The sequence below is a fragment of the Bidens hawaiensis genome, unplaced genomic scaffold (assembly GCF_021521415.1).
Source record: "Bidens hawaiensis isolate Kalapana, Puna unplaced genomic scaffold, B.hawaiensis_p1.1 tig00041019_1, whole genome shotgun sequence".
Classification (NCBI taxonomy): Eukaryota; Viridiplantae; Streptophyta; class Magnoliopsida; order Asterales; family Asteraceae; genus Bidens; species Bidens hawaiensis.
Window position 1 is genome coordinate 34,149 of NW_027497239.1, and position 70,199 is coordinate 104,347.

Below are 70,199 nucleotides of genomic sequence, written 5' to 3' on the forward strand. Positions count from 1 at the left end.
AACTATTCATCCTTGAGCGTTTACGCCACGTGGCATCCAATCAGCTTTGTAGAGTTTTGCAAAAAGGTAGCGTAGTCAAAACTCACCTTAAAACTCTGCAACAATCATTGCACGATCATCATTTTTTTTAATCTTGTACTGTAAATAAAAAAACTTTGATTAGATAAACCCTTCCCCCTCCAGCGTTATCTACACAACGTTCACAATCAAAACTCTAACCAAAATGCTGAGGGGGCGGTGTTCCCTGTAGGACTGTTCAAAAAGTCCGAGGCTCGCGGCTCGCTCGAAGCTCGCCCAAAAAAAGCCCGGCTTGAAAAAAGCTCGATTCTGAATGAGCTCGGCTCAACTTGGCTCGATTTCTAAACAAGTCGAGCTCGAGCTCGGTCCGGCTTGGCTCGACTCGTTAGCTTGGCTCGTTAGCTCGTTTAGATTAAACCCTAAATTTTAATATCTATATATAATAATAGCATTCAATAAATAAATGAATAAAAATTATACATATATTATGCCACTCAATCTCTAAAATCTTTTAAAAAAATAACAAAAGTAAAACATATAAAGTTATAAATTCTCTAGTTTATAAATTATAGAATATTTATGCTAAAATTATAATTTTTGTCTTTTATATATATATATATATATCAAAATTTGTAAAATAAAAATACTAATAAACAAAAAATTAAAAAAATTAACGGAGCCCGGCTTGAGCTTAAACGAGCCGAGCTCAAGCTCGGTTTTTCAGCTCAATTAAGAAAACGAGCCGAGCTCGATTAAGTTCGAGCTCGAGCACACCCTGGCTCGACTCGGCTCGATTACAGCCCTAGTTCCCCGGCGTTTTGGCCTCAAAATGCTGCCAAAACTTTACGAGTGCGCATGGTCTCAGTGTGTTACTATTTTGGGAGGGTTTATAGTGCATTTTTTGCGTTTTAAATAGCATTGCAGTGTTTTGATTAAATCAAATCATCCACTAAATACTTGTACTAAAAGGGAGGATTTAATTACAATGGCAAAAAAAAACAAAAAATAAACAACTGGCTAGTTTCATGGCTTCATGCTCCAACGGGCTATATAGCTGCTTTCTAACGGTCAAACCCACTACCAGGCTAGGTAGGAATACCTGTGTTTAATTTACAATAACCGGTTTCTGTCAAGTCAGGGTCTAGGACGAAATACTATATCCTATTTATAACTGGTGGGTAGGGTTGGGTTTAAAACAGGTTACACAATAATGTGTTTAGGTCATAGCCGATTACGGTTTTTCGGGTCGGGTACCATATCGGATTTTATGTGCTTCAGTGACATGACTCATGATATAATTTGGTTAATGAGTTATTGGGCTTCAAATAAAAGAAATTGGGCTGCAACAGTATGAGGGCTTCAAGTTTGGTTTTGTTATTTAATTTGTATTCTTCACTTGAATTTGTATAAATTGTGGCCATATTGGGTTCATAGTTATTTTTGTTATTATTGTTTGGTTATGTTGTTTATTTTTGTGCTTACCTTTGTTCTCCCTTTATACTATTATCATAAAATGACTGTCATCAAATTTCTCGACTTAAGGGGTTTAGTGACTGTTTTATTTTAAGCAGGAAAATACCAGGATAGCTTTACTGTATGTTCATTCACCAATGTCATGTATCTTGTTATAGGAGGTATTTTACACAAATTATATGTAATCTAATATTTTTTTTCACCTTTCTATGCTTTAGAAGTTGTTAGTTGTAGTTACCATAAATATTGTCCTATGAATGCCCTTGTGATATAGTTATAGTTTTTAACGAGTGAATGCGCGCAAATTAAGTTCATATACTAAAAAGAAATACATAGATATAGAACAGCAGATCATGTAAGTTTATCTATGGAATGAAAACAAACATACTATGATATTAAGAATATTTGAAGCGAAAGTTCCTCTCCAAGGTTCAGAGGGAAATCGTGTTTCTTTTGGCTGCACGTCTCTCATTAGAGAGGTTAAGAGTAATATTCATCATTGACGGCCTAGAGTGAGGGCTCTTATGCACGCACGAGAATGCAACCTCCACAAGTAATTTCACTTGCTCAGCACTAGCTCCACAGGCGGAGGAAGGCGTTTGTCCAAAAATTCAGTATGAGGTATTCCTTGTGTGTCTTCTAACAACGTGAGGAGATCTCCTGGATGCTTAACCATTATAACTTCTAGTGTCACCACCCCGAAGCTGTAAACATCACACTTCTCATTCACTTCCATCGTGTAAGCAAGTTCCATGAAACAAAATCTCAAGTTAACATCATATGTATACAATTAGTAGTTGAAAGGTTGATTTATACCTGGAGCAATGTAACCAAACGTTCCGGCAAAAGAAGTCCAATTGGACGAGTCAGGCTTCAATAGTCTGGTGGTGCCAAAATCAGACACATGAGCAACCCATTCAGAATCAAATAGAACATTGTTGCTTGTTAAGTCTCTATGGATGATTGGCTGTGAACAATCATGGTGCATATAGGATAAGGCCTTCGCAATACTTTTAACAGCCATCACCCTCTTTTTCCAATCAAATTCAACAGCTTGTTCCATGTGATTCAGTATGTTTCTTAAGCTCCCTCCTGCCAAAAACTCATAGACCAAAAACGAGTGGCGTGAGTGTGAACAAAATCCGTAGAGTTTTACGATGTTTTGATGGCGTATCTCTGTCAACACTCGGATCTCGTTTTCAAAACTCTTGAGATTTTGCACCTCCCCATCTTCTGGTGCGTGAATTTTTTTCACTGCAAAAACTTCAGATGACATTTCTGCTTTATAAACAGTTCCATATCCACCGATCCCGATAACATACTTCGAGTCGAAGTCCTCCAAGGCCTCAATGATTCTCTCATACACCATTTTCCCATCATAGCTCCAAATGGTAAAAGGCTTTGCTCGTGTCTCTTGTGGCCTTATGGTTACATTCAGGTTTCTTTTACGAATATAGCATAAGATGACGGCAATAAAAAGCACGAGCAGCAAGAATCCCAATGTAGGAAGTATGATCAGAACCACAACCACAGTAGAAACCTTCTTGTTTTTACCTTGATTCCTTAGTTGGATGGGGCCTGTGTGATTTCCGCATAACCCCTTGTTGTGTCCTAGTGCCTCCATTGAAGCATCTTCAAATGCTCCCATCTTTGGTAGTGGACCCTCTAACTGATTGAATGATACATCGACCATGAGTAAACTTAACATTGCAGTGAAACTTGAAGGAATATAGCCTGTGAGGTTATTGTGAGAAAGGTTCAATGTTTGTACAACTGCCTAACCCCCAAGCTGTGGCGGTATACTTCCGGTCAAATCATTGTGAGAGAGGTAAGGGATTCTAACTTTTCCAACTTGGAAATATGTACAGGAATAACTGTGACATTCGTCAATTTCGGGTCTTGTTTATTATGTAAACCGACCCGATTTATAAACCGAAGCTTATGTTATAATCAAAATGATGGATTTATGTTACAATATTGTTTTACACTTGTTGGGTCTTGAAAACATCCTACCTTTATTTTTTTTAATTTTTTTTTTGTTTTGTGTTTTTGTCTTGATCCATTTTGCATGAAAACTCTTGTGTCTCACACCCATATTTGACCACCAACATTACCCTATATATACACCACATTTCCTTTTCATTTTCCCTTGCTACAACTCAAAAAAAAAAAAACTCTCTCAAACATCAAAGATTCAAGGTTATCTTCTTAAGTGTTCTTGAAGGTTTTTAGTCTTTCATCTTAATTAGTTTATGTAGCATTATTAATACTTGTTTATGGTTGTGCAACATATATATAATATACACCCCTTGTTTTTAGTGAACCAATATTTGGCTTCCATTTTATTTGATACGGGTGCCGATAGAAGTTTCATTTCTTTGAAATTTGAGTCGAAAATTGCCGTGTCTCGAACAAAGCTTTCCCGATCGTTTTCTGTTGAAGTCGCCAATGGGAACTCCATCACCATAAATTCCGTCGTCCGCGATTGTACTCTCGTTCTTGCTAACCATAAATTCTCCATCGATCTCATCCCGATGCAAATGGGAAGTTTCGATGTCATAGTAGGCATGGATTGGTTATCTTTGCACCGTGCCGAAGTTGTTTGCTTCGATAAATTCATTCGCATTCCGCTTGTCAACGGTAAAATCCTTAAGGTCTTCGAAAAAGCTACTTCGAGAAGGCTTAATCTCATGTCGTGCTCTCAATCGCAAAAATACTTACGCCAAAAGTATGCTCCGCTCCTAGCTCTCTTGGCGACAAAAGACAAAAAGGAAAGGAAAATCCAAGATATTTCTATTGTTCGTGATTTCCTCGATGTCTTTCCCGACGATGTCACCGGTCTTCCACCCGTTCGTCCGATTGAATTTCGAATCGATCTTGTGCCCGGCGTGATGCCCGTGGCCAAGCCTCCTTACCGTTTAGCCCCGTCAGAAATGCAAGAATCATCGAACCAACTCGAAGAACTTTCCAATAAAGGTTTCATTCGTCCTAGCTCTTCTCCTTGGGGCGCTCCTGTTCTCTTCGTGAAAAAGAAGGATGGTTCATTTCGTATGTGCATTGATTATAGGGAACTTAACAAACTCACCATTAAAAATCGTTATCCCTTGCCACGAATCGACGACCTATTCGACCAACTTCAAGGCGCAACTTGCTTCTCCAAAATCGATCTTCGATCAGGTTATCATCAATTGCGTGTTCGCGAATAAGACATTCCAAAAACCGCTTTCCGTACTCGATATGGACATTTCGAATTTTTGGTTATGCCCTTCGGGTTAACAAATGCACCCGCGGTGTTTATGGACCTCATGAACCGCGTTTGCAAACCATTCCTCGATAAATTCGTTATTGTCTTTATTGATGACATTCACATCTTTTCCAAATCCAAATCCGAACATGAGCATCATTTGCGTTCCATTCTCGAACTTCTTAGAAACGAACGACTTTATCCCAAGTTCTCCAAATTCCAAATGCGAATTTTGGCTCGAGCAAGTTCAATTTTTGGGACATATCGTAAACAACAAAGGTATTCATGTTGATCCCGCTAAAATTGAGGCTGTTAAGGATTGGAAAACTCCAACGGCTCCCACGGAAATTCGATCCTTTCTTCGGTTTAGCCGGATATTATCGACGTTTCATTCGAAACTTTTCCAATATCTCTTTACCTCTTACCTCCCTCACTCATAAAGGAAAACCATTTGATTGGGGTTCGAAGCAAGAAAAAGCCTTTTATACTCTCAAGGACATGCTTTGCAACACTCCCATTTTAATCCTTCTCGATGGAAACGACGATTTCGTGGTATTTTGCGATGCCTCTCATCATTGTGTCCTCATGCAACGAAGTCAAGTCATCGCTTACGCATCAAGGCAACTTAAGGTCAACAAGAAGAACTACACGACTCATGATCTCGAACTTGGTGCCGTTGTTTTCGCTCTCAAAATCTGGAGACATTACCTCTATGGTACGAAATGTGTGGTTTTTACCGATCATAAAAGCCTTCAACACATTTTTGACCAAAAAGATCTCAATATGAGACAACGACGATGGGCCGAATTACTTAGTGATTACGATTGCGAAATTCGTTACCATCCCGATAAAGCGAATGTTGTCGCCGACGCCCTAAGTCGAAAGGTTAATGTTAAATCCGTTCTGCTTCTAAGCGTTGTCGTTCAAACCGATCTTCCAAGCTCAACGTACCTCCGTTGAAGAAGGTAACATGTACGACGAAATGTCATGTGGAGCCGAACTTCAACTCGAAACCAAACCCGATAGTCTTTTGTACTTTCTCAATCGTTTGTGGGTTCCAAATCGCGATGACCTTCGTACTTGTATACTCGACGAAGCTCACAATTCACGGTATTTCGTTCATCCCGGTGCAGATAAGATATATTTTGATCTTCGTGCTACCTTTGGTGGCCGGGTATGAAAAAGGACATAGCGTTATTCGTATCTAAATGTCTTACTTGCTCAAAAGTTAAAGCTGAACATCAAAGACCTTTTGGTTTACTCGAGCAACCACCGATTCCCGTTTGGAAATGGGAAGACATTGCTATGGACTTTATCTCTAAATCACCCAACACCCAAAAGGGCAACGATAGCATTTGGGTGATCATCGATCGTTTGACCAAATCTGCTCATTTCATTCCGATCCGCGAGAAGTATTCTGTCGAGCAACTTGCTCAAATCTATGTTCGAGAAATCGTGTGCCGACACGGTTTACCATTGACTATTATCTCTAACTGTGATGCTCATTATACCTCTCATTTTTTGTGTTCACTTCAAGAAGTTTTGGGAACACGTCTCGATCTTAGCACCGCTTATCATCCTCAAACGGACGGTCAATCCGAACGTACAATACAAACTCTCGAGGATATGCTACGAGCATGTGTTCTTGATTTCGGTGGGAATTGGGATTCTCACATTCCGTTCATTGAGTTTTCTTATAACAATAGCTACCATTCGAGCATTGAGATGGCTCCTTTCGAAGCTCTTTACAGTCGTAAATGCTGTTCTCCGATTAGTTGGAACGAAGTCGGTGAAGCTCAAATCACGGGACCCGAAATGGTTCAAGAAGCCACCGACGTTATTGATCGAATCCGTAAGAACCTCCTAGCCGCTAGAAGTCGTCAAAAGAGTTACGCCGACAAACGGCGAAAACCGATCGAATTTAATGTTGGCGATCTTGTCCTTCTAAAAGTATCTCCTTGGAAGGGGGTAGCCCGTTTCGGAAAGAAGGGTAAACTAGCTTCTCGTTTCGTTGGTCCTTTTAAAATCCTTGAGCGTGTTGGAAAAATAGCTTATCGACTCGAACTACCGGAAGAACTTACCGGTGTTCATCCGACATTTCATGTTTCAAATCTTAAAAAGTGCTTAGCCGAGGGTAATCTCCATATACCTCTCGACGAAGTACATGTCGATGAGCCGATGGTCTTGGTTGAACGACCCGTTGAGATCATGGATCGCAATGAGAAGAGAACCAAGCGTAACCGTATTCGGTTAGTCAAAGTTCGATGGGAATCACGGCGCGGCGTAGAATTCACTTGGGAGCGAGAAGACAAAATGAAAGAGAAGTATCCACATTTGTTCGCAGCATCGTCTTCGTCTTAATTTCGGGACGAAATTTCCTAAAGTAGGGGATACTGTGACATTCGTCAATTTCGGGTCTTGTTTGTATTCGTTTATTATGTAAACCGACCCGATTTGTAAACCGAAGCTTATGTTATAATCAAAATGATGGATTTACGTTACAATATTGTTTCACACTTGTTGGGTCTTGAAAACATCCTACCTTTATTTTTATTTTTATTTATTTATTATTATTATTTTTTTGTTTCGTGTTTTTGTCTTGATCCATTTTGCATAAAAACTCTTGTGTCTCACACCCATATTTGACCACCAACATTACCCTATATATACACCACCTTTCATCTTCATTTTCCCTTGCTACAACTCAAAAAAAAAAAACTCTCTCAAACATCAAAAATTCAAGGTTATCTTCTTAAGTGTTCTTGAAGGTTTTTAGTATTTCATCTTAATTAGTTTATGTAGCCTTATTAATACTTGTTTATGGTTGTGCAACATATATATAATATACACCCCTTGTTTACCTTTGGTAGTTACTTCTCCGATTCCGGTCGGTGAGGTTTTTGGACCTCATAAGGCAAGGCTTCATGGAGGACTTCGTGTCCTTGATATATATACATCTATATAACTTGTTCAAACATATTAATCTTGCTTATTTTAGTTTGTTGGTCATGTTTACAAGTTCCATTGTTATGGGTTTTTAAGAGTCTATGCTTTGGTTTAACCGTAAATAGCTCTAAACCGTAAACCGAACTTTGTTACTAGTTTTGTTAAATAATTGTTTAAACATACTTATTGTTATATCTAAGTTTCTAAAATCATTTTTACAAATTCTATGGTTATGGGTTTGCAGAATCTTACCTCGGTCTTAACCCGAAACACGATCCGAACCAAAAACCGAACTTTTGTTTAAAGACTTTATTGTTAACTTTTGGTTGTAAAACTTAAAGTATTTTTTTTTATTTGTACATTATTTGTAACATCCTAAATTTATAATGTTGAATAAAGAAAGTTATGTTAGTGATTTCGCGTTTTTAATTATTAATGTCGGGTAGGAGTGGATCAGGGACTTGGATTAATTGAGATGGGTTAAATGAGAATGGGATTTAAGGGATATAAATATCTCCTAAACCCAAAAATATCTTCATTTACATCTATTCCTTCACACTTCAAAAACACACACACCCCATACACAAGCCGACCGGCGGCCGAGATCCGAGGAGAGAGAGAGAGGCCGAGAGCCGTAGAGAGAGAGACCAAGATCCGAGAGAGAAGAGAGAGCGGTTGGTTGTGATTAAGCAAGGAAACAAGATCCAACAAGCTCAAAAAGGTAAGATTCTTGAACTTTGAAGTTTAAAGATCCAAGCTTTTTAGTGTTAAGTGACCGGAAATGGTCGGGAAGCGTAGTGGGTGATATTGAACCATAGCGGGGGTGTTAAAATCGCTCGAAATGTTGGACAGAAACCAAACAGCAGGCTGTCTGGGCAACTTCGCCTTCATCTGGGCAACTTCGCCTTCATCTGGGCAACTTCGCCTTCAAGCGATGAACTTCGCCTGCAAGCTAAGTTCGCCTGATGATTTTCGCCTGCAAGCTAAGTTCGCCTGATGACAAGTTCGCCTGAGGTTTAAGTTCGCCTGATGACAAGTTCGCCTGAGGTTTAAGTTCGCCTGATGACAAGTTCGCCTGAGGTTTAACTTCGCCTAAAGCTAAGTTCGCCTGAGGTTTAACTTCACCTGATGACAAGTTCGCCTGAGGTTTAACTTCGCCTAAAGCCAAGTTCGTTTAGAAAATAAATTAAAAATCTAATGAAAAATGTGTTAAGACAGTTAATGGAAAAAAAAAATTTTTCCAAGCTGACCTGGCAGCTCGACCCCAGCCAGGGGCTCTGCCCCTTGGACCCTGCTAGGGGCTGCCGCCCCTAGACCCCGCTGCCAGGGGCGCTGCCCCCGGACCCCCGTTCGTTGTGGGTAGTAATTAAGACTAGAAAGATGTTATAAGTAGTGATAGTTAAATTGATATGTATACTTGTTATACAGTCAGCCGTGCACAACTGAAGAAAGGGATTACGCTCAACGGAGAACGTAACCATGTTCAGGTGAGTTTCTAGCCCCATTTATGTGTTATGTTTTCGGGGCTGTGTGCATACTCAATATGTTTGTTAATACACTTATCCTTAGAGATAAGTGTATGCCTTATGTGGATAATGTGAAATGTATGAATGATTGCTTGATAGTACGTGAACGATCTTGGGATATTGCACGTATTGTCAGGTTGTAACGCTATGTATAAGGTAAGTATGTTATGTATGTTTATGTGTATGAACATGATAGAGATAATAGAAGAAAGAAATGATAATGTATGGTTACGAAAAGGGTACCGAGCCCTAATAATACTCGAGGTATGATGTATGGTTGTATGGTTACAAAAAGGGTACCGAGCCCTACTAATACTCGAGGTATGATGTATGGTTGTATGGTAACGAAGAGGGAATCGAACCCTTCTAATATTCGAAAACTAGGGACCAGACCCTTATAATATCTGTGATGATAGGGACCAGACCCTTATAATATCTGTGATGTTAGGGAATCGAACCTTTCTAATATTCGAAAACTAGGGACCAGACCCTTATAATATCTGTGAGGTTATAGGGCGAAATGCTCTTTAAAAAGTATGATTTTGTATGTAGGGAAAGCATGAAGGTAAAAATGAACGTATGATTAGGAATGTAAAGAAAGTATGAAAGTAAAAATGAAAGTAAAAGCACTTAAGTGTGTATGAAAGAAAGTTAAGAGGTTAAGTATGAAGTGTAAAGAATGTATTATATGATTATGTGATTAACTAGAACTCACTCAGCGTAGCTGACTTTTAGTATGCACGCAGGTGAGTAGGATGAGACAGCTGGCTTGAGTGGGGACACATGGCAGAAGGATAAGAGCCTGGCATCTGAAGACTTACGATGTTTTAATTTTAATGTTTTAATGTGAAAGACAAAGGATGTTTTGAGACAAGTTATGAAATATTGTAATGTTTTATGAAAGTTTTATTTTCCGCGTAAATGTTGTAATCAACTCTGATAGTTAGAACTGTGTTTATGAGTAAATCCAACACGAAAGTAGGGTTACCGGTAACGGGGCCTTACATTATTATACAAGTTCTTTAGTGTTTGGACATGTGGAAACCATCTATGAACTTGTTGTGAGATGGAAACCGAACCAAACCGATTCTTACTCGCTTAAGACACACAAGTGTGTGTTTTTTTAGCCATCAAGACTTGTATATTTCTTTAAAAATAGTTACAAATTGATTTTTAAATATTTTCTTAAGTACTTGGAAATGTTGGATCCAACTTGATCTCATAACAAAGTTTGGACCGACAAAACCGAACACTCGCTTAACGTGCGTTGTTAGTTCTAAAACAATGGAACTACATACTTGGTTAAGTCTTATTAAATTTTATTGAGTTATCTCATAACATTCAATATTTTGGAAAGTTGACTTTGGGTTTGACCAATTATCAAGACCCGAACCGACAACTCGAACACTCGATAAAAAAACCGTTTTAGTATCTTCATTCCAAAGGGATTTGCATTCTTGCATTTTACCCACCTTATAGTAAACATAGGTTGAGTAAATATTAAGGTTAGATACTTTAACCCGGTTTCGGGCAAACTTACATTTTTTTAAAGGGTTATTATTATAAATTCTTAAATAGTTACATTTTAAACCTTGAACTTTAATTATTTACATTTCTCAACATTTATTTTGTTTAAAGACTTTCAAGACAACCTTTCTAAATTCAAGACTTCTTTTCTTTTTAGGCATTGTGCGTTAAACTCGTCGTTCTGACAAATCTCCAAATTATCATCTTTCAAATTACTACTTGAAGGTGAGTACTTCATACCCCATTTTCCATCCTTTATTTTGGGGGTGATATTTCCTACTTATTCAACAAAATGCTTTATATTTGAATCTTAAATCACAAACGTAGTTGTGTACTTTACCTAAATAATTGCTCGATTTGGTGTTCTATGCTTATATGCCTATGTGTTTATCGCTTTTGGTTGGTGGAACTATAAAATCCTAGACTATTTGGCATCCCCTTATAGCAAGGTGTCGTTAACGTAATGCAATTAACGATAACTATAAAATCCTAGACTATTTGGCATCCCCTTATAGCTAGGTGTCGCTAATCTGTTTAGCGATATCTATTTATCCAAATTACCACTTTTATTTATCGTTTCGTATGCAAGTTTTGTGGCTATCTTTATTATATACTAATGTGATTAAACTTATGAATTGCTCACCATCCTTTGTGTTGACAAACTTTATTTTATGAAATGTTGCAGGTTTGCATCTTGGTTGATTTATGATTGTGAAGAAAACGACATCAAAGACCTTAGGATATTAGTAAAAATGAACAATATCAAATTTGCCATATTTTGTGATATCTTGTTTATGGTTATTTTATGGATAATTGTTATGTGACATTTTCAATGTTGTGAAATGAAATGAGTTTATTAAATACTGTCACTTTAATTAGTGTCATGTGTTTATGGACAATCGTTACACCTCGGCATGTTCCGCCGCCTTTGGTCGGGGTGTGATAATAACTCCCTCGAGTTTATTACTGCTTAAGTTCAAGATCCTTAACTTTAAGCATTCCCCTAAATTTTTATTGATTGGGCCAGTAAAAGAATTTTGTGCCAAGTTAAGTTCTTCTAAATTGTACAGATTTCCTAACGTTGAAGGAATAAGACCGGATATCTTATTGTTGTCCAAGTACAACTTTGCCAATAAGCTTAATCTTTCAAAGCTCGTTGGGAGTTCACCAACTAAGTGATTTGATGAAAGATTAAGCTCGAGTAATTTTGTTGCTCTTCCTAGCTCTGTAGATATTTTCCCAGATAAATTGTTGTTGGATATCTTTAATCTAGTTAAATTAGGACAGAATCCCCAATTACTGGATACTTCACCATAGAGTATATTGTGACTCAAATCCATATAATCCAACTCCGGATATATCCCAAAATCTTGAGATATGTTTCCGGTCAGTTGGTTATTTTCAAGCCGAACTCTGACTAAGCTACTACAATTTTTCAAGCTCTTTGGTAAATGGCCAGAAAAGAGATTTTGGCTCACAACGAATATTTGAAGTAACCCAGAGACACATATATTGTTTGGTAAAGGACCAGAAAGCATGTTGTTAGACACTGCAAACGTTTCCATCTTAGTTAGATTCATATCTAGAGGAATGGAGCCTACAATGTTATTCATGAACAGGCTCAAAGCAACAAGGGGTGTTCTCCTTCCTAATTCTGGGGGTATGAAGCCACTGAATTTGTTATCACCTAAGTGCAACTCTGTAAGCTGAGTGTAATTTGCAAAATATTTTGGGATTGACCCAGATTTAAGGTTATCACTTAAGTAAATCCTTTCTATCCTAGTGAAATTTTGGTAGGTAATTGGAATGGTACCCGTGATCAGGTTCCTACCAATCTCAAGATCTTGGAGATCCCGAGCCCTAGCAAGTTCGGATGGAATGGACCCTGAAATTTGATTACTATACAGATAAAGGTATTGGAGATCCCGAGCCCTAGCAAGTTCACATACTGAACTATGATGCTTGTGACAACACTTTCAGCAGTTGCAGTACCGTTACTGCAAACGATTCCGGTCCAGTTGTTATGGCATGGGTTGCTTCCAACCCATGATGAGAGAGCTGATTGGCTTTGTTTATCAAGGCTGGCTTTCCATTTCAAAAGAGCGGACGCTACAATTGTCGGTGTAGCAGTTGCAAATGTAGGAACACACAAAAGATTATAACAAGAGAATACTAACTATAATATGACCGTCTTGTAGAGGGACATGAAAGATTGTAAAATTAGAAGGTTACCAAATGGTATCCCTCTGTAAGATATATGTGAAACACAAAAGACTTGCTTTACTAACCAGGAAGACACGTTACTTATAGAAAATTAAATTACGCATTGGCCCCCTAAGACTTATCACTTCATCATGATGACCCTCGAGATAGAATTTTTGTCAATTACCAAAAGGTTATATATCTCAAGAACTCTAGAGTATTGTCGAGACGGGCTTAAATCACAAGGTCTTGTGGGGTCCTATTATACTATATATTAAAAGTGGTGATCGGTATAAACAGGTCTAGGCATGGCAATTTATAAATATTTTACTTAATAATAATATAGGTGAGCCTGATCTGAGTTCGATTGAACTCAAAAAATTATTTACAAAACAAGCTTGGCTATAAAAATAAAACCTAAAACAAACAGTACCTAAAACTCAACTCTACAAATTTTCAAAATTAGCATTTCAAAATGGGCATACGTCCACGACTTATTCTTGTTCTCTCTCCTAAACCCGTAATTTTCAATTTAGTGATATGACTATGACAACCCCTCAGGTTTAATGAAATGACAAACACATATTTGATGAGTTAGGAAAACTATAAGCGCTGGTTGGTCCTATTAATTAAAGAGCATTTAATCTAGCTAGAGGAAATTACTTTTTCCGTCTATGTGGTTGCAGGGGGGGTCATATTGAGTTTTCGAAAAAATTTGAACCGGTGAATCCATGTGGTACCAAAAGTGACCCAAACGAGTCTTTCCGATATATTTCTGTTAACAACATTGTTAAAATGAGGGGTAATGTCATCTTTTCAACTTATAACACAAAAATAATACATATTTAAAATGCAAAAATAGATCCATATTTACATCTAACAGTGGAAGATGACATGCGCATCTAAACTGAATTTCGGCGGCCCTTGGCTTTCTGGCGACACATCTAGCAAAGGCATAAATGGTCATGAAAGTTTAGAACCGGTAATCCTCGTTCCTTCAGCCGGTGCTCACTTTCAAACCAGAACAAAACCGGCCTTGGTGGTGGTTGTTGGTTCCAGATCTGGACCGGAAATCCAATCGTCGTATGGTGGCGACAGCGAACGGAGTATGGTGACCTTCTGTGACAGCGTACGGAGTATGGTGGCAACATAAGTAACGGCGGCGGCTAGGGTTATGCCTTGCTCGCCGGTTCAGAAGACGGTTTTCAGAGAAAGAAGCAACAACGACGATGACTGAACTTGGGTTCCGCCCATAACCAGGTTCCAGCGAGTAACCTCGATTCTCAGGTGGCGTATAGTGAGGCTCCATGCTCTGATGACAGGGGAGGAGGTGATGGAACCCTAACTTCTATGCGTTTATCAAATTTTCCATCTTATCTTCAATTGATGGAGATGGGAGATGAGTTGTTAGTAGTTGTGGGTGGTGGTGGTGGTGGTGGTACCAGTAATAAAGGCTATGGCTAATTTGGTGGAGATGGAAGATGAGTTGGTAGTGTGGGACCCAAATTTATTATTTTAATTATTTTTGTAATCTATATATATATTATTATTATTGTGTTATAGACTTATAGGTTGAAAGGTCTACATTGCCCTTTATTTTAACAGTGTTAATAACAGAAAGATAACGACAGGACTTGTTTGGGTCATTTTTAGTACCATAGGGATTCAACCAGTTCAAAATTTTTTTTCAGGGACTCAATGTGACTCCACCCTGTAACCACGTAAATGAAAACAGTAATTTTCTCTTTAATCTATTTGGTCGAATAACTTTGGTCGAATAACTCCAAGTGGCTAAATCTTTTGCTCCCTACACTCCTCTTGGAAAGTTCATGGTCAAGTGGATTGCTACGGCCACAATCTCTTCCTTGAAAAAGTCTATGGTGAAGGCAATTGTGATGATTACTTGGTGGGCACTATTAAGTTTTCGAAATTCAATGGCCTTTTGGTCTCGAAACAAAGAAAGGATAAGATTTTTATGGTATTCTTAGTTTTTCTTTTCTTTGGTTTGTTAACCAAAACAGAAAGATAAACCTTAATCGGACGAGACGCGATAGCCGTTAAGCGCTCGTTATCAAAATGGTAGAGTGCTTTCAGCATCGTAACTCCAAATGTTTCCGTCATTTCAACGCCTTGCGTATATATCTAATGGTTTTTCAAAGCCGTGTTTAACTCCTGTTTTAAAAACTAGCCACAATACTATATATATCATAATTGTCATTACGAATTTAGCATTTCAAAGTGGACGACTTGTTATCTTGATTTAACAAATAAGACTTTTACAAATTCTTCTTCCAAAGCATGAGCATTTTCCTTTTAACTAGTTGCAATCAACCCTTTGTTGTGGCCACGACTCCTTTTTGCATATGGAAAGATGAACAAAAAAAAGTGAAGTCGTATTTTAAAAATATGATAAAATAAAACTACAAAATGCATAAGGGATTTTTTAACGGCCAATAATCAGATAATTGCTTAGATATTTTATACGGGGTGACCCAATGGTAAAAGTGCACCACCAATTGGCCCATCCCAGCCGTACGAAGTCCTTAAACACCTCCAACTTATCTCTAGTTCCAGGGAACACCCACCCACCTGAAGGCCCATTGGTGGTAAAACTCATACGCTCTCATGATCGAATGGAGATCACAAAGATCCGAGCCTTCCTTCATTGAACCACTCATGTTCCCTCCAAAGTGCTGCTAGTGGGGATTGAACTTGTGTCTTCATTAAAAAACTCAAACTTTCTACCACTGCACCACATTAAAAAGGACACAAAATGTATTTAGTTAATTTTAAGTTTTCTTTTTTTTTAAATAGAAGTCAGAAGTTGTCATAGTTTTCTTTTAACGATCAATGAAAAATTTATAAAAACATCTAGCAAATCGCTAGAAACACCAAGACACAATCACCCTCCCTTTCTTGTTTTTAAAGCACCACCACCATTTTGCCAATAAGGCCACATTAGTATCTCGTAAATAAAATCATGGGCACGCTTTGCAAAACTATCATTTTAATAGTTATTATAATCATAATGACAAGCAGCCCTATATTTTAAGTGTACGAACTTCTGGTCTCGTGAGTAGATATGGCAATAAAACCCAAGCCCGACGGGTATAACCGAAACCCGAAGTATCTGGTATACCCAAAGGCGTACTAAGGCTCGTGTTAATACGAACCATGTTCATCATTCGAAAATGTAACACATTAAAATCGGATGTCACTTTGGCTTTAATTGTTTTAAAAGGAAGTTAATCTATTTGGAGAAAATTCACAAGGATTTCAAAAGGCTAATCTTTTTGCCAAAGCCTTTGATAAAACACGCTTTATATATTTGCTTGGTTTAAACGGTTTTAAGAGGTTTTCAAAAATTCAATTGCTCGGTTGATCACTTTTATTTCTTTGTACAGTTTTCGTTTATCTTCTTTCATTATTTTTATTTTCAGGGGGGAAATATTAGAAAAATACTAAATGAATGTGTTTTTCGTTTGAAATATAAGAAAATTCTAAAAACATTGTAAAAATATAAAAATTTGTGAACTTTGATCAAACCTTATGGAAAAATGATGGCGCATTGACTTATCGTATCTAACACATGAACAAATTAGACTAAAAACTGTCGTTAAGTATCCGACGGGTATATCCAAAGTATCCGGTATACCCAAAGGTGTTCCAAAACCCAAGCTCAACAAGCCTAAACAAACTCCTCCTATAAGTAGGGGTGCAAACGAGCCAAGCCCGAGCTCGACTAGGCTTGAGCTCGGCTCGTTTAACTTACACAGAACTCGAACTCGGCTCTTGAGTAGATTTTCAAGCTCCAGCTCAGCTGGGGCTCGCCTTGTTTATTATTTATCAATTATTTTTATATAATTATAATTATTTTTATATACTTTTTTCTATTATAATTTTAATTTTATTTATAAAATAATATATATTATTTAATTATTTTTATTTATTTTTTCATAACATTATATATATTAATTAATATTATTAAATATATATTCTTAAAAATTATATAAATGACAGGTTTGTTTGGACTCGCGAGCTGGCTTGAGTTTGATAAGTGAACCTCGGCCTCGTTTATTAAACGAGTTTATAAGGCTCACGCTCGGACTCGATATCTGAGCCGGCCTTCGCGTTAACGTAAACTTAAATTACGACGTAAATCATCCCCAAACCAAAAGCATCCCCAGTTTCATCCGTTAGGGTTTCCAATCCTCTAATTCAATTCATTATTCAATTGGATTCAGATCTAATTACAGCGGTGAATCGATCGAATATGGTGCTATCGCAGAAGCTTCACGAGGCGTTTAAAGGCACGGTAGAGAGGATCACAAACCCTAGGACTGTATCTGCGTTCAAGGAGAAAGGCGTATTAAGCGTTCAGGAGTTTGTTATCGCCGGTGATAATCTCGTCTCCAAATGTCCTACGTGGTCATGGTATATTCGGTTTCCAGTTTCGTTAAATTGCTTATTTATAATTGATGATTAAACTGTCTGTCATAAGTAGATGTTATTATATTAGCATTGAAATTAGCATTGAAACATGATTGAAAGGTAATTTGCCTAGGAAAAAAACAGAAAAGTTTACCGAAATAAACCATAGCCGAACAAAACCGATGATTATGGTTTAGCTAATATTTGGTTAGACTGTCCGCTATGGGCGGCCTTGAGGCGCAGAAGGCGCGGCACACCGCTGAGGGGCGCGCAGAAGTGGGGGGTGGTCTTGGGGCGTGGAAGGCGCGGCACACCGTTGAGGGGCGCGGAAGGTGGGGCGTGGAGGGGGGGCTTGGGGCACGGAAGGCACGGCACACCGCCGAGGGGCACAGAAGGGGGTGGTGGCTTTACGACGATGGGCGCCGTTCTCTCCCTCTGTCTCTCTCACACACATACATATATATGTGTGTGTGTCTCTGTGTGTGTGTGTGTATTGGGGCGCCCAAGGGACTTTAAACCATAGCGGGGCGTTTATAGAGAAGGGCTTCGAAGCCCCGTTTTATACGTGGCGATGACGTGGCTATGTGGAGAACAGCGTTATGTTTATGGTTAATGCGTCTTTGTTAACTGAAACTTAACCGAAGCTGAACTGAACCTTGTATGTTTGTGTTTTTTCGAGTTTTATACCTTTATTTCAGTTTTTTATATAGTTTCATTTCAAGCTTCGAATGTTTAAAATTTATGATGCGATTGTGTATAACTAAGCTTGGAACCGGAATATTTTGGGTTTGAAATTCTTAATTGAGCTTGGAACACTGTCACCGAACCATTTTCAACCAGAACAAGGGAAAAAAATAATAAAAAGTATACATTGGACAGTTAACCGAACTTAAATGAAACCGACGGTTAACCAATCATTCGATTATGTTTGGGGTTAGGGTTATGGTTTAGCAATCTTCCATAACTAAGCCGAACCAACTTTGCACACCCTCAAGCGCAAAGTCTTATGAGAAAGTATCATATGAGATAGATGTACATGAAAGCAGGAGCCAATGAGGTTGAATGAGAGAAATGGTTAAATGGTTTGAGAGCTGGAAGATTGGGAAATTTGGACTTAGAATTCATAACATGATGTAATTGGGGCAGTTGGATCAACTGTGTTCTATAGTTGAAGCTATAGTTTTGTGTAAAAGCACGACAGAAGCATACTAGAGCAGTTGTCTTACACAAGTTTAGAATGCATTCAAGAAATTGGGTGTTAGGGTGGTTTTTCCTGTCACTGCAAGCTGTTTATGGGGTAGAGTAATTAGCTTTTACTTTTGTTATAGGACTCGCAACCTTTTCAATATCTTAAAGGCTTTAAAACTGTGTTAAGCACATGCCAGAATAATATTTCGCCATACTTTTAGCCTTTTAGGTGACATTAACAAACATGGTGTAGTCCTATACAATATACTCTCTTTATTAGCAAGTGATGAGAGAAGTGTGTAAAATATGCATATAGTTTATGCTCAGGACCTCATATAGGTCTAGGCTTATTCATACAATCGGTTTTCTTCAATCTTACAATTTCATAATGGAACATATGTACCTGCTAAAGCAGCTAAACAATGTTCTTACCTTCCTGAAAAAATTAGTTGCTCTTTCCACTATGGAGTGTAGCCTATATGGCTATAGATTATGGGCTATATAGATAACTCCAGTTTATTGCTCTTATCACCAAAAGTTTTTATTATCACCAAAAGTTTTTACACTGATTAATGCTGTGTGTGAAAGAAAATGCGTCTTATTGACTTATTGCTTTAAAAGGGCTTCTCATTTCCTCAAATAATAGGAGCGCAGAGTATTGTAATTGATCTACTATACTTGAAGCTTTTAAGCTCGCATTGTTGTTTTAATGCATCCAAGTAATCATGTTGATGGAACAAAGAAAATGTGTACTTTATTTATGCCAGTGTTATATATACGGATCATATGTACTTCATTAGATTCCTTTATCTTTGGGTAGCCTTATTATTCTTATGAAATTAATTTATTTCTGAGAAATGTGCGCATTACAACTTACACCCTAGGACTTCATTCAATTAAATTCTCTTAGGCCTAGAATTCTGAAATTGAGTTCCCTCTAGAAGTTTCTTTTAGTGAGTAGCACTCTTGAGTTTTAAAACAAGCATAAGGTATATAATAAATTTATCATGTGGTGAGTGAAAAATTAACCATTGTAATTTATACCCTATAATCATAGCCATCTAGATTCTATAAGTCTCTCTGGAAGTTTTTACCAACTGGCTTCTGTCTGAGTTGTGTAAACAAGAATGAGTTAACTCACTTTCATTTTCTTTGTAGGGAGTCAGGTGATCCAAGCAAGAGGAAGTCATATTTGCCATCTGATAAACAGTTTTTGATCACTAGAAATGGTAAAGTAGTGCTAACATTTGCATTCAGATTTGAGTTTTCTGATTTCTAGTATATTATGGTCACATAACTCCTGAATCAATTCTTCTATACAAAAAGAAGCATGAATGTGTACTTACAGTATATAAATTTTTTTAATGTAATATATGTCTTAAATTTAATATGGACTTCATTCAGTTCCTTGTTTGAGAAGAGTTGCATCAATACAAGAAGAATATGAAGCTGCTGGTGGTGAGATATTGCTTGATGATGAAGATAATGATGGCTGGCTAGCTACTCATGGACAGCCAAAAGGTATGTATCCTTCTAGAGATTATAAATATTAATTTCTTTAATATATTTTAAACTTAATTTGACTATCTTTATAGACACCAAAGATGATGAGGAGGAGAATGTGCCTTCTATGGAAACCCTAGAAATAAGCAAGAAGAGTACAATCCAGTCAATTCCTTCATATTTTGGCACTGAGGAAGATGATGACATTCCTGACATGGAAGAATTTGACGAATCCGACAATCTTGTTGAGGCAGATCCTGTAAAATACTTACATTCTCTTGTTCTTATTATTATAATCATAATTATTATTATTATTATTATTATTATTATTATTAATATCATCATCAGATTAGAAAGTTTTGCTGAAAGTTCCCATTGCAATATTCAGGCAACCCTTCAGCCTACATATCTTGTTGCTCATGAGCCTGATGATGACCATATTCTAAGGACTCGAACTTATGATGTCAGCATCACGTAAGTATAATCTCACTAGTTATGTTTTATAGTGAATGTTAATGTACGTCTAAAGTTTATTTGTATTAGTTCTCCTGGTTTTGCTGTTTATGATGAAGTATTCATTGTTTAGATTCTTTTTAGTTTGCTGTTTGTGTGACATTCCAGTGTTATGTCTCTTTCAGGTATGATAAATATTATCAAACTCCTCGTGTTTGGCTTACAGGTTATGATGAGGTTAGAAACATCAATCATATGAAACACAAATATGAGTTGAATATTCAAATACATGAGCACTCAAATTACCATTTTGCTCATTATCTGTTACAGTCAAGGATGCTTCTTGAGCCAGAATTAGTTTTAGAGGATGTCAGTCAAGATCATGCTCGCAAAACGGTAAGCATTGCATACTTATTAGTGGTGCGCTCTTCAAGTTCTCAAATATTCTGTTTATAATTTTTTACTTAGCCGTTTTGAACGGTCTTTTAAATCTGTTTATTTTGTAATCTGCTTTGATATTAAAAAGATATTGATATTTATAACTAGTGTTTTTGATATGAAAGATATATTGTTATTTGTGAACTTTATCATATTCAGGTAACTATTGAAGACCATCCACACTTGTCTGGGAAACATGCATCTGTACATCCGTGTAAACATGCTGCTGTGATGAAGAAACTAATCGAACCCTTAATAGCTGCAGGACTTGAGCCACAAGTTGACAAGTAATTTTTTTCATAACTAGAATATGTATAAATTCAACAATTACTTAGTATTCTAGTTCTAGTTTATAAAGCATTGAAATATGTTGAAACAGGTACCTCTTCTTATTCTTGAAATTTGTTGCTACTGTAATTCCAACCATTGAATATGATTACACCATGGACTTTGATCTCGGGAGCTCCAGCACCTGATTTATACACAATCTCTTTCCCTCTGAGGTTACACATGTACTGCTTGAAAGGTGTGTTCCCGATAAAATCTCACTTTTTGTCATGTTTCCTTAATCCCATGTCACTAGAGATTCCAAGATAGTCGGGATAGGTAACTTGTCATTCAAGTTCGGGTTGAAGCTGTAACGCTTTTTGTCATGTTTTGGTTTGCTTTAGGTCATAAGCGGAGATGGGCTCGAGGAGTATTGCTGCAAAGCAAAGCTAGCATGGTATAAGTTGGTGTTGGATTGTTTCTCTTGTTGGGTGCTTGGTTTGTTGTATATTAAGTTCTTGGGAGTGTAAATTGTTGGAAAAGTTATATTTTATTTACCTATATTTATTTGGAACTGTTTGAAGTTGCCTTGTCTTGTGGTGTATAATGAATGATGGTAACTTGTGAATCCATGGTCTATGCATAGTCTTGGCCCGAATGGCTTGAACCATAAGTCATGCTAACAGAGTATGATTCTATTCGCTCTTATTTATCTAAACAGCTCAAATGAGTTGGCGGGTTCTAAATGGGTTGTCAAGTTGTAAATGCGAAAAATGAGCCATAAACTAGATGGCAGGGTATAATTAACGGGCTAATTAAACGACATCATCCTACACGTGGTGATTAATAGAACCTAAGCATCGGCGATCTAGCACTCACAGAGCTTAAACACCAATATTCAGGCATCTACAGACTAAACAACTACGATCAAACACTCATAAAGCCTAAGGCAATTAGCACCCACATACCCTATACATGAAAAAGACAAAATCTTACTATATATAAATTTATTTATTTATTTGTTTGTTTGCCAATGATCCCTAGCCAAAATGGTTGAGGTGAGACGCTCAGAGACACTATATATAACTGAAAACCTAATGGTACAGTGATTTTGGTGGGCCCAATCACAACATATCACATAGCAGCTGCTTGCTAAATGCCACAATGATTTTGGTGGGTCAATCACAGCCTGTCTGTCACGTATGAACCATCATCAGGAGGAAACCAGAAAAAACCCCTTACCTCAACCTCGAATCTCTACTTTTATCACAAGTGAGACTTGAACCCTAAGACCTCCCCATTTCAATACTTAGGCAAGGGGTTTTTCTGGTTTCCTCCTGATGATGGGTTCATACGTGACAGGCTGTGATTGAACCACCAAAATCAATGTGGCATTTAGCAAGCAGCTGCTATGTGGCATGTTGTGATTGGGCCCACCAAAATCACTGTACCATTAGGTTTTCAATTATATATAGTATAATGATGATAGGAATTATATGTTTTGTTCGTCTTTCTAAAGAAAAAATAGATTTAGATTTATTTATTTTTGTTCCAAATATAAGTCAAAGTCTTTGTGGAGCCGATCATCTCTTGCAAACGAAGATTTGAAGTGGTCTATAATTTACCGAGTACTCGGTATTACCCACGCATTTGTGTACAAAAATTAGTGTAGACAAAGTAAAACGAATATCCGCAGTAGTCAGTCCATTTCCATCAGTCGGCCGCGGGAGCAAGAAGTTTAGGATACGTCTGGTATTTCCATATCTACACCACATATCAACACATTATGGTTTTGAGGTCCAATGAAACATAATTTTAAATTATTAATCCAATTTTTTAAGGTATATTGGATTTTAATAATCTAAATTTTGGCATTTTGGCCATCATTAATCTCAACTTAAGAAACTCTCTATGCTAATTCCAACTTTCATCATATTGGCCTCCATTGAGTCTTTCCTAACAGATACTAACCCAACTAGTTTTTGGGCAAAATATGTGATTTCTTCAAGTTGATGAGGTAAAAAAACATTTGTTAGGGATAAACCAAATTTATTTTTCTCTTCAACTAGGGGTGCAAACGAATCGAGACGAGCTCAAGCTCGGCTCATGAGTGGTTTTTCATGCTCGAGTTCAGCTCGTTTACTAACGAATTTTTATATATTTATACTTAAAAAATATATATAAATAATATTATGTATTGTTGATTTATTTTTCCGTTACTGTATATATTAATTAATAATAAAATAAAATTTTAAAATTCCCAGGCGGCAATGGTGACGGTGGCGGCAGTGGTAGCGGCAGTGGCGACAGAGGTGACGGTGGTGTCGGCGGCGAAGGTGACGACGGTGGTGGAGCGGAGAAATGACATTTTTTTGCCCTAAAACTAACCGGGTTAGTCTCCGTTATGAAAATGCTCGGTGGAAGCCAATAGAAAGAAAGTTCGGATTAACCAATGGAATTTTTAAGTTGGGATTAATATCGGCTAATTGGACAAAGTTTGGATTATTAAAATCCAAATCCCTTTTTTCAAATATTACTAACTAGAGGTGTACAAAACCGGCTTTAAACCCAAACCGAACCGAACCGGTTTGGTCAACGCTAGTCAAAACCGGTTTGACTCAAACCTGTTCAGTTTATAAACCGGTTTAGAAGCAAGATAGGCCAGCCTGGTCACATTGGTTCGGTCCGATTTAACCGGTTTGGTAGATCTTCAGGGAAACCGGTCTTGAAACTGGCGGTTTGAGTCGGTTTGGGTGAAACCGGTTTTAAACCCAAACTTATAAATCCAACTATTCGGCCCAATAAGTCACAGTAGGAGTCCAGGCCCAAACAAATGTATGCCTGTATGTATCTTTATAAGCCAATGCCATAAAACCCTAACGTTTAACGCTCATTAGCAGCAGCCGTAGCTGTGCCGTTGATCATCAGACCTCAACAATGGGTACACATTCTCAATTGTTTCATCATCACAAATTCTTATTATTTATCACTGTTGTTGATTCGATCTGTTTAATTAGATGTATTATTATGATTATTGTTAACAGGTGCTTACACTTACGTGTCTGAGCTATGGAGGAAGAAGCAATCGGATGTCATGAGGTTTATGCAGCGGGTCAGATGCTGGGAGTACCGTCAGCTTCCCTCTATTGTTCGGGTCACTCACCCGACCCGACCCGATAAGGCCCGTCGTTTGGGTTACAAAGCCAAACAGGTATTATTATTATTATTCAGATCTATGCAGGTTTACTTTGTGTGTGCACATACATAAACGTAATACATATGGTGTTATAAATTTTATTGAATGTTTTTTTAATTTCATTATTTTTTATAAATAAAAAGTTAATCACGTTCATGAACATATTACATATAACTCCATAAACATGTTAAAAATATATTTGTTTTTGTTTTATTTTCAGTATTTTTTTAAAAAAATAAAAAGTTAAGATTAGCTAGCTGGCCTGATTAGTTGTGTTAACAAGACGTGCTCAAGATCGAGTTTGGTTCGTGAGAAGTTGTTTTAAGTTTGAGCTTCGAGCTCGGCTGGTGAGTAGTTTTGTAAACTTGGATCAGCTTTGACTTGTTTTCTTAAATATAACTTATATTACTTGTATTTATATTTATTTTTATCTTTTTTAGTTATAATTTTTATAAATAGCAAAGTATTAATTACTTACCTACTATTTCCATAATATATTATTGGTTTTTTAAAAATCATATAAAAAATTTGCAAGCCGGTTCGTGGTTGACAAGTGAAGCTTGTTAGTTATAATTTTTATATATAGCAAAATATTAATTATTTACCTACTATTTTCATAATATATCATTAGTTTTTTAAAAATTATATAAAAAATTTGCAAGCCGGTTCGTGGTCGACAAGTGAAGCTTGGACTTGTTTATTAAATAAGTTTATTTTTAGGCTCTATTTCGAACTCAAGCTCATTTAAGTACAACTGAGTTTGATCTCATGAGTGGCTTTTGCTTGTTTGCACTTCTACGCTTGACGAGCTTGAGTTTGATTTTTCAGTTAGATAAAATAATTTAATTGAGCTCAAGCTTAATTTTTTTAACTCTTTAAAATACACAAGCCGCTTGAGTTTGATTTTTCAGTTAGATAAAATAATTTAATTGAGCTCAAGCTTAATTTTTTTACTCTTTAAAATACACAAGCCGGGCATGAGCTGGTTTATTTATATTTTAGCTTGTGCTGGCTCAGTTTGTGAGCAGCCCTTAACACAGCCATTTGAGTTGCAAATTTATTCTTTTATTGTCTTTTAGGGTTATGTGATTTACCGAGTTCGTGTGAGACGTGGTGGAAGAAAGAGGCCAGTTCCCAAAGGTATCGTGTACGGAAAGCCAACCAACCAGGGTGTGACCCAACTCAAATTCCAACGTAGCAAGAGGTCTGTTGCTGAAGAACGAGCCGGTAGGAAATTGGCCGGTCTCAAGGTTCTCAACTCATACTGGCTCAATGAGGTATGGTATAATAGTATATCAGTTTCATGACGCCATCAATGCGTTTGGGTGCTAAGTACTAGTCTGTAATGCAGGATTCAACTTATAAGTACTTTGAGGTGATCTTGGTCGACCCGGCTCATGCTGCAGTCCGCAACAGCCCAAGGAGCAACTGGATCTGCAAGCCGGTTCACAAGCACAGAGAGCTTCGTGGGCTGACATCTGCTGGTAAGAAGTACCGTGGTCTGCGTGGCAAGGGACACTTGAACCACAAGCAGCGCCCTTCACGCAGGGCGACATGGAAGAGGAACAACACTTTGTCTCTCCGCCGATACCGTTGATGAGTTTAAGGTTTGTTATCGCATGGTATTGTTCGTTTTATCTACTAGTTTTAAGATATTCTGTTTTCAAGTTCAGGATGTTTTTGGTTTATTATTGTCGGAACCGATCTATGATTTTGTTATTTGAGATATTTGATAAACTTGTTATGTTCTGTTTTGATATTACATTGTGTGAAACATTGAACATAGTGAGAAAAAAACCTAAAATATCATTAGTTCACCGGAAAAAAGGCGGTTAAATTGTCGCTCTAAACTACAACATGAGATACGGGTCGTTCGTTTGCGGTCCGAACACTCAATTGCCCTTAGTGTTTTCAGTTTGTTTGAATCAGATGACCTCTTAAACTTCGCTCTTTTGCCTGTGTAATAATAATAATTTGTTTAGAAAGTTAAACATGAAGTTATAATATGTAGTTAAATGAAAGCAGTAAACACCTTTAGGGACACAACATTAGTCATCCATGTTTGTAACTCGGTCAGTAGCTCTGTTTCTTCTTTAGCGATAATCGAAAGCTCAGTCAGCAGATAACATGACTTCTCCGCCTGCTTCAAGAAAATACAGCTCGTTTAACCTTTTTATTTCAGTTGAATGTGTTTTTCAAGACATTACCTCGTAAGTGAGTTTTGGGATTGTGCATTTGATATTCTTTAAGAGCGTTGCAGCGTTGTCTAGTGCGTCACGAACATCTGCAACATCTCCCTGTTTACAGAATATATTTAGTTTTGTTGTATGTAAAGCGTGCGGTAGAGGTGCACAAACCGGTTTAAAACTCAAAACCGGTTTGGTTTGGTCAAAAAAATCAAAATCGGTTTATGATCGGTTTCGGTTCGGGTTGAAACCGGTTTCTTGACCAAGTTACGATCATTTTCGGTTCAGGTTTTTGCCTGGTTTTGTTTTGGTTAACTGGTTTGGAACCGGTTTTGGTGGAGAAAACTAAAAATTGGTTCCAAACCGGTTTCTACATAATTCAAACCGGTTCGGTTTCGGTTCAATTTTCGGGTTGGTTGGGTTATCTGGTTTATTTGCGCATCTCTTGCGGTAACTTAATAGCAATACCTTAGATTCGCATCTCTAGCGGTAACTTAATAGCAATACCTTAGATTCGTGAAGCAACGGGACGTTAATTGATGCCACGAATAACTTTCTAACCACTCGACCAACGGCTTCAAAGTTATTAGCCTCCATTCTCGACCATTTTTCTAACAAGAACAACTGCGAGTTCATAATATGATGCAACTTGATGTCGTTTTTGAGCTTCTCAACTTCCATTTGCTTAACCATGTTCGAGTTTCTTATTGCGAGTATCTCGAGCCACACGTTGAATAGTTTCTTCTATATGAAAACATAACCGTTAGTAGCACATTGTCATTTTTGCCAAAATCGATCTTGTTAGTTAGTTACCTCTGATTTGGTTTTAATGGTAGACATGGTGGTTTCACCTCGAGCATTAACAAACCGCCATTGCAATAATCGATTATTCATCAAAGTAAAACTACGCTTATCCGCCTCTTCGGTTGACTTCGTTTTTTTCTGCCTAAAGTACTTAAAAACTCCGGTAATTCCTCCACCACCACGTTCACCACCAGTCCTGCCGCCAGGACTTGGCGACTTTACGGGTGGTGATGGCGACGGGAAAGGAGCAACCCGTCCGGGAGACAACGCCCAAGCAGACGGAGAAGTAGGCTTTCTTCGTGGCAAAATGTTCGTCCCGCGGTCTTGTGTTGACTTATTCTTGACCGCGGGACTACTAACTCTAGTGTTGATAGTCATTGGATTTGGGAGGCGTACCATGGAATCATTATCCGAATCCGAATCTTTATAACTTCTTGTTTTAGTCGTGGACGCTGACCGAGTTTTCCTGGCCATGTTTACTCTGTTGGATGCTATTGAGGCGAACGAAGGAGACGTAACGGGGTTTTCGCTTTTGCCATGTGCCAGGAGAGACGGAGGGCGTGTACCGACGGGGTGATGACTACGGGTTCGACGAAGATGGTCCATTTTGAATTTGTTGTGGTTATTAGAAAATGAATGAAATTGACACAATGAGGCTTGAGTTAATATATGCATGTTATGTTGTGTTGAGGGCACGTTTAGCATATATCTATATTGAGGTCAACCGTTGACTTGCCATGCATTGTTGAGACAATGAGACTTGAGAGCATGTCTTGCCGGATATTGTTTCCTAAGTTGAATCCAATTTGGGCTTTGGGATCCCTTTAAGGGGCTAAAACCCAAAATTGTAGGCTTACAAGTAGAGGTGCACAAATCGGTTAACCGGTTAATATGCTAACCGTTTTTTTTTTTGCGGGAATTAACTGGTTAGGCCAGTTGTTCGGGTCGGGAACTAACCAGTTTTGAACGGTTAGAGAAACGATTTTGACCGGTTAGTCTGAACAGGAAAAAAACCGGTTTTTAATAAAATAATAATAAAAAAATCGGTTAACCGGTTTTCAAATCAATAATATAAACTGGTTACTAACCGGCGGTTAGGATCGGTTGGTAACCGGTTAGGATTGGACCGGTTAGTAACCGGTTACAATTTCGGGTACGAACCGATTAGAAACCAGTTAACAAGGTTCTGTGTGCACCTCTACTTACAAATTGCCACTTGCATGTCTCCTTGGTGGGAGGTCCTGGTTTAATTATTAGTCATTAGTTAAGGGAAAAAAATGATGTAGCATAGGAGTAGTGTAATTCGTGGTTAAAAGAAACAAGGAAAGCCCGAACTCTCATCTAAAAAAGTAGGCTAGCGGGTAACCAATTAAGAAAACCGAAACTAAAATAATTGACAAACCAAGTCAAAATAACCAACCCATATTTAGATCGCACCGAAACAAACCATCGTGTGGCCTCATGTGTTCCGATATGGCATGACGGCCTATCAACCACTTAAGCGTATATTAGACTTCTGGTTTGAACCACCAAACAAGGTAGCTACGTAAGTGGAACATTGTATTATTCTTCATAAGAATCAGAACAAACTAAATGAACGAGATAGCACCAGATCAATTTTTAAAAACAAGCAACAACTGCTAAAAAAGACCAACGCCTTTCGTATAAGAGCCAACAATTCTACTCATGTGCCTAGGGTGAGCCACCTGACGATTGAGGGGCAATCATATGCTTATATGAAAAACTGATCTTCTCATTAGTGTATCGGTGTTCTATCTAACTGAACTGATAATAGCAAGACGCCATTGCATATTGATTCTCTCTCTCATTTATTAAACATGCAACTTTTAGACCTTATTTATAAACGGGGTATTTATTTCTACCATATCTTCTTTATATAACCTCTAAAAAGCCCTGTTGTTTAATTATCATTAACTTATCAAAAAAAAAGGATTACTCTACGGAATATTAATCAAGTTTTGAAAATGTGTTACAATCAGGTCACTCATAAAATATTTTATTCAAATCAGGTCTCTAAAGTTTTCTTTTTGTTTCAATCCTAGATATTTTACCTGTAAAACAAGTTATCTTGGGTTTTTTTTTTCTAAATAGTTTGGCATTGCATAATATTTGTTTAAAAATTAAAAAAACGGTAAAAATTAAAAAAATAATTTTTAAATTGCGAAAAATTTCCCAAGAAAGAAAAAGTGAAAAAATGCAAAAAAAAAAAAGGTGAAAATTGCAAAAAGTTACTATATAATTAATATGTTCCTATATTTTTATGAATCGAAGCAATTGATAATTTTATTATTAAATATTTTAATATCACTTAACTTTCTTTTTGCAATTTTTCTAAAAAATAGTGTTTTCTTATTAAAAAAACCGTAACTTAAATTTTTCTATTTCCATTTCTTTTTCTTTTTTCGTTTTTCATAATTTAAAAACTATTTATTGAGTAATCCCAATAGAAAGAGAGATAAATATAACATGTTCTTTCCATTAGTTTCTTTCCCCTAATCATTATTAATGTTATTAAATACACGAATTTAGCAACTTTCAAATTAATAAACTCAAGCGTTGGTGGGCCCCCATAAAAAGAGCCGTTAACACCCAATTCAAAAACCCCCAAATCAAGAACCAATAAAGTAACTCAAAACCCTAACTCACAAATCTTTAAACCCAAATGCAAACTCAACAAAATCAAAATCAAACCCAAACCCACTTCCAAAATCAAACCCCAAATGTCTTCCTGTTCTTTAGAGAATCAAAACCCCAACAATTCTTCACCATTGAACTGGTCAACTCTCTGGTCAAAGAACAAGAAAACCCTTGATCACGCCATTTTCTCCGCCATCCGCCGCCGCTCCTTATACCGGAAACCACCACCGGCCCCACAAAGACCATCATCACCACCTCCGCCACCGCCACCGCCACCGCCACCGCCACGGCAGCAGGAGAATTTGATAATTGTAAACCAAACCCTAAACACTGAAACCCCTGAAACCCCAGATTCTGATTTCCCCCAAATTTCACCGCTTTCGGATGAAACCCTCCTCCGAATCGTGTCGAAAGTTTACGAGGACTCGAAAATTTCGGGTCTTTCGTTGGTGTCGAAAAAGTGGTTGGGTCTGCACGGGCGGTTGGTTAAGTCGGTTAGGGTGTTCGATTGGAACTTTATTCTATCGGGTCGGATGTTTTTTCGGTTTCCGAATCTTATAGATGTTGATTTGCTTAATGGGATTGTGGTGTCGAGTACATGTATAAAAAATTCGGGTGTTTCGTTAGGGCGTGAGTTCGGCCCATTTTGTGTTGGTTCGGATGTTTTTGTGCCGAGCAACATTAATTTGCGAAATGTTACGGAAGTGGATTTCGGGCTGCAAATTTTATCTAATTCGTACCCGAATCTGCAACGGCTAGTGGTGGCAAACTGTAGTGAAATTGGATTATTAAATCTTGCAGAGAGATGTTTAACTATGCAAGAACTGGTTTTGCATAACTGTCATGATCAGGTTCTGCGCGGTATTGCAGCATTTAAGAATTTGCAGATATTGAAGTTGATCGGGACGGTTGACGGGTTATACTCCTCTTTGGTGTCGGATATCGGGTTGACTATTTTGGCGCAAGGGTGTAAGCGGTTAGTGAAGCTTGAGCTCAGAGGATGTGAAGGGAGTTACGATGGAATACGCGCGATCGGACAGTGTTGTCAGATGCTTGAAGAGCTGACTTTTTGTGATCATAGGATGGATGACGGGTGGTTATCGGGTCTTTCGTTTTGTGAGAATTTGAAAAGTTTGAGATTGGTTTCGTGTAAGCGGATTGATGAAAGCCCGGGACTTGATGAGCATTTGGGTTGTTGTCGGATGCTTGAAAGGTTGCATTTGGAGCGGTGTCAGTTGAGGGATAAACAGAGTCTGAGGGCGGTTTTTGTCGTGTGTCGGTCAGTTAGAGAGATGGTTGTTAAAGATTGTTGGGGATTGAAAGATGGCATGTTTGTTAGTGCTAGTCCTTGCAGGTACATTTGTGTTTTCTTGATTCTTCGGTTTCGTGTTTATTGTTCTTTGATTGTTGCTAAGTTAATTTACTTGCAGTCATCTGGTTTAAGTTTCTATATTAAAAATTATATCTTGATTAAATCTGTCTTGGAATTTAGTGATGTGAACAAGCAAAAGTTTAGTAACGGGTCAAAACTGGTCGTTGAGGCTTTTGATGAATAATCTTTCAATGTGGATCGGGTTGAACGGCCTATTTTTTGTGTGTGTTTTATTTTATTAATAAAATACAATACATGGATTGAACTATTTTTATACAAACTTGGTTGAATCTTCCCTCAAGTAGCAATGATTAAGGATTGCAGATTCATATCCCCTGTTCACTGTCTTTTTATTCTGGAAGATTAAAGGTTGAAAATATTTAAAAATAAAAAAATAAAAAAGTTGTGTCTTTTTTCTGAAAGATCGAAGAAAGTTGGAAATATTTTTTAAAAAAAGGTCGTGCTTGCGGGTGTATAAAAACGGGTAAATTTTTTAGGGTAAAACCTTCTTACCTAATGTGTTCCTATTTTACCTTTTTGACCAGTTAAAGGTAAAACCCTCTTTTTACCCATTTGACCCATTAAACGAAAAATCATGTGTTGTTTGACCCTTAGAGATAAAACCACGTTTTACCTGTTCTGACCCGTTAGAGGTAAAATCTTTGACCTTTAGAGATAAAGCACTATCTTACCCATTTGACTCTAGAGAGATAAAATTTTACATGTTTGACCCGTTTGAGATAAAACAGTTATACACAAAATCAACCAATTCAATTAGTAAACGGGTCGAAATTGGCAACCGTAGACAAACAAAATCTTAACTTGTTTTGTGTTAACAGGAGGCTAAAATTTTTGTCACTAGAAGGATGCTCAAGGCTAACAACAGCCGGTCTAGAATCTGTGGTCCTCTCTTTAAAAGACCTCGAAAATTTGCGGGTTATATCATGTAAAAACATCAAGGAAGATGAAGTCACTCCTGCACTCTCAACTTTGTTTTATAATCTTAAAAACTTAAAATGGACACCCGATAACCGATCTCTCCTCTCAACGAGTCTCTCGAGCTCAGGATTCGGTAAACGAGGGGGTAAGTTTTTCAAAAAGTTGCAGATTTGAAGAATTGAAGATGTGAATTTGTTTAATATTGTGTGTACTTGTAATAGTGCATTGCAGTGCACTTGTTGTATTATTATTGTACAAGGTAAACTTACTATCATTAGCATTGTTGTTGTAATCATGAAAGCAATGTTTTTACATAGAAAGACTTCAATAAAATCCATCATATCTCATTATATAACAAAGAGTTAAGTGTCATGTTTCAAAAACATATCATTTAAGTATTTTTTTGTAACTCCGTCTACTTTGTCCGTTAAATCAGGGATAAAATGGTCATTTTGTATTCTTTTTCAATTTCTCGTTGTTTTAAACATGGAGTTAAGTGTCATCACATATATGAGATTTGAGCAATTACGCAACTTTAGTACATTTTTTTATTTTATTTATTTATTTTTTTTTTGCAACTAAACACTTGACATTTCAAGTTCGTACAGTTAACCTCGTCTATTGCATAAATGAGTTGTAAAACGGGAATGTCAAGTAACAGATCACCAAATTACTCCGATTTAGGTACACCTGAAAAGCAGTTTAAAACGGGTCAACTCCTAGAGTTGGTGAGTTTCACGAGTTTCAAGAAAACAGTAATGAGTATTCACAAGTTAACACTTGTAATCATGAAATAAGTATGTATGTATGTAAATGATGTAATTATGCTAAGCTACAGTGAAGCCTTGACTGTATGTGCTGCGTGCATCCATTTTCCACGCTCAATCAACCACTGTGGCTCCCCTTCCGCCCACAACATGCCCCGGTATCTATGTCTAACACTACATAGCCTGTTTGTATAAATATGGTCATGTGCAAACGGTGCTATGTGACACGGCAACCAGGCCGATTCCGTTTGGGTTTGTCAAACCAATAGTACTATTCACAAGCCACCGGCTCGAAGTTAATCACTGTGATCGTGGGGACTTTCGTGTGTTAGCACTTAGATAATTCACATCAGTACATGTTTCAGGTATGTATATGTAATCAAACATGCTTTTCACCCCAAAAGTTCGTGAAACAGTTTAAAAGTGGGGTCATGAAACTCACGGTTTAGTAGATATTCAGTACTGTATCAGCTCGTGGTTTGTTCGGTCCGCTATCAGTAGCTTCTATAATCAATATTATAATAATATTAATATTTTAATATTATTATAATCTCAATACTAAACTGGGCTGTATAACTAATCTGGGTGAAGTTGGAACGCCCAGAAAGTGGCAATAGGCTTAGGTTGTGATGTTGTTCAATGTCTAATACTTAAAACCGAACTTGGCTCAGACTCCCGTTTTCCCAGCTGGGCCAAGTTGCTCGTTTACGCGTTCAGAAAACAGTTATGGGAAAATAAGCTTGGGTAAATGTATTGGTTAACAAAATGATTAAGTTATAAAGAAAGATCACCTATTAGGGTCCCGGATTAGCCACGGGACCCGTTTCTGTATATTCAGTTTGATTTGAGAAGATACACGCACAATCCACCCGGATTGTCCAGGTTTCTCATAGAAAAGTTCATGTTCACTTAATTAATCCAAACATATGATTTTTGATCACTCTTGGTGTTTTGATTTTTCCGCAGGTTCACTAATCGCGAACTTGCAGTTGTTATAAAAACCGAATTTGTTTAATATTCAGATTAGCATAATTAATTAACCGTTAATCATTAAATTATGAAAAATTAACCACTTATCAATTAAAATATGTAGATTTTTATAAAAATATTTCTGGAATTTATTTGCTGATTTATTAATTTATAAAAATTCATTTTATCAGCTATATTTCGCCTGAAAATCGTCCGTTTACCCCAAACAATTTCCAAAAATTCCACAAAATTTCCTGAATACTCAAATCATGTCCCAAAACAACCTGTATCAATTCCAGAATGTAAAAAGCTCGTGCAATATTCTTTTCGGCCCAAATTCGGCTGTAAAAATTCACACGAACGCAAATAAAAAAAACACCTTTAAACTTATCCAAATGATCTCAAAGTTCATATGTGATCAAAATACATCAAATCTGAGTTCCCAGAAAAATTTCATAATTTTTGAAGTATTTTAGCTATTTTTCCCAAATAAACGTCCCAATTCGGTAATAAATTCGCCAAATATTCTCGGATGGTCGAAAAATTACCAAATTTGAACAGGGGCTCATTGACATGGTCCCTGATGTCCCTGCAAAATTTCAAGTCCTAACAATATGCACATCACAACCTTAACCTAAATAGCCCGTAAGCGAGTGTTTCGGCATTACCTTAGCGGGTTTGGCTCGTTTCCGACTTTTTAATCAAGTTTTCAGGTTCCTGTGCTTCTAAGCAGGCTAGGTACAAGTCCTATATCACAAACCAAGAAATTTTTCATCAACATAACAGCCCTTAACTTAGGGTTTCGGCTGGTGTACAAAAACGAACTTTTGAACCGTAAAAACGTCGTTTCAACCCTTTAATCCGTGTTTATGGCCAAAAAAACTATCAAAACAGGTTCCTTACCGTGTTTATGATCAAAACATGTTTATGGACCATTTTTAGGATTTTTACACGGTTAAGAATGATTTTTGGCAATTAAACTATGTTTATATGATATTAACTATGATTAATAACTGGAAAAAACATGATTAAAATCAAACTTTACCTAGTGTTTTGAAAGGAATTAGTAGAACAGGGTTTTCTGCTGCTTGGAAGCTGGAGGTGTGAAAATGACATATATAAATTGCTTATTTAAGAAGTTATACCAAATTTGAGGTGGGCACACCCTTTTAGCGACCGGACCATTTTGTTGGGCCCATTTTGGCTCAATTTTCAGAATTTACAGCGCAAACATGAAAACCCAAGTCCAAATTTATTTCGGGTTCGTTTTTGGCGCGAAAAACTTATCGGGTGCGTTAAACAGCGCGAAAATGAGTGTTTTTCGGCTAGTTTTGTGTAAAATTATAAAAACATACTATATGTTTGTAAAAATCAAAAATATTTTCACGGATCGCTTAAAACATTTCAAATAAGTGTTTGGTAAGTCTTTTTCGGCTTATCGGATGATACAATGCTTGGTTTGTAACTATCTTTTGTGTTTAAATCTATAGCGGGTAGTTAAACGAGCATATTTTCGTTTAACTTGTTTGCTATCAAACTAAGGCCATATTTCTAATGTTTTAGCTTGTATTAAACGTATATCACTCATAGATGGCCCCCCGAGATATCTGGGTCATAACCCGACCCGTTCGGTTAATCGTTCGTTTATTATGCAAAAAGCGTTTATTTGCTTAATCGGTAAATACGTACTGAGGTGTACCTTGTTTTGGCTCAAATGTCACATAAAACTAGTGTTTTCCCGGCACGTTGCGCCGGGTAGGTCGGTAAAACCCGAACGGTGGTAAAACCCAAGCGTTGATACGGTTAGTCGACACGAATTCGGTCGATTTCGGTTACGTGCGTTATTGTATCGAAACTAAAAATCAAACAAAAAAAAACTATAAAATTGGGTGTACCAATGGCGCGGCGTCGGTCGGTAAAACTCGATCGTTGGTAAAACCCGATCATTATCGATCCTAGGCGTTGAGGCGGTTGAGTCTACGCGAAATCAGTCAGTTTTTGTCATTTTCGTTACGGTACCGGAACTAAAAAAACAAAATTCAGCATTCGGTCGGTTATCATTACGATACTGGAACTAAGACAAAACGCGGTGAGTCTACGCGAATCGGTCACTTTCCGTGGTGTCCGTAACAATACCATAACTAAAACAAAAACAAAAACAAAATTCACATTCGGTAGATTTTTATTACGTTTATTTCGGGCTGAAGCTTAAAAAAGCAACAAACAAAAAAATACTACCAATATGGTGGCGCAAAGTGACCTAATTGGGGCTTTGCAGCACCAAACTTATAAATTATTATCATATAATAATTCACAATGTTCTCAAATATCAACGTCCACACCACAACGCACAAGTTAGAGTGACAGTTGCATTTTTATATAAAGTTTTGAATATTATCAACTACCCCGCCGTAACGCACAAGTTTACATCTACTAGTTTACAACACAAAATGAAGGTGGCAAATACACCCCCTAAATATATGCTACATTATTATAAGCCAAAACATGAAAATGAAATCTTTTTATGCTCCACTTTAAGAATAATATAAGGATTTCAAAAGTACCATTTGGGTCTTGTTTCTTCTTCTTTTTCAGTCAAGTCTCTATATTGATACCATTCTGATCCAAACTTCCCGACCGGAAGTGGGGCCCGCACAAATATCTCAACCGCCTTTGGAACATGAACATCTAACAAAATCACCATGTCCTCTTGCACTAAATCGGCATCAGGCTCTTTTAATGTTTGGCTAACTGGTTCAACCGCTATCCACCCTAGACCCGAGATCGCCGCATCACAAGCAGGCCTGCAAGTTGTTGAACCATGCATATAAAGATCAAAACTTGTACCAATTTTTTACAATTTCGATGGCCTTTTGACTACTTTGACCCGATTACTATTATGGAATGCATACCTTTGTGTGTCGTCAAACGTTATTTGTAACTGGCGGGCAGTCTCAAGCCCTGCCCAATCTTGTACTTGTTCTCCACTTGGAGGCGTTAAAAGGCCTCCCAACTCTTTCTGCACAAGTTACAAGAATTCTTCATCGAGTCAAAACTTTGACTTTTATATTTGATCCGAGTAGTCAAACATGTTATTTTTAGTAAGATGAGTCGGTTTTATCCACGATCATTTTTTTTATTCTGTAAATAATTATTGTGTTAAATATGATTACAAACACTAAGGATGAATAATGATCATTTTCTCTTTTCGATAAAGTGATTTTTTATTGCAACTTTTTATAATATTAAATGATACCTTGTAAAATTCATCTGCTTTATTTGTGGGTACAATATGAAGCTTTACCGCCTTGGGTCCATAAAATGTTAAACACGTTTCCGGAAGGGCCTAAAATATAGAAACAAAATGTAGAAAATGAGTAAGATGATGCGAAAGAAAGGCGATAATGCAAGATTTTGCATTGTATGATTAGTGACGGTTACAAAGTTAGATACCTTCAAAATATCAACTCGAACGAGTCCTCCCCAGAATATGGAAAAACCTGTCAAGCTGTTAAACTCCATTTTCTCACTTACCCATTGGTCCAAAGCAACCTCTTTCTGTTATGTGAGACAAAAACATACAAATCAAGAGCATACAATAAAACATAAATAAAAATAAAATAAAGGTAGCAGATGTTTGGATGTTATGGAAGGGTGCGCAAGGGGCGATTTTGGGCTCAAAACAAACCAAAAACAAAACTTTGGTTTTTAAGTTAGAAAACCGTTTGGTTTCAGTTTTGACATTTGGGTTTGAAATTTTCAAGCTGCAAAAAAAATGGCCCAAAATAATGAATTTGGGCCTAAATGTTGTGGTTAGCTAGTAAATAATTGATTATTAGACATTTGGCTATAATATTTGCATTACACTATTTATTAAATTCTTATAAATTATTTATAACTCAAAATAAAATTTGAAAATCCATAAAATTCTGTTCAGTTCGAGTTTTCCGATTTTAATTAAATGAAAAATAGAAACTGAACCTAAAGTTCAGTTTTTACAAAAACATATAACCAAACTCAGTTTTGTATGAGTTCAGTTATATTGGTTTGTTTTTTTTTTGTGTTCAAATCGGTTTTTTTGGTTTCATGCGCACCCCATGGAGCGACATTGAATAATCAGACTCAAATAATCAATTGTTATAAAACAGACAGTAGAAGATGTATTTGGATGTGTTTCTGTTGTGTCATCATATAATCATGTATTTGGCAAAATATGTTTATTTAATAAATTAATTGATAAAAATGACCAAAGTGTGATTTTTGCCAAAAAGAAAAGAAAAAAGAAAAAAGAGACGCTTTATGAAATGGAAGTAAAAATCTCTAATTAGGTTAAAATGTGTATATGTAGTTAACAGAAGCAACATCTATTTATCCAAATGTATACCCAAACACCAACTAACAAAAAGAAATAAAAAAGAAAAGAAATAGGAATTGTAACATACTGTAAACGATTGACCTCTGAGCCGACTGCGTGGCGCAAGAGCAGGTAAATCTTGTGAATGAACCACTGCAGCTTGTCTATGATGAAGATGAACTCCAGGTGTATCATATACTTTCTGAATACAACAATTTAAACTTTAGATGACAAAATATAATTTGACCAAAATGAGTAACACGCATACCCCTCCTCCAAGGAACGCGTTAATTTGAATTGGGCCGACTGTGGTTCCGGGAACAGCAGATTGTATCGGTTTGTATTTTCTTGCCATGCAGCAACGGGATCTTTAACTGACAGCATTTCTGCATTTTATAACTAACTAAAGTTACATACTTGCATTACATGATGGCCAATTGAATTTTAATTAAAAAATATATAATTAAACAAATTGAAGTTTCAACAAGCTCGAATCTCAACTCCAAAAGTAACTTACTCAGTACTGCATTGATAAACGCAGATTTCCCGACATTAGCTGCTCCCTACAGAAAGAAAGTTAAAAGGTCAATGCTTCACGTTACGTTTTTAATAAAATCCAGCAACAAGATTTCCCGACACTTAATAAACATTTAAGTGTCCTACAGAAAGAAAGTTAAAAGGTCGATGCTTTACGTTACGTTTTTAAATTGCGTAAACTTTTTAGTGTTAATGTGGTTAAATTTACTAACCAGAATATACACGTCCCGACCCTTCTTCTCCTTTTGAATTTCAGACACGACTCCAGTAATTCCAACCAACGACTTTGAACTTGTTAAATGGACACTTAAAACACTGCAACAAAAAGAACAAAACTTTATGATAACAAAAAACTATTATAATTACACTGATTACTACTATTAGTAATTAAGGAAGTCGTAAACACTTAACATTATTATAAAAACTATTACTTGAGCTTCTTTTTCGTGGTGGCTTCAACAACCCAATCACCAACACAGTTAAAATCTGTCCCTTTCGGAAGAAGGTCAACCTATATTAACAGCACAAACAAAACAAAACAAAACAAAAAATTAGCAAATAATAAAGATCGGTTTTAACTTTCACCCACAAAAAAAATGAAGAAAAAAAACGGAAATTATTACCTTCGTTATTACTAATATTATTGGATTCGCGCCAGCTAGATCACGCACGTGAGCCAAGAAACTGCCATTGAAATCCACTATATCAACCTAAAACAGATTAATCAAACAACCCTAAACCATTAGTATTATAAACTAAAAGATCATTGTTTTAATGATTAGATGTTATGGAATAAAATGTTAGTTAATAATAGTTTGAAACAATAGGGACCTATGGGTTATTAAGTTATAGTTCAAGGGTATTAGTGTAATAGATGATAGTTGTTTGTGTTCGCAGTACTTAAACAGATGTGTAATGATTTGAGATGTTATGAAAAAACAGAAAATTGCTTCACTCTCGATCCCTCTATCTTCTTAGTTTTCCGTCTCAATTTACAGTTCGTATCATTAGAGGTGACAATTTTGACTCATTTACTTATAATCAGTTTTTGCAAAACACCCTAAGCTGATTATTAAAACTTTACGTCACAATATTGGTTAAACAGACTCACCAGTTTTACAATTAAAGCTTTTTCATGGCGCAAGTGACGTAACTTTTCTCTAAGCTCCTCTGCAGTAACAAACTGCTTTCCGCCTGCATACCCGCCATTGCCGCCAACAGCAGTGACCATGTGCCCGTGAGATAACAGGCGGCACCTGCCACAAAGAATCGTCCTCAGCTGGCGGTGTTTCTTCTTCTGCAAATGATATTGTCTGTTAGGATCTCGGTTATGCAAAACATACACACAAACAAACTGCATAAATTAAACAAATATGAGACAAAAGGATTTACGGGTTCGGTCTAAGCTGACCTACGTCCATGGGCTGCAACTAGGAATTTATTATTATTGCTCTCTAAGTTACAAGTACAAGACATGAATATATAGACTAGTCTACATTTCTAGCTTAGGGAACAAGAAAACATAAACAAGCCTTAACAAAGAGATATAGAGTCGGACCAAAGACCTCAAGCCTCGACAAACTCACAAACCCAACATTGCCCGCCAAAAATTAAATTAACCGAATCAAACTGGGTCGATTTGGATTATAGTTTATAGATGTTTCGAGAGTAAATCAATGTAAAATTAGTGGTTCAAATGAGCCGAGCCGCTCGTGAGCTACTAGAGATCAGATCAATAAAGCGCCCAAAACGAGCCAAGCCTTATCGAGCCTGAGCTCAGCTTTGTATGGGAAAATCATTTAGCTCGTCAAGCATTAACGAGCCTAGTATATTTTTAAGTTTTAACTCTTTTGTACTTCTATGTATTAATTTCACACTACAGAACCAAGCTCGAGCCGAGCTTTGGCCCGTTACAGTTTTTCTCAAAAAATATATAAATATAACTAAAAATTTATATAAACTAATTGAAAAAAATAATAAATGAGCCAAGCTCGAGCTTGAAAAAATGACTTGCGAGCCAAGCTAGAGCTTTAGAAAAAGAGCTCGAATCACTTGAACTTCTCACTAAAGTATATTTGCAAGCTAATATACTAGTATCGATAGCTATAAGGATCTAAACGAGCCAAGCCGCTCATGAGCTACTCGAGATCAACTCATTAAAACCATGAACCGATCCCGAGCTTTTGCTACGGCTCATTTAATAAATGAGCTCAAACCCAAGCTTCACACATCAAGCTCGAGCCGGCCCGTGAACTTAAACAAGCTTTCTATTTATATAAATTTTATCAACTATATTATATAATAAAAATAATTAAATAGCATACATTATAATATACGTAAAAATCAGTGTTGTAAAAGTCGGATTCCAAGGCCTTGGAATCGGCGATTCCAAGGTCCTCAGACATCAACCTTGCCGCCTTTTACCAACTCGGCCACCATTACTCGCCAAGGTCTAACTCGGTCAAAAGTCGGAGTACTCGGGATTACTCGGCCTCCAAGGTCAACTCGGCCACCAATTTTTTTTTATTATTTTTTTTATATTTTTTTTTGGTAAAAAACTAAAAATAACAACAAAACATGAATTTTTGAATTATGTTTTTTTTTCATATGAATTATACTTATTTTGATGTGAATTGTGCTTATCTTAACATATATATAATATCAAATAATTATTTTATTTTATATTTATCATGTCCAAGTACAAGCCGAGTACTCCCTACAAGGGGGTGGCCACCTAGGGACCGCCTAGCGAGTTTTACAACAATGATAAAAATAATAATTATGAATTGTTATGTAACTAACTATAAAAATATATAAATAAAATAATTTAGCACAAGTAACTCAATCAATAAGAAAACAATTATCCGGGTCCGAAACACATACCAATTCATAAGTATCCGGGTCAACATAACCCGGAGCATCCATTTCCACAACCTGCAACGGAGCTCCACACCCATAACAACAAAAGCCTACACCTTTCAACACACCACTAATCTTTTCCTTCTTTTTCTTCTTATTACTCTTCTTCTCAATAACATTAGCCGCCAAAATCTGTTGCCGTTCAAGAAATATGTCTCCTCGGGTCGGGGCGGCTGGTCCGGACCCATGTGGGTCGGGTGCAGAAAGTGGTGATTCGAGTTGGGTTTTTTGGTGGGGTTGTGGGTTTGTTGATTTGCATGTGATTTGGGTCCGACCCGGATTGCGAGATTTGGGGGTTTTGAAATTGTGAGGAAGGAATGGGGTGATGGAGGTCAGGGATGAGAGGGTTTTAGGAGTCATGTTATTATTATTATTGTTATTGTTATTGTTATTGTTATTATCTTCTTATTGTTTATTGTTATGTGTTCTTGAATTGGGTGTTTTAGTTAATATAGTTATAGCGAGAATATTGTTGGCTTGTGTAGACCTTGTACTTTTGTTTCTTTACATTTTGGGTTCTTTGGTTGTGAAGTGAGTCAAGCTCAAGTCGAACTAGTGTCTTAAATAAAGCTCGTTTAATTAGGCTACTCCCGTTGGGGATTGTATGTTCGTTCTACTCTCTCTAAAAGAAATTGAATATTGCTTTTAATTCCACAACCTAGTTGGTCTACCAACCTTAAGTCGATTGGTTGTTGAAAAGTGAATTAATTCTCACATTTGCATTTATCATCCAAATATTTGAAGGCTTATCTGATAAAAAAAAAAAAAAGGTTATAAAAAACAAATTCTATATTTATGTGAAGCGCCTGTTTTTATTTGATATGTTTATTGAATGTGAAACACCTGTTTTATTTAATTTATTATTTTATATTTAAAGTAAATAGTTTTTTATTAAAAAATAAGTTACTTTAATTTTTCTATTATTTTATAATACAATAAACTTCTCATAATATTTATTCAATAAAAAAAAATTAGCTTGGTTGGGTTGTGAATGGGAGAAAAAATTTGAGTTTGGTTGAAATTAGTTTTTTAATAAAAAGTTGGGTTTGGTTGGGTTACGAATGGGAGTAGTCTTATCGAGATCAAGCTGAGAAGCTCGTTTAGGTTTGTCGAGTGTTAAAGAACATAGGTATATTTAAGTTTCATTTCTTTTGGATTTCTATGTATTAATTTCCCAAGGCATTGAAGAGCTTGAGATGAGTTTACGCTTGTTTAAAGTTTTCTTGAAATGCATAAAGATATTAAATAGTGTGTGTGTGTGTATGTGTTAATTGATATATAATAAAAGAGTCGAAACTGATTTTGACAAAAAATCACAAACCGAGCTCGAGTCTAGTTGAGCTGGGCTTGGCTCTTTTACACCCCAAATGAAGGTTATGCTCTCTATGTAGCGTGAGTGTGTCACATGTCTTGAATATGTGTATTCTGTGATATATTGTATGCGCGTCTATATACACGCCGGATTTAGTAATTTTGATGATTGGAGAAAAAATAATTCAACATACACTTGGACCGTCAAGAGGGGTCAAATAGGCCAATGAGCTGGTGGTGGAGTGGTAAGGAAGAGATTTGGTGTTCCATGTGACCTAGGTTTGATTCCTGTCCTCAGCATTTAATTTCAACAGCACCATGACAACATTTAGTTTTAGTAGCACCAGGGTGATAATGGGTGACCATGCGAGTAGCTGGCGTTCACTAGTTTGATCCTTGAACTTAATGGGTTATGTCTCTCCGCACTATTATGCCTTCAGACGAGTGTTCACGACATTGGCCTTGGGTGAGGGTTTTCCCTGGATCGGAAGGCGAGTGTATTCCAATGTGATGAACAAAAAATAATTCAGCTTACCAACTTTTCAAAAGTCAATTAAAACAGTTACATTGAAGTTCATAAAACAACCATATTATATATGAGCGCGAAAAGAAAAGAAAACAGCTCAATGAAAACATTTGTACGAGCAACATCACATTAAGACATTGCAACACGGAAAGAGACGATAATACACATTAAGAAACGGTGAAATAGGCGCGATTAAGTATTGGACAAAAAAAATGACAAGTTTTAGAAACCTTGAGGATACCCAAGGAATAAAATAGGCAGAAACGACAAAACTGAGTAAACCAGCCGGACGAAAACGACAGTTTACTCATAAACGCACTTGCAATACAAGTTTACACAAGAACCAAATTATTTATAATTTTATAAAGTTGCTATTTTACAAATCCCAACTTCTTTAACTCTAATTTTGTTAAATGAAAAATAAAATCAAAATAAATTTCTTTTAACTATATATAAAACTGAATAAAATTGCATTTTGCAATAATAAGTTATGCAACACAATGAAACACCAAGACATATACTAATGCCCAACTTAGCCATTGGCAAGTATCATCATTAAAGCCCATCCAAAATAACAGTAATTATAATATGATGACGTTAACCATCATAAAACGCAAAATTAAAATCTAAACTTAAGTCCATACTCCCTCCTATCAAACGAACGATAATAAAAGAACATTAAAAATCAACTGAATTCAATATCATGTGCGCAAAAGAAACTTCATAGATATAAAAAGTAATAGCTCATAGCGGTCGCATCTCTAGGCTGGTATGATGTTCATGTCCGTTTGCAGAGGACGATGGTGCAGAAGAAGACGACCCTTGATTGTCCTCAGCTGAGTTCATTTGTTGAACGGGCGGGGCGTTGACCAGAGTCATTGGCATCACAAAGTTGTCAGAAAGACGACCCTTCATTTCCCTGTGTTCTTGGCATAAAGCACACCAGTGCAAACAGCAGTGCACCAAGCACGGGTCACATGGTGCGTTCTGCGTGTTTAAACAACCAAACGCAAATATCATAACTCAAAAGACGACAATTCACTTAACTGTAATAGTCATATTACAAATTGTATTTAATGAAATGAGTAGGCACAAAATTTAAGTGTTTTGAATTGGTACACATTTGATACTAATTTTTTGTCGGTCAAATATGATATTATAAAGTTTGTACTTGTATGGATATGAAACTGACCCTTTCAAAATACGTTTATGAAAATTGTATTATAAAAACAATGATCCAAATTTATGGGTCAAATAGATCCAAAGTGTATTTTATACATAAAACAACCTAAATCGTTATATTCAAAAATTATTGTTATAATCATATTTGACACACTAATTACTTCATTTCTTTTTTTTTTTCAAAACGATAAAAGGTGTTTGGGGCCATCAGAGTCGACCCAACTTGACCCATTTGGACCGGGAACAAAACAACTTGTTTTATAGACGTTTGATCTGTTACCTGACCCACCAAAGAAATTGAAATTATTACCTTAAGATGGTATTTCTTTTGTAACATTTGTCTAACAATGCCGGTGTAAATACCACACATCCACCAACCAAACAACACCCCTTCACAAATGAGAAACGATGTCCTCGGGTCAATAATCCCATGCAACGCAGCTGTTGTTGCAGCAACTGCCAAACCGCCCTCGATGAATATTGCATGAAGAACACATGGAGTTGTTGCAGATGCATAATCATCTCTCAAGTTTTCATAGTTTCTCCCAAACAGAACACAAGGGCAAAATAGTCCAGTCCAGCCTGAACATGTAATAACAAGTTTTTGACATATAATTACAAAGAGCCAAACACATTAAGGTTTTCACCAAAGGCATATAAAACTAGTAATACAAGCAAAAGTACTTATAAATACTAGAAAACATAAGAAATCAGCTTATGTTTGTGTGACATGTAATTAGATTGTAGCCATAACATATCAATCTTTGAAAATAATTTGAAAACTGGAGAACAAGGATGCATAACGCAGGGAAGTTTAACACATAACGTCATAACCAAGTTTAAGTACAAAACTACAAGAACCGTATAAACACTTATACTGACTGCTTTAACTGTGTCTATGATACATAAGTGATAAGATGGTTATGTAACCACACAACTGTTCACTTTATCTAACAAGTGCTTATAGCTTTGGCGTTCTCTACTTAATATTCATCTTATGTAACCGCACAAATGTCCCACTTTATTTAACAAGTGCTTATGCAGCTCTGGCAGTTCTCTACTTAATATTCGTTCTGTATTGGTTCTGTATTGTGTGGTACTTTCAGTCTATAACATTTGTATTAAACTTGTAATAACCACCTAACAACTGGAATAAAGAACATTAAAGCTCAATTCTGTTAGACTGCTGAGATAAGAGGAACTTACAGCTTTCTGTATCTTCAGCACAACCAAATATACCAGTTGTCCAAGGCTCAACAGCAGGAGGCTCAAAACTCTCGGGTAAAGGCTGTCCACATTCATTGCACTTGCGAACATTCAGCTGCAAATTTTAAATAATAAGCATTAGAAAATCACAAAAACAATCATTTTCTTGGGTGTGTTTATACACTTGTACCTATGTTACTATATAGTCATGTCAAAAACAAATCACTTATTTAGTCATAAGAGTCGTATATATTATTGCAGTGAGATTAAACATATACTTTCTCAGTTTCTCTGCATCAATGGTAAATCACCACATACATTAAACCAAAAGAAATTGACATATCTGCACACAAAACAGGTTCAAATTGGAAGGAAAAAAAATCATAGTTGTAGCAAACAAACATCCTGAGCTATTAGATGGCATACGCCTGCCATACTTTAAAATTAATATAACAACACCTGTATCATTCAAAGCAACATCACTTATAGCTATAACACCTTAATCATATTGACGATTTAATTCAGCGTTGTCTTGATTTATCGATTAATGTTATTGATCATCTTCATTGGTTGGTGGCTAAATAGGAGGATGACCATGGGGATAAACATGAATCCAATCTTCAGATTTTCACCGAATCCCCAAGGATAGAACTCAAAAATGAATTCCCGTCTACCCATTGTCATCCTCTTATTTTATCACCAACTAATGAAGATGGTCAACAACATTAATCGAGAAACCAAGATAACGCTAAATACAATCACCAATATGATGAAGATGTTGCCGAAATAAGTGATGCTGCCATTTTTATGTTAATTTTAAAGTATGAAACACGTATGTCAATTAACATCTAAATTTTTTTTTTGTTTGCTACAAGCTCGTAATCTTTTTCTTTTTTCAATTTGAACTTGTTTTGTATGCAATACGCAAATTTATTATGGACTAACATATGAGGTGATTTACTGTTGATGCAGAGAAAGTATATTATAAATCCCATTGCAATAATATAATCGCCAAAAAGGTCAAAACAGTCAAATGATTAAGCACTCTGTTCACACATTCAGTAAAAGGCAAATTAAGATCAGGCTTGGCCAATAAAGGGTAGACTTTAGTGTGCAGTGAGTCAATTTGTTAAATCTGCCTTCTATAAACGACTATATGTGTGAAATTGTTCTTACAGCATATAGGTATAAACTTTTCTCTCATTTTATTGTATCAAGCATGAAAAACCATAATAATGGCACTATGGCAGTGCAATCTGCAGATGTAGATATTTTCTAAACAATTATATTCCACAAAACCTAGGATTTTTACAGCTAAAACGTAAATACTTTGTGATCCCGTAATGTACAATTATACTGATCGTCTATGAATTCCAAAAATCCCTAACGTAACACAGTCTAAACATGAAGCAGTTAACATATTCGCAACAAATCCATTAAATACGCACGATGTGATCAAACCTGAGGATGACACTGCAACTTGCAGATCTACTGATCTGGAAACTTGCTTCAAATTTATAACAATTACTAGGGCTTACACAATTATATCCCTCAAAACCTAGGGATTACTTCGTGATCATGTAATGTACATATCTCCATACCACTTAACGGGCAAGTAATCACACTGATTGTCAACAAAATCCGAAAAACCCTAACGTAATATGATCTAAACGCGAAGCAATAAATTAGGGATGAGCAAATAGTACGGGTACTTTCCGTACCAATTCAGTACCAACTTTTTGAGAATTCAGGATCGGTTCGGTACGGTACCAGTATTTTACTGATATTTTGCCTTCGTTGCCGAACCAATACCATACCGAGTATTTTCAGTACCAGTTCCGAGCTCATCCCTAAAGCAATTAACAGATCAGTAAAACTACAACAATGACAGTGCAACTTGCAGATCTGGTTACTTACTTCAAATTTCTAACAAGTACACAATCATATTCCTCAAAACCTAGGGTTTTTACAGCTACAACATGAATACATCAGGATCACGTAATGTACGCATCTCAATTACACCAACCGTGATAAAACCTAACGTAACATAATCTAAACACAAGGCAATTAACAGATCCGCCAGAAAATCCATAAAATACACACAGTGTGATCAAACCTGAGGATGAAACTGCAACTTGCAGATCTGCCGATCTAGATACTTGCTTCAAATTTCTAACAATTACTAGAACTTACATAATTATATTCCTCAAAACCTATGTCGCGATCACGTAATGTATACATCAACTAATCACGCTAATCATCTACAAAATCCTCAAAACGCTAACGTAAGACGCTCTAAACACACAGCAAACTAACAGATCCGAAGAATTATAACAATGACAGTGCAATTTGAGTCAAAACCTAGGGTTTCCATAGCTAAAACATCAACTAATCACACTAACCATCAATAAACTCCACAAAACCCTAGCGTAACACGATCTAACACTCCAAACACAAATCAACTAACAGATCCGTACAACAAAACACGAATTAATCAAACCTGAGGCACTTCGATCGGCTGATTAAGCTCGCCGGGATTGACCTCAACCGGCGCTTGATCCTTGTTCAGTTTCACGTACCGCGACGGATTATCGCCATCCGCCATCTGATCTGTGACAACGAGTTGTTGAATTAGTAATTAAATTACGTTCATGCAAGCGTGTAATCGATGACGAAAATCAAGAAACAAATCTAAAATATAAATATTTTAAAGTAATTTCAAATAAATAATTTTTTAAACCAACCACTTTTGATATTAAACTATTTCCGACCCGACACCGTTTTAATCTGAAACATGTTTTGACCTGGCCCCTTTCGACTCAAAATCGTACCGACATGAACCGAAGTAAATTAATCCTTTTTATCGACTCGTTCCGACCCTAATTTGGTCTTACACATGACCCTAGCTCATCTGACTCGACTTGTTGCCAATCATAATCAGTAAAGAAGTATATCAATATCATACTTAAATTAAAGAGAATAAAATGCTTTTTTTTATGATGTAATTTGTTTATAAAAATATTAACGTGTGAAAAAGTTATGGACTTCTAAAGAGTCATGGGGTAGTTAGTTTTGGATAAGGGTAAAATATGTAACTATTATATAAATTTAACAAAAGTTGATGAAAGTTCAAGTACCAAAATTGTAAATTGAATTATAAAAGCTTCTAGCCTTTTCTCAAACACTAGTAGTGATAGCGTTTAAAAAAGGAGCTTTTAATCCAAACTTAAAAGCTTGAAGCTTATCCAACCAAACAAGGTTTCTAATTGAGTATGGGCTTTCTCTTAAAAGCTTGGAGCCCCTAAAAGCTCTCAAAAACTCATTGCCAAATATACCCAATATCTCCTTTTGTTATATACTGGTTGTAGCACCCGTGCGTTGCTACACAGTAGGGATGAGTAAATTTGGTACCGGTACCAAAATCGGTACCGATTTGATACGTCGGTATCAAAGTTTAAGTTTCGGGATCGGTGCGGTACCACTACCGGTACGATACTAGTATTTCCCGAATTTGTACCTTCAATACCGGTACCGTCCCGATATCGGTATCATACCGGTACCGAACCGAATATTTCGGTACCAGTACCGGTACCAAAAATTTGTAAATTTCGAGATCGGTAATTTCGGTATCGGTACCGTACCAGTACCGATCTCGAAATAACCCGAACTCCACGGGTATACCCGAAGCAAGACGGGTATTGGGCCGGGTATGGGATTAGTTTTGAAAATTTTTCGTGGGTACGGAATTTGGTGATACCCGGCCCGATTACCCGAAAAGACATACCAGTTTAGCCGAACTATATACCCGAAATAAAAGCTCGAATTTTTTTATTATTAATTCTATTTTTTGTTAACCTGTTGTATTTAAGATATGTATTAAAAAGTATTATTTAAAAGTTTTATATGTTATCGAGTTTATACATAAAGTTATATAAAAGTTATACTATTATTATTTATTTATGATAACGTTTATATAGATGTAATTTGTCAAATTTTAGTTTTTAATAGTTCATATATAAATAAAAATATATACGATAACTATAATAGTAAAAAAAACTACTTAAAAATTCTAACGAAATTTTTTTAACAATCTAATGAGTATACCCGATACCCAACGGGTGATTACCCGATACCCGACGGCTGATTACCCGACACATACCCGATGGGTAATGGGCCGGGTATGGGACTGAATTTTATAATCGGGTACGGGTATGGGATTAGCAATACCCGGCCCGTTGTCATCCCTAAAAAATAGGCATACAAATGTTGAACCACACACACGCGTTGTAGCATGTTAACTCGTTAACATAAATGTTAAAGAAAAATATTATAAAAGATGAAAAGTATATAGGAGACCATAGTTAAAAGTGGAAAAATGTTGAGGGGGTGAAGCTAAAAAATATTTTTGTGGCATATTTATAAACTATAAAAAGTACATGGGCCAAAAGTAAAAAAAAACAAAATTAGATAAAGTGACAAGATATTAAAAACATGGAAGTCAAAGAGAGCTAGAAGGTTGTACAACATGTGAAGCAAGATGTACAACTTTAAAAGCCAAAATCCTTCCAAAACTGTTTACTTATAAACTAGTTTTCAGTTTAATACCAAAAAACTTGAAATGAGTTGAGTCCAAGTCTCAAGTAAAGCTTAATTAGTTATTGAGTCTAAGCTTGAGCCTTATATCAGATAGAAGTGGGGAAATATATCGGCTAACCGAACCGACCCACAAATCAAACTAGTTTGAAGCCGATTATGTGGAAACCGATTTTGATCTGACTGGAACCGTGGGTTCGGAACCGGTTAACCGGTTTTGACTTTTGTTGATCAAACCAAATCGGTTTCAACCCAAACTGATTTTGGGTTTAAAATCGGTTTGTGCACCAAAACCCTAGACTTTGGAATGTTGTATAAAATATCTCCTTTTGTTATATACTAGTTTGCAATTTAGCCACTTAAGTATTTTTGTTATATCTTTTTAGTAAGGGTGTAACCGAGCCGAGCTACTTGAGATTAGATCGATAAAAAAGTCGAAATGAGCCGAGCTCGAGCCTTCTCAAGTAAAGCTCATTTAATTATTGAATCCGAGTCTCAAGTAAAGCTCGTTTAGACTCTACTGACTGTATAATAAAACCCTAAAGTTTGGCATGGTGTGCATAATTTAACCTTTTGTTATATACTAGTTTGCAATTTAGCCCATCAAGTATTTTTGTTGTATGTTTCTCTTTAGGGGTGCAAAGGAGACAAGCTTCCGGCGGGCTACTTAAGATTGGATAGCTAAAAAGTTTGACTTATGTCAAGCTTTTTTGAGTAATAAAGCTCGTTTAGCTGCCAAGCTTGAGCTAGCCTTGTGTGGGAGTTCATTTAGGCTCGTCGAGTTTTAATGAGCCTTGTGTATTTTTAAGTGTTGTTCTTTTGGACTTCTATATATTAATTTCTCACTGTATAGCCAAGCTTGAGGCGAGCGTTGGCTCGTTTAAGGCAGTACAGGAGCTCAAGCCCAAGCTTGAAAAAGCGACTCACTAGTCGAGCTTTAGCTCTAGAAAAAGAGCTCAAAACAAGCCGAGCTCGAGCTATCATTAGTCAAAGCGAGCCGAGCTCGAGTCTAGTCGAGTTGGGGTTCGGTTATACGTTTATAGTCTGTTGTAAAAAAATATTATTTATTGCCATGACATATCGACATATGTGAACTTTTCATCTTATATCTAATTTTACCTCCATATCATACTTTTAAACTCATAAAATGCATGTTTATGTCATGTGTGACTTACATATAATACAAGATTGTGTTGTGTTTGTTAGGGGGTACAAGTATAACGTGCCTTTACTTGTTTTAAATTTTTTAATATGTTGTATTTTTTTAAACGGCTCCCTTTGTTTGATTTAAAGTTTTCGGGTAATATGTTGTTTAAATAGACAAAAGGGTTGGTATGGAATACCGGCTACATAGTTTTTACAAACACTACCCCGGTTACCCAAGCCGGGGCAAGTGAAGTAAATCTTACGAACACTACCCCAGTTACCCAAGCTGGGGCAAGTGCAGTAAATAATCGCTCACTGGGATTCACCGATACCCAGTTAGAGAAACGAACAAGACTCCCCCGCCAAACACTCGATGAAGTTAAGGCATGGGCGGAGGCACGTCAAAAGGAATTCCAAGCTGAGTTGGACGAACGCTTGCGTTCCGTCCAACAGGCTGACGAATTCGAAGAATACTTGGACGACTCGGAGGAATCCGACTCCGACGCGAACCCTCGCCATAGGGCAAAAGGGAAGCGTAATGAAACAGACTCCCAACCGAGAAGGCATTTTGGAGAAGCCTTCAAACCAAAAAACACAGGTGGAAGTCCACGTGACTTCTCCAAAACATTCAGACCAAACGTTGCAAATGCGGGAACGTCCAAATTTGCAAGGGACATTGCAGAAACAATTGCCCCAAAAAGTGCCAAACAAATGTCCAGCATAGGCACATATGATGGTATATCCGACCCAGATGATCATTTGAACAGATTCATAGCGGGGGCAACCGTCAGTAGTTGGACGGAACCTACGTGGTGTTACATGTTCCAAATGACGCTTGTCGGGGCTGCTAGAGCGTGGTTCGATCGTCTACCGGTCAACCACATCTACGACTGGGCAGACTTCCAACAGAAGTTTAGCCAACACTTCAGCCAGCAAAGAAAGTATACCGAGGAGCAATGGACAATCCTCAAATGCATTCGAGAGGAAGATGAATCTTTGCTAGACTTCATCACTCGCTTCAACTCGAAGAAGCTAAGTCTGGGTAACATTAGCGAAGATCTTGTTCGCGCTGCTTTTATTCAGGGCGCGAACGACCCAGAGCTCATCCGCACCTTAACGGGTAAAGATGGCATGCCATCCACATGGGATGCCATCATGACAGCAGCTAAACGCTTTGCGGAAACGGAGAAGCAACTGGGTAGAGATCTCCCACAGAGCACAAACCTCTACACCCAGAAAACAAGAGAAGACAACGTCCTTACCGCCCGATTAAACAAAAAGCGGAAGCTAGGCATTTGGCAGTCAAGGGTAAACTTTGACACCTCATCCGGCTTGCAGCATCGGTTAGGCGGAAGGGATAACGTACAGTCAAACAAGAACTCCAGATGGACGCCGCTCACCAAAAGCGTCACCGAGATATTCGCTACTGAGGAGCTCCCATGGCCAAAGCCTCAAATAATCCGACATCGTCACAATGCTGATCGGAGCAAATACTGTGACTTTCACAGGACAAAAGGCCACAACACCGAAGAATGCATAGACGTAAAGGACATGGTCGAAGCATTTGTCAGAGATGAGACGCTCGCGCACCTCGTGGCGCAATGAACGCTGAGCAGGCTGATGCGTGTAGAACCCCAGCTGGGGAAAACACGAATAAAATTGCAGCTTCAATACGGAGACTACATGCTGCGTAAAGAACGAGATCCCGAACCAGGTATCGGCTCGATGGCACTCCCATCCCAAAATGGAAGGGAGCTCAATTACACAGTTTGCATGTAAATCAATTCCAAATTTGTAAAGAAAAGGCCCAGAGCCACTTCTAATGGAAATGATTCTCCTTAGAACATCGACGCTGATGATTTTACATTTATACTTTATGAACTATCAACACTAATATGCCGGTTTTCACCGCATAATTACGTGGAAAGTCGTTGGTTGGGGAAGGCGGCAAAACCCGCATAAACCCAAAAAACGGCAAACCTTCACGCAGGTCAGTTGAAGGGGAAAAGTTCAGTCATCTCATTAAATGAAAGTGCCGGTCTATTCGCATGAATCATAGAGGAAACTGAACACTAACCTATTAACAACCGCGCGTCGAACGGTTAATTTATTCAACACTAATATGCCGGTTTTCACCGCATAAATACGTGGAAAGTCGTTGCATGGGGAAGGCGGCAAAACCCGCATAAACCCAAAAAACGACAAACCTTCACGCAGGTCAGTTGAAGGGGAAAAGTTCAGTTATCCCACTAAATGAAAGTGCCGGTCTATCCACATGAATCATGATAGAGGAAACTGAACACTAACCTATTAACAACCGCGCGTCGAACGGTTAATTTATTCAACACGGATATGCCGGTTTTCACCGCATAAATACGTGGAAAGTCGTTGCGTGGGGAAGGCGGCAAAACCCACATAAACCCAAAAAACGACAAACCTTCACGCAGGTCAGTTGAAGGGGAAAAGTTCAGTTATCCCACTAAATGAAAGTGCCGGTCTATCCGCATGAATCATGAGAGGAAACTGAACACTAACCTATTAACAACCGCGCGTCGAACGGTTATTCAAAACAGAGAATCTCTAACAAAAGGATGAGGAAAACCTACATGCAGGTCAGATATAGGTAAAGTTTAGCCATCCTACTAAGTGCAAGTGACGGTCCTACCCGCACAATCACGAAAAAGGAAGCAAAACTTCAACCTATTATCTACCACGTTCAAAGGTTAACTTATCCTAAATACTTAGAAAATTCAAAAAGATTCAAAAGTAAGCGGGAAAATACCCCTTACCTTGGCAACCAAGTAACCGTAAGACGGATGCGGGTACAGTGTTAAGGCAAAACCCTTCACATACCTAGCACCCGCAGGGAATTGAAGCCAAGAATAACTTGGCAACCAAGTAACCGTAAGACGGATGCGGGTACAGTGTTAAGGCAAAACCCTTCACATACCTAGCACCCGCAGGGAATTGAAGCCAAGAATACCTTGGCAACCAAGTAACCATAAGACGGGTGCGGGTACAGTGTAAAGGCAAAACCCTTCACATACCTAGCACCCGCAGGGAATTGAAGCCAAGAATACCTTGGCAACCAAGTAACCGTAAGACGGATGCGGGTACAGTGTTAAGGCAAAACCCTTCACATACCTAGCACCCGCAGGGAATTGAAGCCAAGAATACCTTGGCAACCAAGTAACCGTAAGACGGATGCGGGTACAGTGTTAAGGCAAGACCCTTCACATACCTAGCACCCGCAGGGAATTGAAGCCAAGAATACCTCGGCAACCAAGTAACCATAAGACGGGTGCGGGTACAGTGTTAAGGCAAAACCCTTCACATACCTAGCACCCGCAGGAAATTGACGCCAGGAATACCTTGGAAGTAAAGTAACCGTAAGACGAGCGCGGGTACAGTGTTAAGGCAAAACCCTTCACATACCTAGCGCTACGCAGGGAATTGAAACCAAGAAGGATCTTCTGGGCAATGCTTGCGGAAACGGAAATAACATCCCCGCATAGCGGGAACGTCGAGAACTACATTGTTTGAAGCTCCAGGATGGAATTGGTGGTTTTAACATAATTGATCACTATGTTCAAAACTACCAAAACCTCATGGAGAATCCACACAAGTGGGACTCAACGCTCCTGACTTGCGAGGAGGTTACAGACCTACCCGCATCATACCCAAAGATCAAGCAGGAAAGTCGGGAATTTCTGCAAGTGACAAGGACTTCCGCGGGAAGAATCCCCATGGAAAACCTTAAAAAACCCTTTTCAAAACCCTTTGCTTAAGTCCAAAAGTTCACCTCACTTTATTAAACACTCATGAGAAGAACATTGGACTGTGGGGACTTGAAGAGGTAGGTCCCAGCAGAGCCCAGTTGGACCCGCAAGACTCACCTTGAAAAGGGACGTCTGCGCAGAAACCAACTGGATCCGCAGGACCAACCATGCTCAGAGACGTGACGTCCTTACGCGCAGTACGCAAGCTGTTCCCGCAGGAAATGCCTCCCAATGGTGAAGGACTCTGCCTGTTCCCGCAGTTGCGGATACAAGCCATCAGGGAAGGCCACCCGCGCAGCAAGGCTACACGCACATGGCACTTAGCTCTCAATCACTCAGTGTCACCTGAAGGAATGAGCAAAGCCGGGAACAATCCCGCACAAGGGCGGGAGGGGGAATACTCCCGCCCAAATAAGCCAGTCCGTACGATACGGGAAGATCTTCTGTACTGTACCTGACGAGGTATGGGCAAAAGATCTGACTAAAGATACGACAGCTTATTGACAACAGTATGGCGAGCAGCATGCTCCTGTACTGTATGTCACTATTAGCCGCTGCCTACTCACCAACTCCTGTCATACCACGTGCATAGCCGGCAGTTGGTGGAAAAGGAATAGTACACAGCAGGCCTGGTCACTATCAGCCGCTGCCTACCCACCAACTACCAGCAGGGCACGTGCGTAGGCCACTGTTGGTGGAACAGGAACACTATTGCAGCCGGCCACACCTCATTGGAAACCTACCTTCGGCTATAAATACTACAAATGGTATGACCATCTTATCATATCATATCTTATCATATTATACCTGATATCTGCTCTAGCAATCTCTTAATATACATTTATATTTAAAGAGCAATCTAGTCTGATTCTCACGCCGGATGGTGGTCACAAGGAGGAACCCCCCCCCCTTCTTAGTGACAAGCTCACGGTGTCTGTTTTGCAGGTTATCAGAAGAACCATCTTTACCGGGTCTAACCCCTCGTGGGAAACATCTATCTAACCCCCGGGTTATCCGTAATCTGCCCGGGGTCTGGTTAGTGTTTCTTCAATAGACAAAAGGGTTGGTATGGAAAAACCAAAATAAATTTTGTTTTATAACCCAAAATGCGGTTTATACACCTGAAACCTACGTTATGTAGGATATAAATTGTTTAATGTTTGATACAATATAAATCTACCTATTCTAATAAAGTAAAATAAATGTACACACTTGTCAAGTTTTGTTTAATTTTCACAATTTTTTCCGTCCAAAACTAATATATCCTAATATATGTACTAAATCAATAATTATTCATTTTCCTTTTACACTATATTCATATAATATCTATATATTTTTATAAATTAAAATATTTACATATTATTTTACTACATATTTCAAAATACTTGGTGAATTCCAAAAATCAACAACAAATCATGTTTCTCAAATGAAAATTGTTTCAGGTTTTTTGTAGAAGTTAAATTTGATTTTATGGGTCTAAAGTTGGTAAATAGATTTTATGGTATAAGATTTAGGTCAAAATTTGTTACGGGTCAAAAATGAAAAATTTTGAGTATTTTTAAAAGTTTGAAAATGCAAAATAAATTTATCGTCAAATTTATTATGGGTTCAAAGTGTTGACTTTAAAATGTCAAAAGTATGAAAGTTAAAATTTTAAACATGATTCGGGTTTCAAGTTTATTTTTAAGGGCATTTTTTGAAATAATCAAAAGGTTCGGGATTTGGCAAATTGACTATTTTTCCCTCAACTATTAAAATTTAAGAAAAGATTGTGAACACTTTCGACATGTCAACCCCATGCCTATCAATGTTTATAACTTTTATCAAATTTGAAATATTATGTCAACATTAATTTTTCCTTCAATGGTGATCAGAACGTTGTATGGGAAGCATGTCATGCAAAACTATGCTCAAATGAAACAAAATATTCACAAAATTGAATGGGTTAACATGTTATTTTTTAAGTCAAGAAGCCCTCTGAAACTTATCAAAATATTTTTTCATGGTGTAGCTCAAAAAAACATAGTTTTTGAAGAACATTCATTGCTACAATTTAATATCCTACTTTCTTTTGATGGATGGTAAATTAATAAATATATCAATAAAGATAACGCCTCTTTTGTATTTAGGCTGAGTGGTTAGAACTACTATCGTATGAGAAGTCTTATTTTCGAAATTGTTTCATAACCAAAGTTCTTTCAATTATACATATATGACACCGAGAATGAATTTTTCAATAGATAGAAGCATTCTCGAATACAATTTTGTGATATAAATAAAATCAATTTATGTACACATTGTATAGATACAAACATAAATGTCATAATTTTTTTTCATATACGCTATATAATTATTTGTTTTACTTATAATTTTATATTTGAAGTATCCCGTGTGTTACACGGGCTCTAAAACTAGTAGATAAATAATGAAGATACATCGAATAGTATATATGTAAAGCAATCATATATTCAAAATTCAAAATAAAGATTATAACAGCTTAAATGTTACATTATACATTGTTGTATGCATAAGTTGTAAAGCAATCATATAATTATAGATGGTAACTATGTAATTTTATGCACTAACATTTGCTAGTCTCCCCTTATTATTTTCAATATTTTTGTTTTACATAAAGTTGTCACCTCGAAATCATCGGTTGCTATCCACAAGAGAAAAAGGACACTTGTGAATAGAAAACTTAAAATGAATGGTTAATCTAATGTTTCACAACTAGATGAGCTAAATTGTTTTTAAAAAAAATGGTCAAAGGATAAAATTATGAGACGAGATAAATGAAAATGAAAAGATACGGGTGTAGATATAAATTGTTTGCTAAATTGTTTTGGTTTTCTAGTTTTAGTCTAGCTAGGAGTAGAGTAGGTTAGAGTTTTTGTATGATTCTGGGTTATTGATTTAATGTGGTTTTCATTCCTAATAATATTGAAAAAGTATTGGTGAGTTGCCACAACATTATCGGTTTGCTCGTGTTGTTTGATCCAATTAGTTCTAGCAATTGGTATGAGAGCAGGTAGAAAATTTGAAGTGAGCAATGAGGACGAAAGAAAAGAATAGTGAGCCGACTTGGTTTAACTCATAACAAAAGGGTGGATCAAATTCTAATGGAGTAGCATACTATCGGTAAATAAATTAAACTTATCATCCTTTATAATTAATTGAAGCAAGTAGAAGTTCTGACTGTGAAATTGTGGGAGGAAGAAAAATGGAAGTCAGGTAGTTTTCTTTTTGTATTCCGATTAGAGCTCAATCAATAGCCAAAAAATATTTGCACTATTCAAAGAAGTAGCAATCGACGATCAAGGAGGAAGAAGACAGCTAATCGAGCAAGCAAAAGAGTTAGGCAATGGAACCGAACATGAGAGCGGCAAGGAAGAATATTGAGCCCACCCAAGAAGATGGACTAGTACAATGTAGCAATCAAATAGTGAAGAAGGAAGAAGACGATTGTATATGGATGAATGCTCGAGGGGAAGAATCAACGTCGATATGTGTAATTCGTTGTGATCGTATTTGTTAGTTGTTACATATCGTATTCACAAGTTGATATATATGGGAAGACCTAAGTTGACATATTAGTTAAGTTGGTTTAGTTTCTTAGTTGTAATATGATTGTATGAGACCGGGTGTTACTTTGAAATGTAAGTTTTGGAGTTCATAACTTTCCACATGATTGTACAAGGCGAGCGTTACTTGGAATCCAAGACTTAGGAAGAACACACTAGGATTAAGGTGGTGAATGAATGGTTAATCCTAATGGTTCACAAGTGAATGAGCTAAATGGTTAAACAGAGAAACAAGATGGTCAATGATTACATTATGAGAAGAGATAAAATTAAAAATTAGAAAGAAAATAATATAGAGTTAAAGTTTATTCTAATTAATCTATATTTGGTTTCCTAGTTTTAGTCTAATTATGAGTCACGATGAGAAAGTTAGAGTTTTAGATAAATGAATGGCTTAGGGTTAATGATTTAATGTGGTTTTTGTTCTTAATAATATTGAAAGAGTCATGGTGAGTTACCACATGAAAAGACATATATGAACATAGACAATATTGCACTGTCACCTCTAGTACTCATATCCATCAGTAGTTTATACCATCACAACCTAATGCAGCCACTCAAGATCCTGGTCATTCTATCAAGATAAAATAGCAACACGCAAGATCATAATGAAAGAGAACAAGAACATCAATTCAGTTTAAAGACTATCATATCTGATAACATTACACAATGTGACAATACCATGTTGGTCGTTGATATAATGGATCACCAACGTAAAAGGACCTGTATTATGTTATCCTCGCATTTATAGATCAATGTAGACTTTACTACTATTTTAGAACCATTCATGTTTATCACATAGTTATTGAGTCATTTAAGAGGGTTAGTTAACCACTCACATGGTTAATCTAAGAAACAAACCACCCGTATAAAATTGTAAAGCCATTAAAGGTCATGACCAACCATTTGTTTGCTTTTCTATATGTTAGGGTTGCACAATACCACTGAGACGAGCAGCCAATATATGCATTAAATATCAACCGACTACTATCGTGATTCTACCAGTTATTGATTTAAAAAAAATAGACAATCGATGCATAACGATCTATATATGTAGCTGTTTAGATTCACTTATCATTTTAACTTTAAGCCTTTAATAACAGCCTTAGTATCACCTTATAACTAGCTATCCATATTTGGTATGTATTCGTTCAAAATAGAGCTACGCGTGAATATTTAAAATTTAACAACTATACGTATCAAGCAAATCAACAAACACTACTATTTTTGTCATATATGATCATCTCCATCTCTTTATTTAGATCTTCATACTCTAATTAAGCAAACTACACACATGGATATAAAGAAAATAAAGAACAAACACTTTGAATAGGGTTTTGGCAAATGGAGACATCATAATAGAGTTTTTAATGGTCATAGGTAACATGACACATATATGAAAGAACAAAATATGAGCAAACCTTATACAACATTTAATACTTTCATCATTCAAGCTTTAAAAAAAAAGAAAAGAAAAACTTGTAACCAAACAGGGGACTATTTTATTATATTTTATAAATATTATAAATAAATTTTCAATCAAGCGTCAAATCATAGCTTGACTAGTTTCAAGCACGGTTTATTTTGACTTACGGGAGCTCGAACTCAGCTTAACCCGTGAGTGTTTTTCTAAGCCCGGGCTCAACCCGTTTATTATTTATTAATTAATTTAAACAACTTTTTAATTACTTTATACATTTACAAAAAAACTTTTATTTATTTGAACAACATTTATAGAAACAAGCCCGAGCGCAGCTCGTTTCGACTTACGAGAGTTTAAACTCAGCTCATTCCAAGCTCTTTACTAAAGTTTAAACTCAGCCAGTAAGTCTTTTTTCAAACCCAGACTCAACCCATATATTATTTACTAATAATTAATATAAACAAATTTTTAATCATCTTTATACATTTATAGAAAACCTTTTATTATTTTTCAAACAATATTTATAGAAAAACATTAACAAGTCTTCGTGTCACCTTAAAACCGATATCATCATCAACATAAACCCTTGGATCAAGAAAACCAATTTAGGGTTTCAAACACCATCCATCTGATTGCATTCAATTTCATTCATCCATGGACGCCCAACGAGCATTGCTAGATGAACTCATGGGTTCAGGTTCGTTCTTTTATGCAATTCGATTCGTTCTTGAATCTGGGTTTGGTTTAATTTCAAGTGAATTGCAATTTGAAACCCTAATTTTGTAATTTGATGTATTAATTTAGGTTTTTGAATCTGGTTTTGGTTTAATTTCAAGTGAATTGCAATTAGAAACCCTAATTTTGAAATTTGATGTATTAATTTAGGTTTTTGAATCTGGGTTTGGTTTAATTTCAAGTGAATTGCAATTAGAAACCCTAATTTTGTAATTTGATGGGTTAATTTTGTTTCAATTTTAGTTTTTGAATCTGGGTTTTGTTTAATTTTTTAGGATTTTGAATCTGGGTTTGGTTTAATTTCAAGTGAATTGCAACCCGAAACTCGTAATTTTGTAATTTGATGTGCTTGTGTTTAATTGGTTTTGTGTGAATTTTAGGTTTTCGAATCTGTTTTGGTTTAATTTCTTGTAATTTGATGTGTTTATTTATGTTTAATTGATTTTGTTTGAAGTTTAGGCTTTTGAACCTGGGTTTGGTTTAATATATTGTAATTTGATGGGTTAATTTATGTTTAGTTGATTTTGTTTAAAGTTGAGAATTTTTGGGTTTGGTTTAATTACAGGTGAATTGCAATTCGAAACCGTAATTTTGCATTTTGATGCGTTTATTTATGTTTAATTGATTTTTTTGGCCTTTAGTTTTTCGATGATAGATTCGAGTTAATTTTAAGCTAGTTTCGATTCGAAAACCTAATTTTGTAATTAAATGTGTTTAATTTTTTTTTTAAATTGATTTTTTTGGCTTTTAGTTTTTCGATGCTAGATTCGAGTTAATTTCAAGTGAATTGCAATTAGAAACCCTATTTTGTGATTTGACGTGTTTATTTATGTTTAACTGATTTGTTTGGCTTTTAGCTTTTCGATGCTAGATTCAGTTTAATTTTAAGTAAATTGCAGTTAAGTTTTGTAATTTGATGCGTTTGTTTATGTTTAACTCATTGGTGACGGTGTGTTTTCACCTTTCAGCTCGTAATTTGACGGAAGAAGAGAGGAGGGGACACAGAGAGATTACGTGGGATGATAGGGAAGTATGTAGCTTTTACATGGTGAAGTTTTGCCCTCATGATCTGTTTGTGAACACTCGAAGTGATCTTGGTGAGTATTGTATTGTTTTTGTTCAACTTGAAGATTTAACTAATATATGAGTGTGCATTGTTTTTATATCAGGTCCATGCCCTAAAATCCATGATCCGAAGTTGAAAGAAAGGTAGCAAAAGGAACTCTTGAATTTATTTATGCTATAATCAGTAGATAGACTATTTGTCCGTCACATTTATTTTCTCTGTTATAATAAATGCAACACTGACAAATGTTTAACTGATACCTGTCTAAGGTGTTATACTTTGTGAATTGCTTAGTTATATCTGTGACGTTAATATTGTATAGTCGTTAACTTTTTTTGTAGATTCAAATCTAGGGGTAGCAAATGTGACCCACTGGGTTGAATGGGTTGTATTAAAATGTATATAATGGGCCAGAATGGGTCTGACTAAAAAAAGAAAAGGATTGAAACGGGTCAAAACGGGTTGACATTTCGTGAGTTTTTATTTTTTTATGGAACGAGAAAAACGGAGGAAAATTTTTTAGGTTTTTACTTTTTTAGTTTTTTATTTATATTTCGATTTATGATTTTTTAATTATTTTTTTTGAATTTTTTAATGAGGGGTTTTTAAAATGGGTCAAAATGAGTTGAGATTTAAGAAAACCCCTCAGTAAAAAATTCAAAAAAAATAATTAAAAAATCATAACTCGAAATATAAATCAAAAACTAAAAAAGTAAAAAAACTAAAAAGTTTCCTCCATTTTTCTCGTTCCACAAAAAAAATCAAAAAAAAATCAAGAAGTGTCAACCCGTTTTGACCCGTTTCATTCCTTTTATTTTTTTAGTCCGATCCGTTATATACATTTTAATACAACCCATTCAACCCAATGGGTCACATTTGCCACCCCTATTCAAATCTAATCACGCATTTTACATACGCTTGCATGCAAGCTCATTCTTTTTGTTAACCTGCTCTGCAAGTATGGTATATCATGGAATATATGTAGAATCGAGGCATATATTTGGTATATCAAAATCGTTCTTTTTTTTTAATTATTTTTCTATATCAAAATCGTTTCTTTTATTTATTTATTTTCCTTATTTTACATGATGTTTATATAAAGCTGCTCAAAACGTGTGCTTCTGTGTTCAGTTACATTAAAAGGTTTATCTGTTTATCTCCTAAATTTGGAAGCTTTTTTTTATCATTACAGTGATCTCTTTTTACATTTTTGTTTGTCACCTTATGAGAGTCTGACGTGTTATTTTCTTTCTCTTTTCTATAGCTTCGAGAGCTCTCCAAGGCATGATTCCTATGTGCCAAGATTTGAAGCGGATTTGGCTAATTTCTGTGAAAGATTGGTATGTCATTTTACTTCATGGGTGGCAGTTTCAACCCGTTTACTTAATAATATGATCCATTTTGGTTATCTTTCTCTTCTAAATCATTTCACATATTACATCGGCAGTATTCTGTAACAATATTAACTATATTTAAAAGTTATAAACTGGACAAAAAATTGTTTTTGGGTCTTTTCGAACCCGATGTGTCAAATGATCCGTTTTGAAGGAAGCTTGTTGCATTGCCTATCATAATATAATATGTAATAAAGTTCTTCCATTTATTTACACCTTTTTACAACAATTACTTTGTTTTAGGTGAATGATTTGGATAGGAGAGTTAGGAGGGGACGTGAGCGTCTGGCCCAAGAAGTCGAAGTTCCTCCACCGCCACCTGTACCAGTTGAAAAATCCGAACAGTTGTCTGTTCATGAAGAGAAAATCAAGAACCTTTTAGAATCGGTGGAGGCTCTTGGAGAAGCTGGAAAAGTGGATGAGGCCGGGGCACTCATGAGGAAGGTATTACTTAACAAATGATATCTTCCATTTTGTATAACCTATATATTTAAGGGTCAAGTTATTCTACAAAGGGGGACAAAAACGAGAAGGATGAGTAAATTTGTGGCCACAAAAAAAAAGCCTAACGAAAAATAAAAAAATAATAATAAAAAAAAATCATAACTCAAAATATAAATCAAAAACAGAAAAGGTAAAAAAACTAAGATGTTTCTCCAGCCGTCCTCGTTAAAGGAAAAAAAACAAAAAAAAAACACAATGTTGAAGAAAAAAGATCATTGTGTCTTTTTATACATTGTGTTTTTTGTTTATTTCCGTCATTGATTGTGTCTTTTTTCCTTAATATTGTGTTATATTACTCGACATTGTGTTATATTTTGCGATCTATTGTCTTTTTTTATTTATCATTCTGTTTTTTGTTATTTTCATCGTTGTGTATTTTTTCTCGACATTGTGTCTTTTTCGTCTTTTTTTTAATGAACGAGAAAGACAGGGGAGACATTTTAGTTTTTAATCTTTTCTGTTTTTTTATTTATATTTTGAGGCATGATTTTTTTACTATTTTTCTTGAATTTTTTTTGAGGGTTTTTTTTTAAACCACAAATCCTTCTCACACTTCTCATTTTTGTCTCCCTTTGTATTTTAACCTTTTTCCTATATTTAATTATTTATCTGTTTATTAATTGGCATTTGTTTGTACAGGTGGATTTGCTCAACATTGAGAAGACTGCATTGACTTTGCAGCCACAAAACGGGAGTGCTACAATGCTTGCACAAGAAAAGAAGATGGCTCTTTGTGAGACTTGTGGATCGTTTCTGATAGCAAATGATGCTCTTGAAAGAACTCAGTCTCATGTCTCTGGAAAGCAGCATATCGGTTATGGCTTGGTCAGAGATTTTCTTTTTGAGTACAAGGTACCATTTTGCTCTGTATAACTATGAACTAGTCGATGACGACCGTGGTTGATCTTGAATGGGTCAAATGGATTGTGCTTTATTTTAAACGGGTCACAAATCGGTTGTGTTTTATTTTGAACGGGTCAAATGGGTTGTCTTCAATCTTGAAAACAGGTCAAATGCGTTGTGTTTTATCTTGAACGAGCAAAACGGGCCATGTTGTATCCCGACGGGTCAAATGGGTCATGCTTTATTTTGAACTGGTCAAATGGGATGATATGGGTCGTGTTTTATCTTGAACGTGTCGAACGGGCTGGTATGGGTCGTGTTTTATCATGATTTGGGTTGTGCTTTATCTCAAACGGGTCAAATGATTCATGTTTTATGTTGATGGGTCAAATGGGTTGACATGCACATGGGTCGTCTTTTGTCTTGAACGAGTCAACTGGGTCAAAGTGGGTGTGTTAGTTTCATTCAAAAATCTTGATTTTTTTTGTAGTAATACAAATATAAATACAAATATATATATATATATATATATATATATATATATATTCATATTTGATGTGCATTAATTTGGTATCTTTTTGAAAAAGGGGGAAAACTGATTTCAGGCCCATTTCAGCCTGGGCCAGCTTATTTTTGCTTGACCAGATACTTTTTAGAAGCTTTATTTGATGAAAACATAATTTGTAATTAATTACCAGGAGGCGAGAGAGAAGGCGAGAGAAGAGGAAAGGTTAGCACGGGAGAAAGAAGCCGAAGAACGAAGGAAGAAAAGAGAAACAGAAAACGAAGATAGACACCGAAGCCGAAGCGGGTCTGCTGACCTGGACAAGAACCGTGACCGTGACCGTGATCGTGACAGGCGGGACCGCGACAGGTCCAGAGACCGAAACAACAGAGGCAGCCGTGATACCGGAAGAGCATCGGATCGTAGGTACAATAACAATAATCATACTAATTATAGAAATGGAGGTGTGATGAACAGGGACCGATACAACCGTGGAAGTTACCGCAGCCGATCGCGTTCGCCTGTCAGGCATCATGGGAGAAAGAGGTCGTCCAGAAGTCCGTATTAGTCGGTTTCTGTAGATAAGTTTCAATGGATTTGGAAGTCAGAAAGAGGTAGACTTCTTTTTGTTATAGTTTGTTAACATTCTATATGAATGTGTGTTTGGAGTCCGAAAGTTATATAATGTTTTTTTCATGAGTGAACCACGTTTTTTGTTCTCACAGCTTTGTTGAGACTACTAATCTTCTATCAATCAATTCAATATAACTAAGGAGAAAAGAATCTGAGGTAGGTATTATTATTATTATTAGGTGTATTGGTTTTTATTAATCCCAGCTATTATCTTTTGGTCGCTGCCGGTACAATTGGCTGCTGACGGTCCCATCTTTTAACGTATTTGTTTCCAACGGTCTGCGACTAACAGAATCCTAACGCAGTTAGTTGCCAGTTGTCGGAAAACGCACATTTTTTTCCGAAAAACTCAACATTTTCGTCCCAAACATCTTTGTGGCATTGGATCGGACCTTTAAGACCTTTTTATAGTAAAAGCCCTAGTTATTAAGGTCGCCGGAACCCTAGAACCATCGTCGGAATCAGCTGGTGGTGCTCAAATGGTGGTGGTTGGTTGGTGGTGATGGCGGTGTTCAAGTTGAGTTTGGCAAAAAATGTGACTTTTTCGGCCAAAAGCGTTTTTCCAGCGACCTGAAAGTAACGGCGTTAGGATTCTGTTGACTGCGTACCGTTGGGAACAAATATGTTAAAAGATGGGACTGTCAGCAACCAGTTCGTTAATTGGGACCAATAGCGTCCAAAAGATGATAGTTGGGATTAATAAAAAACAATATACCTTATTATTATTATTATTACTTGATAGTTGCTTATGATTATCTGTTTCAACGTTCGGTGGAACTATATGTTCTAAAGAGTCTTGAGTTTATTTAGAACACAGATATGGTTTATACAAATTAATATTCCTGCTGCTGAAAGCCATGGTTTTCCACGTTAACACGTAAATCTTGAATCCTTGTTGGTTGAGGTAACCGTATCCCTGCATATCTTTTTTAGGCGTTTCTTGAGGTTTACAAATGATGTTAAGCGTTATAATTTTGTTTTGAGGCCGGTTTTTCCAAGATGGGCTCCAACGGGTCGTTATGGAACAAATATGTATGTGACAAACCCGTGTCACATTGTTAGAAAGTCATTGACTTTCGACACCCTCTAAGCCTTTACTAATAATTTGCACGCTAAATCAAGAATTGGAAGCAGGTATATTGGTATATCCTAAATGTGCTGCAGATTTCATATTATGCAAAAAGGCGATAAGCAGCCTGGGGAGGTTGATTTTTGTGTTGGTTTTTGTACTAAAAGGTGTCGACTCAACTCCCGGTTCTTGAAGAACTAAAAAGGTAAATTGGTGTTGGCATTGGTGTTATTTAGGGCTATTTTCAAGAAATTGTTAGTGAAAATACAAACCCTTAGATGTAAATAACTTTATTAGAAAACTTATATAGTTGTATTATTTTTTAACACTTCAATTATATAAGAAAAGATTAAATTTGCGATTAAAGTGACGAGTTGTCGTTAATCTTTTAACTAGGAGATCGTCGTGGATGTTTAATTCTAAATAGAATATAAGTATACTAATCAAAGAAGCGAAAACATTACTTGAGAAGCTTAGCCTCTGGTAAAGTTGCTAAAATAGCGAAATAATGACCGAATAGGAAGCCATGAGTTTATTATAACTAGCTCTTTCAATATTCGGTTTAACATTGATTACTTGATTGAATTATATACTCGTTTATGGCTTAGTTTGAAACCAAAAGCGAATTCGGTAATTGGTGTTAAAGTTTAGAATTTAGGAGTAGAGTAGAGAGTGTGGTTCTGTAAAAAAAAAGTTGGAGTTTGATGCCAAAACTAAGTTCATTAGTTTTAGAAAACTCAATACGAAAACTAAAGAACTCTAAAATTATGTATAGTGGGCGTTGCCTCACTTCCACATCAGCCAATCATGCTCTTGACACCATTACGGGATGGTGAGGGGCGCCATTGAAGGGGGTGTTGCCTTAGGTAACAAGTGTGAGCGAGTTAATTTGATTTTTGTAACCAATCAAACAATTACACATCACACCCTCTTTTGTTTCCGTTTTTTACTTTATTTAATTTGTTTTAACTAAACCATTAGTCCGTTACAACCTACACGCTTTTAATGAGTCACTAAGAGTCCCATTGCTTCGTAGGCAGTGTCGCAACACTCACTTTTTCACTTTAGCATTCACCACGACACAGTCTGTTTATAGATATTGGGTTATCAATTTTTCCATTTGGTCAAACAATTAAACATTTAGCCATTATCGAACTGAGGAACAAAACCGAGAACTCAAAATCACAATCAAGAACGATGGGTTTTGATGTGAAAACTGAAAACTGAACCAAGCTAGAGTTTGGTCTTGATTTCGGGCCACAAAATTCTGGAAGCTCGTCCTTTTTGAATGCTATAAATTCGGTATCTAAAACACGTCAGTGTTAATAAAACTTCTCCTTGGCATCGATCGCCTTTTTTTTTTCTTACATGAATTACAAACACTACGTCTTATGCATATGATTTAATGTGACGAAAAATTGTTCTCACCAATGATATACGCTGTATGTAAAAACAACCTCATCAAGTACACTGTAAATGTTTAATGTCATATACGCAAAATTACATTGTTCGGTAGCAAACAAGAAACATTCTCAACCTGTTATCACTCGAGATTCACACGTCGCATCTTGCAAACAAGATTAGCCGTGGGGATATGAAGACTTTCTGAATTGGTTTTAATAACATCTTTGAGTTGATCTCGTGGGGTCGACAAGCAAGTGTGAAAAGTGGCCAAAATTGGAGGAATAGGCATCGACAACGCCGACAATACATTACTCAAGTACTCAATATCCACCGACAGTTGTTGCGCTCCACGATCGGTTATATACTGGATTCCTCGTAGTTGCTCCATAAATAAAGCCGCAGCTCCTTCAGCAACCTACATTAAAATAGGGTAATGTTAATATATATAATACAAATGATGTTAGTTATGAGAATTTCACCCCTTATACTGTAAATAATGAGTGTTTTTTTTTTCTCTAATTACCGAAGCAGTAACTCGCAACTTTATGTCTGTAACTTTTATTTGATTAGGTCTAATACTATTGTAAACATTATTTTATGTTTTATGCATATATGATATACCAAACAAAATAAAAAAAATGTTTGTTACCTTAAACATCCATTCTGTTGCAAAGAACTGTGCCTCCTCAGCATTGGCATCGTTGTTAGAAATGGTTTCGGCGAGTGGCTCTAACTGTTGGGGTAAAGTGAGAAGGTATTCACCGACAGTTGTGACATATGATTGAGCGTATGCGCTAAAGCTTGGTAGGTGAAAAGCGGTTTGTTCTTCTACAGAAGACCAAATGGGCAGATTTGCTACACCATTAAACTGCTTTCTTACTTTGGATATTAGCACGTCGTATACAAGTTCGTTTACTGTGTCCACAAACGCTGAAACTCTTTGAGATGCAACTGGAAGTGCATGGAATCGTGGATCTTTCGACTGTTAAAATATAAAATATGTTATTTTGTGTGGATCAAATATATGCATATTTAGAAAGAAAAGCAGATTAAAATGGAAAAACCGAGCTGAAGAGGAAGTAGATCAAATGGGTGAAAAGTCGCCCAAACTCCAAAACGTGTTTTGATATAACCTACTCAATCATACTATTAGAAAAAATAGTTTTTTTTATTAACATAATATATTTTATGTAAAACCATATTGACACGATATATTCAAGAAAAAGTATAAATAGTCTTTTGGGCCAAACCCAATCCAGCCCGTACAGAATTATCTGTTCTGATCTGAACACGTTAAATTAAATCCATACAATCACCTAAATTGTTTAATCCAAAGATTTATATTATTACGTAATAATACTCTTTTAGCAATCAAAACTAAT

At 36.6% G+C, this 70,199-nt stretch overlaps 7 protein-coding genes and 1 pseudogene across 9 annotated transcripts in view; 4 read left to right on the plus strand and 4 right to left on the minus strand.

Annotated features, from left to right (window-relative positions):
• Positions 1-17,175: 17,175 nt before the first annotated feature.
• On the plus strand, positions 17,176-21,640 carry LOC143592526 (autophagy-related protein 3). 2 transcript variants are annotated; one of them, XR_013145940.1, is made up of 10 exons: positions 17,176-17,370; positions 19,714-19,784; positions 19,960-20,076; positions 20,151-20,317; positions 20,447-20,532; positions 20,697-20,748; positions 20,842-20,907; positions 21,109-21,236; positions 21,329-21,475; positions 21,621-21,631. XR_013145940.1 is itself a non-coding variant. In XM_077072423.1 (10 exons), the coding sequence occupies exons 1-9, from the start codon at positions 17,210-17,212 to the stop codon at positions 21,423-21,425; spliced, it is 945 nt and encodes a 314-aa protein (XP_076928538.1). In that variant the 5' UTR covers positions 17,176-17,209; the 3' UTR covers positions 21,426-21,461; positions 21,621-21,640. The 2 variants fall into 2 exon arrangements, 1 of the variants encoding a protein (XP_076928538.1); XM_077072423.1 differs by having other exon boundaries at positions 21,329-21,461; positions 21,621-21,640.
• Positions 21,641-24,236: 2,596 nt separating this feature from the next.
• LOC143592527 (large ribosomal subunit protein eL15-like) lies at positions 24,237-26,140 on the plus strand. Its single transcript, XM_077072424.1, has 3 exons — positions 24,237-24,427; positions 25,492-25,689; positions 25,764-26,140. The coding sequence occupies exons 1-3, from the start codon at positions 24,311-24,313 to the stop codon at positions 26,007-26,009; spliced, it is 561 nt and encodes a 186-aa protein (XP_076928539.1). The 5' UTR covers positions 24,237-24,310; the 3' UTR covers positions 26,010-26,140.
• Positions 26,141-26,323: 183 nt separating this feature from the next.
• On the minus strand, positions 26,324-27,876 carry LOC143592524 (QWRF motif-containing protein 7-like). Its single transcript, XM_077072421.1, has 5 exons — positions 27,412-27,876; positions 27,106-27,342; positions 26,620-26,709; positions 26,445-26,552; positions 26,324-26,368 (listed from the first exon to the last, which is right to left on the minus strand). The coding sequence occupies exons 1-5, from the start codon at positions 27,874-27,876 to the stop codon at positions 26,324-26,326; spliced, it is 945 nt and encodes a 314-aa protein (XP_076928536.1).
• A 2,240-nt stretch (positions 27,877-30,116) lies between these two features.
• On the plus strand, positions 30,117-32,641 carry LOC143592528 (F-box protein At5g07670-like). The gene is made up of 2 exons (XM_077072426.1): positions 30,117-31,414; positions 32,272-32,641. The coding sequence occupies exons 1-2, from the start codon at positions 30,144-30,146 to the stop codon at positions 32,543-32,545; spliced, it is 1,545 nt and encodes a 514-aa protein (XP_076928541.1). The 5' UTR covers positions 30,117-30,143; the 3' UTR covers positions 32,546-32,641.
• Positions 32,642-36,479: 3,838 nt separating this feature from the next.
• On the minus strand, positions 36,480-42,292 carry LOC143592529 (NO-associated protein 1, chloroplastic/mitochondrial-like; annotated as a pseudogene). Its single transcript, XR_013145941.1, has 12 exons — positions 41,882-42,292; positions 40,110-40,295; positions 39,622-39,708; positions 39,430-39,509; positions 39,211-39,313; positions 38,979-39,024; positions 38,730-38,847; positions 38,550-38,663; positions 37,561-37,665; positions 37,364-37,453; positions 37,020-37,126; positions 36,480-36,911 (listed from the first exon to the last, which is right to left on the minus strand). The product of XR_013145941.1 is annotated as an NO-associated protein 1, chloroplastic/mitochondrial-like (transcript).
• A 2,011-nt stretch (positions 42,293-44,303) lies between these two features.
• On the minus strand, positions 44,304-48,780 carry LOC143592530 (cell number regulator 6-like). The gene is made up of 4 exons (XM_077072427.1): positions 48,643-48,780; positions 46,143-46,257; positions 45,247-45,518; positions 44,304-44,741 (listed from the first exon to the last, which is right to left on the minus strand). Exons 1-4 carry the CDS (start codon positions 48,745-48,747, stop codon positions 44,499-44,501), a joined length of 735 nt encoding a protein of 244 aa, XP_076928542.1. The 5' UTR covers positions 48,748-48,780; the 3' UTR covers positions 44,304-44,498.
• A 12,460-nt stretch (positions 48,781-61,240) lies between these two features.
• Positions 61,241-66,285, plus strand: LOC143592531 (uncharacterized). Its single transcript, XM_077072428.1, has 7 exons — positions 61,241-61,361; positions 62,368-62,496; positions 62,569-62,608; positions 63,730-63,805; positions 64,103-64,303; positions 65,003-65,215; positions 65,905-66,285. The coding sequence occupies exons 1-7, from the start codon at positions 61,319-61,321 to the stop codon at positions 66,277-66,279; spliced, it is 1,077 nt and encodes a 358-aa protein (XP_076928543.1). The 5' UTR covers positions 61,241-61,318; the 3' UTR covers positions 66,280-66,285.
• A 2,540-nt stretch (positions 66,286-68,825) lies between these two features.
• LOC143592520 (conserved oligomeric Golgi complex subunit 7-like) overlaps positions 68,826-70,199 on the minus strand; it is a 6,390-nt gene continuing 5,016 nt past the window's right edge. The window contains exons 9-10 of the mRNA XM_077072418.1: positions 69,467-69,799; positions 68,826-69,232 (exon numbers count right to left, since the gene is read on the minus strand). Of these exons, the coding sequence (XP_076928533.1) occupies positions 68,957-69,232; positions 69,467-69,799 (609 nt within the window). The 3' untranslated portion in view covers positions 68,826-68,956. The remainder of the gene's footprint in view (positions 69,233-69,466; positions 69,800-70,199) is intronic.

What these genes read in the sequence shown, in the direction of transcription:
- LOC143592526 (XM_077072423.1), top strand. Translation starts at nt 17,210, where the DNA reads ATGGTGCTATCGCAGAAGCTTCACGAGGCGTTTAAAGGCACGGTAGAG. An exon ending in AAATGTCCTACGTGGTCATG is followed by an intron (nt 17,371 to 19,713) that starts GTATATTCGGTT and finishes TTTTCTTTGTAG; the next exon opens with GGAGTCAGGTGATCCAAGCA. An exon ending in AAGATCATGCTCGCAAAACG is followed by an intron (nt 20,908 to 21,108) that starts GTAAGCATTGCA and finishes TATCATATTCAG; the next exon opens with GTAACTATTGAAGACCATCC.
- LOC143592530 (XM_077072427.1), bottom strand. Translation starts at nt 48,747, where the DNA reads ATGGCGGATGGCGATAATCCGTCGCGGTACGTGAAACTGAACAAGGAT. An exon ending in AGCCGATCGAAGTGCCTCAG is followed by an intron (nt 46,258 to 48,642) that starts GTTTGATTAATT and finishes TAAAATTTGCAG; the next exon opens with CTGAATGTTCGCAAGTGCAA. An exon ending in TGCTGAAGATACAGAAAGCT is followed by an intron (nt 45,519 to 46,142) that starts GTAAGTTCCTCT and finishes TTACATGTTCAG; the next exon opens with GCTGGACTGGACTATTTTGC.
- LOC143592524 (XM_077072421.1), bottom strand. Translation starts at nt 27,876, where the DNA reads ATGGCCAGGAAAACTCGGTCAGCGTCCACGACTAAAACAAGAAGTTAT. An exon ending in TCCCAAAACTCACTTACGAG is followed by an intron (nt 26,553 to 26,619) that starts GTAATGTCTTGA and finishes TTCTTGAAGCAG; the next exon opens with GCGGAGAAGTCATGTTATCT. An exon ending in CTAATGTTGTGTCCCTAAAG is followed by an intron (nt 26,369 to 26,444) that starts GTGTTTACTGCT and finishes ATTATTACACAG; the next exon opens with GCAAAAGAGCGAAGTTTAAG.
- LOC143592528 (XM_077072426.1), top strand. Translation starts at nt 30,144, where the DNA reads ATGTCTTCCTGTTCTTTAGAGAATCAAAACCCCAACAATTCTTCACCA. An exon ending in GTTAGTGCTAGTCCTTGCAG is followed by an intron (nt 31,415 to 32,271) that starts GTACATTTGTGT and finishes TTGTGTTAACAG; the next exon opens with GAGGCTAAAATTTTTGTCAC.
- LOC143592531 (XM_077072428.1), top strand. Translation starts at nt 61,319, where the DNA reads ATGGACGCCCAACGAGCATTGCTAGATGAACTCATGGGTTCAG. An exon ending in GAACACTCGAAGTGATCTTG is followed by an intron (nt 62,497 to 62,568) that starts GTGAGTATTGTA and finishes TTTTTATATCAG; the next exon opens with GTCCATGCCCTAAAATCCAT. An exon ending in ATTTTCTTTTTGAGTACAAG is followed by an intron (nt 65,216 to 65,904) that starts GTACCATTTTGC and finishes ATTAATTACCAG; the next exon opens with GAGGCGAGAGAGAAGGCGAG.
- LOC143592527 (XM_077072424.1), top strand. Translation starts at nt 24,311, where the DNA reads ATGAGGTTTATGCAGCGGGTCAGATGCTGGGAGTACCGTCAGCTTCCC. An exon ending in TGGGTTACAAAGCCAAACAG is followed by an intron (nt 24,428 to 25,491) that starts GTATTATTATTA and finishes ATTGTCTTTTAG; the next exon opens with GGTTATGTGATTTACCGAGT. An exon ending in ACTCATACTGGCTCAATGAG is followed by an intron (nt 25,690 to 25,763) that starts GTATGGTATAAT and finishes TCTGTAATGCAG; the next exon opens with GATTCAACTTATAAGTACTT.